This window comes from Gadus morhua, unplaced genomic scaffold (assembly GCF_902167405.1).
Source record: "Gadus morhua unplaced genomic scaffold, gadMor3.0, whole genome shotgun sequence".
Lineage (NCBI taxonomy): Eukaryota > Metazoa > Chordata > Actinopteri > Gadiformes > Gadidae > Gadus > Gadus morhua.
The window spans coordinates 215,066-287,154 of NW_021964149.1; the positions used below are offsets into that span (position 1 = coordinate 215,066).

The following is a 72,089-nucleotide window of genomic DNA, read 5'->3' on the forward strand; positions in this document are numbered from 1 at the left end:
TCGGTCCCCGCGCTGCCCAGCAAGTCATTCATAACCGATCGGGACAACATCCACTGGTCTAGGGACACGGCGGCGCTCCTCTTCAACCAATGTGTTCGTTATTTAAACTAAGCGCTCCCGCGTCCCAAGAAACGCCTCGAGGGAGCCGCTCGGTTATCAATTTATCTCCGTCCTTTCAACTCACTGCGGCGCAATTCTCCGTCCTGGACAAAGGTCTCACATTTATCTCCTCGACCGACATAGACCCGTGTGAGTTGTATCAACAGGTGCGCTCGGACTTGCTACAATACCACCGCAGGGTGAAACTAGCCGTCCATTTCCGTGATCACCCCCCGTCGGAGAAATTACCTTTCACCAACAAATCCTCCTGGGTCCCACCCGAGGATGACATTCCGCCAGAGGTCACACATCTGGTCAACGCTGACCTTCTGTACTACCGTGATGCGTTCAGGATCGACCGGGCCCCAGCCAACCTCCTTCCTGAGGAGTCGGAGGCTCTCCGCAAACTGATCGGTAACGTTGACATTGTGATCAAGCCCGCCGACAAGGGCAGCGCGGTTGTCATCATGGACAGGTCTCAGTATATATGGGAGGGCCACAGACAGCTGCATGACACGCGCTACTACTGAAAACTAGAGGCTCCCATATATACTGAGACCGTTCCGATGATCGTCGACTTGATCCACTCCCTGTGGAGGAAAAAATATATTACGCACGCGCAGCGGGATTACCTCCTGGGGGATGCCCAACCCAGGCCCAGGCTCTTCTATATGTTACCCAAGATTCATAAGGAGCCTGTGGCCTGGAGCAAACCCTTTAAGATCCCACCTGGTCGTCCCATAGTCTCGGACTGCAGCAGTGAAATCTACCACACGGCCGAATACATAGATTACTACCTCTATCCGTTATCCATCTCCCATGCGAGCTATGTTCAAGATACCTACGACTTCGTTGCCAAGGTCCGCGCTCTTAGAATCTCTGTGCACGCTTTCCTCTTCACTATGGACGTGGACAGCTTGTACACTAACATCGATATCGCTGGGGGCATGCGAGCGGTGCGTAATGCGTTCAATGCCTGTCCTGACCTCACGCGCCCTGACGACGAACTTCTTCGTTTACTGGAGATTAATCTCACTCGCAACGATTTCCTCTTTAACGAGGAGTTCTTCCTCCAAGTCAAGGGCACAGCTATGGGGAAGAAGTTCGCTCCCTCGTATGCCAACCTTTTCATGGCACAGTGGGAGACTTCTGCGCTCGCCGCCTGTCCTCTACGCCCCCTTTCCTACATGCGCTATTTGGAGGATATTTGGGGTGTCTGGCAACACTCGGAAGCGGAATTCGATTGTTTTCTAAATATCCTAAACACGCACGATCCGTCCATCACGCTCAAATCGTGCAAGCACTTTTCCTCGGTAGACTTCCTGGACGCTACAACGTTTAAAGGACCTGACTTCGCAACGTCCCTCACGTTGGAAGTCAAAGTCTTTTTTAAAGCAACAGACACACGCGCTCTTGCATGCGAGCAGCTTTCACCCGAAACACACGTTCGCGGGACTACTAAAATCACAACTCCTACGGTTTCAACGGATCTGTTCCAGAACCTCTGATTTCTGGCAAGCGGTCAGGGTTCTGTTTGAGGCTCTTGCCCTCAGGGGTTATTCGCGTTCGGCCCGCCGTCTTTCGCTTAAGGTTTTCAAATTAGTGCATCCGCCTGTGGAGGGACACCGTATACCTTTTGTGACGACATATTCCACCTCCTCCGCTCGCCTGACCCGACTGGTCAGGGCGAACTTTCAACACCTCCTTGACTCTACCACTTACCTTCCTGACTACGGCATTATCGCGGCCTACAGGAGGAACAAGAATATTAGAGATCTGCTAGCGAGGGCCAAACTACGCCCCCTGTCGGAGCCCAGAGTCAACAGACTTTCTTATTTTTATACCTTTATCCCGTGGGCCCGAAACCGGAATAATGGGAACGTTTTCCCCACTGATTGCCATGCTGATCTTAACACGAGAAATTGTGTGTACCTTATCCGCTGCCTTACCTGTGATCTCCAATATGTGGGAGAAACGGGGAATACAGTTCGTGTCTGCTTCTACCAGCACAGATACAACATCACACACAAAAGAGACGCTCACCTACCTGTGGTTGCGCATTTTGTTGAACACGGATGGCAGGCCCTTTCCGCTCGAAGCAAACCCTTTTTGGTCCACCGCCCAACGGCGCAGGGCTGAAAGGATATGGATTGTCAGGCTGGGGACATGGCAACCCCTTGGCTTGAACGTTGGGTTGGGCCGGGGACCTCTGAGGTTTCGCCTGATGATGGCCCGTGCCAGCGACACCACCGCCTTTGGCAGTGGCGTCGTTAATTGTTGATTGTCCTAACCCTAACCCTAACACTAACCACTTCCTCCCCTGGCCCTTACCCTAACCCTAACCCGCCCCTGGCCCTTACCCTAACCACTCCCTGCCCTGGGCCCTAACCTTAACCACTCCCTGCCCCGGGCCCTAACCCTAACCACTCCCTGCCCCGGGCCCTAACCTTAACGAGAACCCTCTGTGCCCGACCCCTCCCATCTGATCCTGGCCTGCCCCCCTATTTCCCCCTTTCGGATCCCCCTTTGTTATTTTTCTTATGCATATTGTTATGCTTGTGTTCCACTGTATTTATATGTATAGGTGGGGATTAGGATTATTATTACTATTGTTGTTGTTGATGTCTCTGTGCATGTATATACAGGTATTCTCTTTGGAATGTGTGAGTGGCGTGTGCGGGTGGGTCCCTCTATGTGTTTTTTATGTGGGTGTGCGTTGACATGGCTGTGGGTTTTTACGTGTGTGTGTGTACTTGGATTCTGTTGGTAGGTTGTGTACTGGTGTTTATGTGTGGGTTTTAGGTTTGTGCTCGGGTGAGTTTGTTGTGCACCTGTGGGCGTTGGCTTTCTTTGAGGTGTGTGTGTGTGTGTGTGTGTGTGTGTGTGTGTGTGTGTGTCTGCTGGTTTTTGCGTGTGTTGGTGTGTGTGTGGATTTATGTATGTGTGTATGCTGGTTTAGGTGGTATTATTTGGTTGTTAGGTGTGTGTATGTGTGTGTTTTGATATTGATGTTTCTATTTGCTTTATTGTGTGTGTTGCTTTTCTATATAGTATGTATATGGTGGTGTTCCCCTTGTGTGGATACGTTTTTTGATGGGTGTGTGTGCCCACAGGGGCTTGGGTTTGTTTGGCTGTCCTATATGTGTACGTGGGGGTGGTGCGATGTGATGTGGGTGCGTGTATGTATATGTACGGAGACTATTGTAAATTAGTTGGTTTTTTATTACTCTGCTTGTTTTTTGTTTCTAGGTATTTATGTATATTGTTCTATAATTTATCATTTATATTTATTATGCATACTGACCTGTATTTCGGTCTGATCCTGCACCGTCTACGGATATGACGTATTCCTACCTTTGGAAGCGATCCTTTCCTTGCATGTGTGTGTGAATCTGAACCCCGACCGTTGTTTTTCAATTCGTTTTATTCATTTATTTAATTTATCCATTAGTATTTTGTGATGTTTTAGTGTGTTTTATTTATCTGTAGGTTTCTTGCATTTTATTTCATGCATTCGATTGTTTCCCCGTGTTCTATTCCGTTTCCCCACTATTTGGTCACGGAAAAACACTGGTATGGAAAGGTACCAGGTCGCACTTTCCCTGACCCCGCGCCTGATTGGCTCCTGGCGTCCTGGTCTGACTCGGGATTTGCAACATTGGCCGTTTCTCAATTCGCGTACTTGTGCGTGCTTGTGTGCTCGTGAAACGTCATCAGTCGTTGCCCGAGCACTGTTCCAATTCGAAGCACGCATCAAGCGAGTACTGTGAGTAGGGTCCGACTGCGTCCTGCGTCCTCCTGCCAAGACACGCCCCTCGCGTAGAAATACACGCCCCTCGTGTAGAAATACACGCCCCTCGTGTGAAATACACGCCTATACAGAGTAGGGTCGGGGGCGTAGTTGGCCCTGATTGGTCTGATTCACGACGGCGTCTCTTCTCTTGTCGAACCTACTCCGGAGATGTAACGAACTGGTCATCAGCAGTTAGATAGCAGAAAGATGATTGCCTCGATTGATTTGGTAAGTGGACTGCATTATCAGTCAGAGATCGTATACTGTCATTGTTCTTGGTGTAGTTCTACTTTAAATTTTCATGTACACTCACAGCGTAATAATGTGTCGTCAATCCAAACACAAATTGGCTGCGTTTTTGGGATGTCTCTGCTAACTTTTCCTTTATGTTGATATTGCTTAAGCTTAACAGTTGTTGCTTTTCATGTTACCTATTTAATTGTTAAGTACCGCGTTTGATGCCGTGTTGGTTTTGTCGCAATATACTCTCACTGGTTTGTATTGATTTGATTATCATCATTTCGCCGTGTTACCGATTTGAAGTTGTCATCCCATGGCTATGTGGTTAGCCGCTGACTAGTAGGAGCGGGAAAGGATCTGCACACTGCTTGCAAAGGACTTAATTAGATCAAATATGCCTGAGGAAGATCTGTCTGTTTGTGTGAGCCATGTTACAGCATCTATGTCACACCTGCGCTTACATTGTATACACTTGCATTTATCTATAGGGTTGGTTTAGTTAATTACACATTGGATGCCTAAGAGCTGACTTAAACTGTAAATCTGGTTGAATTGTTTGTGCAGCAGAAATTACTTTTTGTCTTTTCAGATTCTGGGGGCCCTCTTCTCCGTCCCCTTAATTTTGTACTTTTTTTTTGTGTTAACTTATACCTGCCAATGCCTCTTGTGTTTCCCATTTTTAATAATAATTTTATCCCTTAATGTTATTGCACATATTTTGTATTTACTTTTTTATTTACTTTAAATGCTTTGTGTAATGACCTTCCCTTTCTCTATAATAAAAAAATGTAGCCTACCCTTATGGCCTGAGTCATGTTTCCCTTACTAAGAATTCCCTATCGTATGCATAAGTATTGTCTGTAAACAATACAAGTGGAATAGGGGCGAAAATGTACAATTCTAAGGCTTGTATCCTTTATTGAAACCCCATTTTGTGTACCTATGGTGTGGCAGGCTGTGTAGCTGTATGGCAAAGATAACTACGTTTTGTAGGTTTTGACAAAAACGGAACAGCTTCGTAACAGAAGAGTAACGATGTTGTTGCTCAACAAGACAACTGCTGGAGCTCCAATGAAGTTGCTTACAAATAAACTCCAACATCAGAGTAAGGAAGGACGGGGGAAACTTCAGTGGAAATCCCATTGTCATTGTGACACCGTACATACGTATTACGTCATCACGCTGAGATTGGTCAGTCGTTGTATAGGCGTGTATTTCACACGAGGGGCGTGTCTTGCAGGAGGACGCAGGACGCAGTCGGACCCTATTGAGTACTGTCGTAAAACCCGGAAGTGTTCTTGATGCGTGCTCGATCTCGCCGTTTCACCAAGAATGCAATGGAGGTGGCTCGTGTGTGCTTGCAATCGCTATAAATCCCAGGATGCATTTCGCACTCGCAGCAGTACGATGGCGGACAATATGGAGAAGACGCACAACTGTAGCTTAAGTTACTCTTAACTTATATATATATATATAAAGTCGTGTATAGCTTATACACATGACAGGACACGCATATCTTTTCAATTTTTATTCATTCAGAATATTTACATACTATTTGAAAATGAAAGAGGCTGGGATTTTGTTTTATATCATTTGTTTACATTGTTCAGTCCTAAATGAGGCCGTAGCACAGTTACTGTACGTCCACACCAGAAGCGAATTGAGCGACCAAATCGCCGGAAGTCATTCACTTTCTATGGGCAAGAGCGACCAAAGCGACCAACGCTACCAGCGGCCAAAGTTGAGCGACCAGAGCGTCTAAAAGAAGTTGAAAACTTTTTAACTTTATGCAAATGACTATTATTCGCTTCAGCGGCCAAACACTGACAGCCAATCGGAATGTAGACGCTCTTCGCTTGCGTGGATCCCAGGGAACATCGGCAGGCACTTTGGTTCCTACCTACCTTTATTCACTCACTGAACAAAATCTCGGCTGAAGTATTAATCGCGGCTGTAACTGGGCACCCGGTGTTGTACGAACCAGTGTTGTTTTTGGCAGGCATTTTAGATTTAGTTTTAGTCTTAGTCTTTTTGACGAAGGTCTTCTTAGTTTTAGTCCCATTTTAGTCATTTCTATCTTTGAAAGTTTTAGTCTAGTTTTAGTCTGACGAAAACTCAAAAGGTTTTAGTCTAGTTTTAGTCCGACGAAAACTCCAAAGGTTTTAGTCTAGTTTTAGTCCGCTGCTAGCACCGCTGCTAGCACCGCTGCTGCTGCCATGGTGTGTGTGTGTGTGTGTGTGTGCCTCGTCCACCAGCCTCTCTCTGTAGTGTATGAGTGTGTGTGTGCCTCGTCCACCAGCCTCTCTCTGTAGTGTATGGGTGTGTTCGAAACCGCGTACTTGCTTACTACTCCTACTAACTATGACGTCAAATTGAGTATGCAGAACGTAGTAAGCGAGTTTTAGGTAAGCGAGTAGTATCCGAATGTCTTCTACTTCCGGAAAGATTTTGAGTAAGCATCGCCAGATTATTAGACGTACTCAACTGCCCCAGAATGCACTGCGTCTATTCAAAAGAACAGTGGAAGCAGCAGTGCTTTTAATAATTGTTTTTAACATATCACCGCAAATCCTTAGGTTGAAGATGTACTGTGACGTTAAATGTGACGTTTATATATTTATTTATAATATTTATTAACGGCGCCCGGCCGGTAGGTTATTGACACGTCATTTGATTCACGTCATCTGAGGTGGTCAGGTAAGGACGGTCTTCTGAACGTCGATTACTCAAATGGATTACTCAATCATTATTTAAGGATTCGAGAAGTAAGCCAAATATTTAGTAGGTAGTAAGCAGTAAGCAAGTACGCGGTTTCGAACACACCCTATGAGTGTGTGTGTGTGCCGTGTGCGTGCAGGCGCAGCTGCGCGCAAGCAAGGCTTTTAGTGTGTGATGGGGGCGTGACTGTTAGGACAAGCAGCTGGCTCCATTTCTGATGTCTGAGCTCTTGATTGACATTGCACGCATATTATAGTTGGCGGGAAAAAAGCATATTTTGAAACTTTGTTCGTCCACTCACTAACAATTTAGTCTCGTCTAGTTCTCGTCTGACGAAAATGTCTACATTTTTCGTCACATTTTAGTCTTTATATGGCTTTGGTGACGTTCGTCTTAGTCTCATTTTCGTCATGGAAAAAAGGGGTCTGACGACGTCATTTTCGTTTTCGTCTTGCCTGACGAAAACAACACTGGTACGAACCAACCCTTTTTCTGTTCAGAGATCGAAACGCCATAGTGGTTTGGATATCAAGTGATGATAAGCGGGAGTATTTATAGGCTACATCTAGAACGTTCGTATTTAAGCGGGAATCATTTTAATTTGCTCTCCATGCCACCAATCTAACCAACCAATCGCGTGTAGCAAGCTTTAAACAAAACCAAAAAAGTCTTTGAAATCGTCACATAAACAAACTAACTGACAAGACGAGGGATAAATGACAAGGGATATATCTCTTGTCTTTTATCCCTCTATTCTTCACCATTCACGGAGCCTGAGGTGAATAATTGTTAATTAAATAGTCTAGATAGATAGATCGCCTAGTCAAGTCTTTATTAATACCAAACGACACAAATCGTCGGGAATCCATTTAGGTGGTTCGGCCCACACAGGAGAGTAGCCTACAAGACCACACAGAACAAGTCTGACTGGACATACACACAGTACATCACATTAAAACTAGACACGCGTTGATAGATAGATAGACAGATAGGCCTAGATAGATACATATGTTCCATTATTTGCCTTGCGGAGCCAACCAGTCCTGTGCACGTATGCAAATTAGCCATGTGCGCCAATGTCTATTTGTTTTGAGTGCGACGAATGAGTGCAGATCATGATTTGCAGATGCAGATCAGTGAAACATATTTTAACTACTACAGCACGCAGGGTTTTTTGTTCTCAGTTGTAATTAGCCTACATTTTAGGATTTTTTTTTTTATATTGGGGGGAATCACTGTCCTACTTGTTGTCGAAGCACTTTATCGAACAAGCAAAACCGTCTCGGCAATATGGCAAAGGTGTATGGGAGAGTTCACTATTTGATATGGCTGTCTGTAGGGCCTACTAAACGCAAACGGCTCCTTTAAATGCGTCTGCATAATTGAATTGTACGTCATGAGCGACTTGAGCGACCAAAGCGAACAGAAAAATTTGCAGCGAAACTTTGTGAGCGACCAAAGCGTCTTTGACGCTTTGGTCGCTCCTGGTGTGGACGTACAGTTAACGGACGAGCAGAGGTGGTGACGTCATCGCGTCCGCTGCTGTTCCAATCGCAGGTACGTACTCGCGTGCTCACAAGTATGTGCTTGAAGTACAGACTTGCCAAGTACGTGCTTGCAAGTCATCGAGTCCGTAGTACGCGTGCTAGGAATTGAGAAATGGCCATTGTAACTTTTCAAAACCTCTGAGGCAGAGCGTTGTCTTGGTTACGCAAAATTGTTTTTCATTCCCGGCTCCCGATTGGCTCCTGACCACACGCTGTTTGGCCTATCAATTTAAAGTTTTCTAACTTGTTTACGGGTCCTGGCTCCTGATTGGCTCCTTAGAGTTAGGACCGCCCCTGGTATATAGGCTGGAGCTCAAGCAGGCTCTTCAGTCTCACAGCGTGTGTGTGTGCGATCGCGTCCGCGTCTCCTTCTCTAATTTCCCTTGTATTACCACAGTAGTATATACTATATGCCCTCTGTACCAATTCCTATCTGAACTCACTTCCGGTTGGGGAGGGGTGGGGGTGGAGGGGGTATCCCTTCACTTCCGGTTTATGGTTTATGACGCGTCATAAACATAGTTTAAAAAGGGGGCGACGGCTGCTGTAGGGTCCCCGCATTCATCAAGTTGTCTGCAGTGTTCTTTTCCTTCAACATGGCCTGCTCATCAGAAGAAACCCACAGATCAGATAGTGCTATTTGGTTGTATAGGGGCCCTCGAACCCCGTCACCACTGTCTTCTCCCGCCATGGACGACTCTGCGTCGAGCAATGAGGACATTGAAAACCAGATGCCTGATGGTATGTCCGACTTTAGTACGCCTGTGTCTAACTATGTCAATAGTTATGGAGATGCGGCACTGCTTAATGCTCCACTCAAAAGAACGAGGCCTGTTTTAGGCTTGAGAGACCGGAGTGCCGGGGATTCACTCACCCACGTTGGCGAATACGGCTTGGAGTATGTAATATCATGGGTCGATGGCTGTGTTATTTTGAAGGTTAAAGATTGTGCTACAGAGTGGCGGTTGAACGTTCACGAGTGGAATTTTTTCTTGGAGAATTTATGCCCCATGCTAGACGGTGTCCGGGGTACATGGCATGCGGGAACCCATGTATTCCAATGGACCTTTCAGTATGAATCGAGGATTCATCGCATGGATGCAAACTATCATACGAAGAGACCACAGGAGATCATTTTTTTCAGACGCTGTGTTGATACAGACGAGCTACCACAGTGCTATGATATGCATTGCATCGGTAGCTCTCCTCTACGCACCAGTGTTTTAAAAGCTGCAGATTATTTTGATAATGTCTTTTTCATGCAGTGGGCTGATTTGTCAGCACTACGTGGAATTTTTGCAGAGATTGATTCTATGGCTAAGACGAATGAAGAACCATGGAGCACAACTGATGATGAATACCGAATGCGCCTGTTTGAGTCGCCTGGGTTTGATGAGGGGGTACATGGTGTGTTTGAGTATGTTTAGGGTTATGCTAGCATTAGAAAATGTCAGCAATGTATAAGAAGGTGGGGGTACATGCTAGTAGTATTAAGGGTGTTTTATTTTCCTTTTTAAATGTGTTTTTGATAGGCTATGCCTTATATTAATAGGTGTGTGTTGTGTGTTTTTTTTTATTTTCATATTCTAATGGTATATTTTTGATACGCTATGCAGCACAGGTCAATGATGAACACGTGCAAAGTGGGGGTGTGGCTATGGAGACTGCTGATTTAAAGGCTGTACAACCCGGACCCCACTGGCTTCAAGAGTATGCCATCTATCTGGCCGGATTGAATCTGTCCTTCCTACACATCGGAGAGGACAGTGCGCTGGAGGTGGACACTGCTATGAGAGATGACGGATGGCCTGTATCAATACAGATCCGTTTAAACCCTGCATCGTTGGCTGTTCTGCGATTTACCACGGGGCTCTGTGTGGTAGCCATCATCAGCCATCAGAAGCAAGCGGCCTGCTGGGGATGCCAATGTGATTGCCCAAGTCAACGACGCCATTCATGCCTGTAGGGAGCGACACATCATCACTACGAATCCCACTACCATGACATTTGTGTTATGCTGGACAGACACCCCTTCCTGTTACTTTTAGAAACTGTTTTAAAGAAGACTACAGGGTTGACTGTGTCCCCAGGAAAAATCTACGGGGTGGTCGAATCTTATCTATGTGATTTAATGTGCAATACCTATGATACCGAAAAACTGGATTTAATGACCACCGAAGGTGTGTCCGATGAACATCTGCTTCTGATATATGAGGCCATACAAATGTGGCGTCCTACATTGTCATTAGGCAAACCAAAGCCTGTTGTCGAGTGGCGTTTATAATGGGGATTTTGTTTTCTTATGCGTATGATGCGGATAGCAAGGCTGTATCAGATAGACTAGCCGTTTTGATGTATGCTGCCATAGAAAATGATACGTTTGTCCATCATAATGCTTATATCAAATGTATGTATAAGGATTGGAATGATTTGGTCATGCAATTCTTGCATGACAAGCCTACTGATCTAATGTTAGCTGAAATATTTAGCCATTTCTCCGACGGGGAGTGTTTTACTGTCGGTCATGTAATGTGTATATGTGCTTTTGTGTCGGATGTCTTGAAGATGAATAATGCCTCATACGCAGAGTGTATTAGTACTGCTCGAATGATGTCTTGTAAAATGGTGCAGAAAAATAAATCTGCCTGTAAACTTTATCTGAACATTGTTTTGAGCGGACAGACATTTTAAATAAAAAGGATGGATAACTTTGATCATTGTTTCAGTATTCGTTTTTTGTCGCAGGCATACGACATGGATAAACGGCTGCAAAAGACTTATTATGATCCCGCTGGACCAGGGGGTTACGGCGGCATCAATAAACTAAGAACGGCCCTCGAGCATAGTGAGGGTGCAGTACCTCCACTAAAATATATCAAGAAATGGATGCTGAAGCAGGATCCCTACATGTACCTGCACCGATACATTTCCGCAGAAAGTATTGGTTAGTGGGGTAGATAGACAGTTCCAGGCTGATTTAGTGGATATGGCAGAGTATGCATCCGAAAATGATGGTGTGCATTTTCTGTTGACGTGCATCGATGTATTCTCAAAACATGCATGGGTTCGTCCGTTACCATCCAAGAGGGCTATTGACGTCGCTAAAGCTTTTGATGATATTCTCGGCGAAGGGCATACCCCCGATAAACTGCAGACTGACGCTGGCAAAGAATTTTATAACAAGATCTTTCAGCGTTTGATGGAGCGGTACAATGTCAAACATTTCTCTACATCTAACAAGACCAAGGCCAGTATAGTGGAACGCTTCAACAGGACTCTGAAAACCCGCATGTGGAGATATTTAACAGCTGCCAACTCCAAACGATATGTGGATAAACTACAGGATATGGTCCATGCTTATAACCATTCATACCATAGATCGATAAAAATGACCCCGGTCAGCGTTGATAAAGATAATGAGAAAACAGTGTTTAATACGATATACAAAACCACTCAAGAGCCGATGGTGGTGTTTAGATACGATGTTGGTGACACGGTTAGAATTTCAAAAGTCAGAGCTACATTTCGAAAGGGGTATGAGCAGACATTTACAGATGAATATTTTGTAATATCGCAGCGCATTGCAAGGTGTCCTCCAGTCTATAAGCTGCAAGACTATGCAGGTGCCCCTGTCCATGGAACATTTTACGAGAAAGAGCCACAAAAAGTTATAGTGTCTAAAAACAAGGTGTATAAAATAGAAAAGATTATAGATAAAAAAAGGGAGGGGTCTAAGAATCTGCTATATGTCAAATGGCTGGGTTGGCCGGAGGCATTCAATTCATGGATAGCTGATAAGACACTAGTCGATGCGTATAGAGACATACGAGACATACAATCCATTATAACCAGAGTGTACGATGGATAAGGAGGTGTCTGGGGGTTTCTATGTGACTCTAGCGAGTAATGCATCGGCAGGGATCTACCCACAAAATAAGATATGGAATTTTAGAACTAAATTAGCAAAATCTATACACACCAAGCAGCCCTATGAAGTAGGCCTAATTGAAGCTCAGTACCCATGCAGCTGGCATAGTTTTCCTACCGAGGACGCTACGATGACCGTTCACGATGGTAAAACGGGTCATAGGACATCATGTCTATTAGTTGGTGGGCTTTATGAGAGTATCGGATCGTTATTACTACAAATCAACAAGACTTGGGCCAAATATGATCCTGGCGGTAAAGTTATACTACATCATGAAGGTATTAGAAACCGCGTTTATGTAGAAGGAGACGATCACCTATCTATCGTCTTTAGAGGAAAACTGGCTGCTATGCTGGGTTTCGATGCAGGGGTCAAGCTACCAGCCCATAAATCGTATGCAACATACGCCCCCCATCCCACCGATATTCACGGGGGGTGTTACAACATGTTCATATATAGCGACATTGTCGACCATCAGCTGGTCGGAGATAGTTATGTCCCCCTGCTAAGGAGTATTAATATAACCGACACCAGCAGGAGACACTGCATTCACATGTTTGACAAGCCGCATTACGTACACGTAGCCCGAGACCCTCTTGGAGATATTGAAATCGATCTAAAGTCTGATCAGAATACAAATATGAAATTCACATATGGTAAAGTGATACTCAAGCTGCATTTTAGACCTGTAAAACAGTAGAATTCATAGCCCCATCTATGGGGATGAGGGGGTATAGACCGCCTTACGACGAGAACAAATATGTTCAGTATTATTTATACCAAGCAGGGAGTGGGCTACCTGGCTATGAGGGTAGCAGCACACAATATGGAGCCGGCATCGGAGGGATGTTCGGTAGCCTCTTTAGAATGGCTATTCCGTTATTTAGGCGAGGGGTTAGCATAGCAAAGCCTCATCTGAAGACTGCGGCTAAACATATTATAGGCGACGTTATGACCAACATAGCCCATGCTGCATCTACGCCCAAACAGCAGGGGTCAGGCATGAGGGTATATGCCAGAAGAGCAACAAAGTATCCTCCTATAGGTTGTGGGCGTACCCGTACACCGGCACGACGTCGTTAACAGAATAAAAGATTGGCATCTATCAAAAAGAGAGCCAAACCTAAAAGGATCAGGAAGGTGGCAACCCGTCGTTTTAGAGGGGCAGCTAACGATATATTCATCTAGTATAGCAGGGGGGCTGAATAACAATGGCGTTGCTACATAACATGTCAGACGAATGCATTAAGAGCGAACTGGATCTCTTCTCCCTGCCGATGACGCAGACTTCGATAGAAAAAAGTACATATATTGAAATACCCCCGCTATCGGCGCTAACAGATGTTGGACCCATAGAGTTCTTTGTATCGGCCAGTAGCGAAGACTATATAGATCTAAACAATACATATTTACACCTGAGGATCAAGATTACTAATCCTGATGGAACAGACTTGGCTCCGGCGGCACCCGTGGGACTGATTAACTATCCAGGATGCACGTTATTCTCCCAAGTAGATATTACTCTGGGTGATAGGCTTATCACCCAGTCGTCAAACACCTATCCGTACAGAGGCATAATAGAATGCCTGCTAAACTATGGAAACGGAACATTAGACACCCAATTTGGCTGTGGTCTAATCCAGAAAGACACACACGGACATATGGACGAGGTTCTTCCTGGAGGCCTCAATCTAGGCTTAACGGCAAGGAGTGAATATACGGGGCGAAGTCGTATAGTGGAGCTGATATCCCCTATACACGTCTATGTTTTTTCAGGAGAAACTGTTGATTAACGGAGTTGATCTCCGCATGAGATTCATTAGAGCAAAAAATGATTTCTGTCTCATGTCCGATGGTGCTGTGGAATACCGTGTCTCTATAGTGTCTGCAAATGTTTTCATTAAAAAGGTATCGGTAGCACCAGGCGTCAAGCTGGCACATGCCCGTGCGTTAAACCAAGCCAACGTTAAATACCCTGTTGATAGGGTATGTCTAAAGAATGTATCCATCGCTGCGGGCAGCCGTATATATGCACACAGGATAATCTATTTCTAGGACAAATACCCAAGATGGTTATATAGGTTTTGTGAATAACGAAGCATTCACAGGGAGCTATGCCAGGAATCCTTTCAGATTCCAGCATTTCGGCATTGAGTTCTTATCCCTATATTGCGACGGTCAAGCATATCCCTCTAAACCCTTTCAGCCTGACTTTAGAAATGGCCTCTATACCCGAGAATATTTCCAGCTCATTCAGGCTACAGGTCGTCAGCTCAAAGATAGAGAAATAGCTATTAATCATAAGGAATTCGGGGACGGGTATGCATTATTTTGTTTCAACCTTGAGGCAGATGAGGGCTGTGGACAACATGTATCGCTAGTCAGAACAGGGAATGTGAGGCTAGAGGCACGATTCAGAGCAGCACTGGCTACAACGGTCAATTTGATATGTTATGCAGTTTATGTTTCTGTTATAGAAATATCAAATAGACGGCAGGTGCTGTTGGACTATTACTGAAAAAGGGGGTGCGATATGAATACTATAGAGCTAACAGCCGTGTGTCAGAAAATGGCACACAAGGCATATTTTCTTGGTGCGTTACCGTGTAATCACCTACCCCGGGAAATTTATCAGAGGCCTGCAATGATGGTGGTCAACACCGAACCTTCACATATGTCCGGCGCCCATTGGCTAGCTATTTATATTACGGATGAGAGACAGGGCTACTTTTTCGACTCCTACGGCAACCCTCCCTCATACTCTTGAATTTCCTGAGACCATACATCGTTTTCTCGATCAGCACTGTATAGATGTTGTTCATTCTACACAACAGGTCCAGGATCCGTCAAGTACAGCATGTGGGCATCATTGTGTTTTTTTCTTGTTTAATATGCAAAAAGGGGTATCCTATCAAAAGTTTTTGAAAATGTATGGGGATAATTTACCCCGTAATGATGAAAAGGTTTATGACTTTGTTAACCGTGTACAACCTAATGTCTGTAATGAACATGATATGATGTGTGTGCAGTCATGTGTATGCGGATGTAACATGTAGCATGTGTTGTTGTTGTTGCTATGGTTGTTTTCTGTATTGATAATAAAAAATACAATAATTTGATTACATTTTAGTCGTACTGTTTTCCTTTATTTTTTACGGATAACACATACATTTAGATACATAATTTAAAATGGTAACCACTCGGCCATATGCATTCCAGGGGAAGTAATAGATGACAATGGCTGCTTGCGTTTCCTCCTTTTATCAGATGAGACAGGGACGGAGGCCATCGCATTGTCGTCCGTAGTGACGGGACTATGCTTATACATGTTTACAGTTTGTCTGAGCTGTTTATTAGGGATAGACGATAGTGGTATATTATTACTGGCTAAAGATTTCAGAAATACATTCCATCCCTGTGGTCTGACAGATTCGACAACATGGTAAGGGGCGGTAACATTCTTTAACAGATCAAACATATGGGACCCCTTAATAGTTTCGCCTTGTAATATGATCTCCCCCTTGTCCGTCCATGAAACATTTTTAGATTTCTTTAAAGAGTCCAGGATATGTCTGGTATTGCTCTTGCTTCTGACGGGTATATGTTTCATTATATCCTTATAAATATGATCGCCGGTGCCATCATCGTCATCAACACCATGCGGTGCCGCCATAGGTGTATGAACTGGGCCCCCCTCAGCAAGTGACAGCGTTAATTCTCCATGCTCGCGCTGCCCTTGCTTTACCATGGATAGATAACGCTGCAGGACCGCTCCGTACCTGGCAGCTTTTCATATAGGTCTGTATCGGGAGTGTTCAACACCGCAATGGCCTTATCCAGCTCATTTTCAGCAGTCTGTCTAACAGAATCCCTGGGTTGGGTATGCTTTAAGGCATCGAGTTGATGTTGAGGAACTAGATACATCTTGTGCGTATGATCCATTATAATCACCCTCCTCTTGAGAACAGGCTTGTAAACAACGGTATGGCCACAGACAGTAGGGGTAGAAGAAATCCACCAGTCTGATTGATTAGTCTTTTCTTTCTAGATATTAGTACATTTTTATTGGCGAGTATTCTGAGGTCCTTCTTTCGTCTACGCAATTTCGTATGCTGGCGTGGAGTCAGAGGTATTTTGCCCTGTAAAATGTTCAAGGCTATTTCACACAGCGAGTTGATAAAGTCGACGTTAGCTGTCCTGAGGATAACTTTACGCTGAGCCGGAGGGGCGCTATATAGTTGCTTAAGACGCTCGCGGTTTCTACTTATGCGTGAGGACATGGTCTTTTGGGCTAATCACTTTGGCTCTCTGAGTGTATACAACATGTCGGTCTGACAATATATCTGTTCTAAGTCTTATGTTGTCTGGGGTCATGGCTTTAAAGTCTACAAGCAGATAGCCGTAAGGCATGTCGGTAGCATCGTTAAAGGCTTCTAGAAAATATTTTGTCTTGCATGGAAACATCTGTTTGGCTATCAACATAATCTGATATTTGTCCCGAGGGTTCTTAAACAAAACCATGTAATTGGTATTTAGACTAATTGTACGGCTGGTTTTACCCTGCATAAATAAATTCTGGACCAGATACATACAACTGAGATTACGATGGTGTACATATTTGGTAAAAACGTACTGAACCTCTATATTATTGCATGCATCGTTCATCAAGTCGTCAATAATGAGCAGATTTCTAGTATGGACTGGTAAGATTGCATCATCACATAGAGATTTGGGGATCCCTTCTACAAAGTGAATGTTCCTTATTTTAAGCAAATCATCATATATGGGCTGCCAGCATGAATAAACATATACTATATTTTCAATCTTTTCTGAGAATAACCGATCCATATTTTCAATGACTGTTTTGACAAAGTAGGTTTTGCCGCTGTTTGAAGGTCCCGATACTACCATGCTGAACGGGTGTTGAAGTCTAGGGTCGAACGTAGTGTGTACAGCAGCCATCTCTGCGGTCTGTGTGCACCCCCTCTGATGGACGGATGTATTGTGACCATAGAACCGTGAAACATTTGACAGTTAACATTCTTTATTAACACCAACATGATTTTTAGCACAGTCATTCATCATTAATACATGATGCATAAAAAAGTATATACAGATACAATATGAATACCCCCCAAAATACAGAAATGATTAAAATAAAAAAGATGAAAGAAGAGAACATGGATCATTTGAAAACAATAAAAACAAAATAGTTAATAACATGATTATAGTATAGTATGATTAGATTTTCTTAACACAATATGCATACCCCCTCAAAAATATAAAATGAATAAAAACATGGATCATTTGAAAACGATATGTAAAAAGAAGAAGAAAAAACATGGATCATGTGAAAAAAGTGAAAAACAATAAACAAAATGGTTAATAACCGTAAGGAAGCGTGGTGTAGTCGGGGAAGACCCTGCGTTTGTTGTAAACCACCCTAAGCCGTTTAACTACAGTAGCGTTTTTAAGCAGAAACCTAGTCTTATCTCGCTGGATGGTATCTACTGTGGTGGTGACGTCGGGGGTTTGAGGCCGATGGTTGACAAAATCATCCAATAGACATTTCAGTGTCTGCTGGGTGACCACTTTAGCATTTGCTGCATTTAAAGTCACCCCTTTGCTTTTGACCTCAGACTTGTGGTGACGGGTGTGGTATGCATAGCTTTTAGGACCTGTTGAGACATATTCGCTAATGTAATCCTCCTGTTCGGTACCATACAGATCACCATCATTTATCTCGTCGGTCAAGTCGCCCAGATAAGGGCCTAAAGGGGGTACCCAATCACCCTCCTTAGAAACAAAAATGATGCTGTCTGTGTCACAATAGAGGACACGTTCCTGTAGTTTGTCTAGAAGATCGTAGAGCATGAGCCTGGCATGGGCGGTAGTCACAGCCCCCACAATCACGTTGACATCCCGCGCCCTTGCGAGACGTGCATCTACGTGTTTCCATTGTACAAGGGCCACATCATCAGAGATAAAGCAAAAGTGACCAATGTGATAGCTATCGCTAAACATGAGCTGAGTGAACCTTTCAGGTTCTGAAATTAGCTCACAAGTGGGTAGGTCTGGGCGTAGTGAAAAGCGACCCCACAGACTGTTTAGAATCAACTTGTTGCAATTACGCATGGCCTTATTCACACACATGTTGTCGTGATCCAGCTGTATGCCTTCCTTTGCCAGGTAGTTTTGCACATACACCTGCTGTTTCTCCGCAGTATCCACTGTGCTGGGGTATCCTGAAGCCTCCTGTTTACGCTTGAGAAACGTTTTGACATACCCTTTAAACAGAGTCTTTGACAGTTCGGGGTAGTGCCACACCTCATGCATCTGGATTAACACGTAACCCATTTCAACTGCTTTTTGTAACTCAAAAGTCACCCAGGTGCCTGTCAGAGCCCGTTCATCGTCGCAGTGATGACACGCGTCTGCCTGATTGAGCTCAGTGGCACATGTACCACAGAGGGGGAACATCAGCTTCCCCTGGCATCTGTAAGGGGGCACAGGATGGTAAAGACCTCTGGGGGGCAACACAGTGCATTTGATGATGCCGAAATACCCATCCAATGGACCAAAATCCCTGAAAATGATCTGGGGGTGCCCTACAGGATAAGGACAGCGAGCCTGTACTGTGGGGTAGAGAGAGGTAAAGTCATAGTAGCGTATTTTCTCACCGGGCTCGGCCTTGTGATACATTTTGATGGCATTGGTGCGACCCCCATAGAGAGAGTCGCGAGGATCAATCCTAGGTTGTATCTTCAGAGTAGCCAAGAATGCCTGCACTGCAGCATTGGTCTTTTTCAGACGGTGCCACTCACACTCCCACATGACCACGACTCTTAAACCATGATCTCTTTTGAGAGCCTTGACTTTGAGGTGAAACTGCACCCATAATTTGCCATAGGTCTTTTTGAGGACAGGGTTCTGGTGGCCAGCATTGTAACAATGTTCACACCCATGATAAAAGCAACCTGCAAATTCATAGGCTGTGTTTATAGACGGTGCATGTCCGTCTAGGAAGAATGGGGCATATTTAGCCTCTCCATGGTTGAGAGCATGCCGAATCTCCAGGTTATTGGAGTGGGATAGATATTCAAGCCACTGGATGGATGCACATGAGAACGACTTTTGCTTTTTCCGATAGACCCCCTCGTAGGTCAATGCCAGGACGTTTTTCTTCAAGAACGACTTTTTGAAGGTGGCCATGCACGCCGAAGCCAGAGTGGCATAGGCCAAGGGGTCTATAGTGGCACACTCTATGAAATTTTCCCTGTAGATCCCACACGCCGTGTACAGGATCCTCACATCGTTGACACAGTAGCGACGCAGCTGTTTCTGAAAGTCAAATTTTTTGCGTCGTACAGATCTGTACCAAATAGCGAAATCTGTCTTTTGATCGCTAGTCATGGAATCATAACCATAATATGAGATCTCAGGGTAGGCACCGACATAAGACTCGTTGGCCCGTGCGTTGAATTTATGAGGAAAATTACCTTTTGCCATATCATCAAAATCCAACGCCGCCGGTGCATTAGCCAATCGCATGGGCAAAAAGCTAAATGAGTCGACCCATCTCTGATGGTAGGCGTCATCACGCATCAAAATTACTCTGCTACCCTTCATGACTTAAATGGGTTTAATACCCTGCTTGGTCATGTAATCCAGGACGATATAGTTATCAAAGCCCGACGCATTGTGTGCAACAAATGTATACAACGTATACTCCCCTGTTCTGTAGCGTTTCACAAACTCTCTTACACAATCTAGACCGGTAGCATACCATTCTGCGCCTTCAGACGTAATAGCAGCCACACAGTTTGCTTCGTGACGACCATCATGCATGCGCGTTTCGAAATCATAGTATATGTATTTATTAGGCGGAGCGTCGTCATCATCCGATGGACCCCAGCGACCACCCCTGCGTTTCTTTTTCTTTTTCTTTTTGTACGGCTGGATATAGCAATCATGTATTCCATCATCGGGCATCGGCTCCCCACAGATACGACACTTTGCCTCGCTGCATACATGACCATTATCGTCACCCTCCCCCTCCTCCTCCTCCTCCTCCCCCTCCCCCTTCTTCTTCTTCTTTGGTATGATATACTGTCGACAACAACGATCGCAGTATTTGAGCTTTTCACAAGGTATCATGTCATGTTTGGCAGAATGCTTCTTGTGTGTGTTGTAGCAGACCTGCGAGCGGCATATACGACTGCAGTCCTTGCACTTTATCGTACGACCTGCTAGTCTATCGCACACTGTCAGACACACATTGGAATGGATCGGGCATTTGTGGAATAGAATTCCCTCATGGGCCTTGTAACAATATTCACACACATATCCCGTACCAAAGAATGCCGTTCTGTTCTCTATGCAATGATAATGGTTATCATGGAGGTACAACCATACTGTTTTAGGATGTTGGGCCGTATGTGTCTGGAACATCTCCAGCTTCTTGAATGCATCATTATGATGAAATATCAGGATTTTAACATCTAGATGTCTCTCAAATTTGGAAACATCCGAGAAACCCACAGAGTGATCTCGCCAACCCCTTCATCACATTGCGACCCATGCAATACATCGATCTGCAATGATATGTATAGACTCTCTTGTGCACTATCCAACCACCAACCGACAGCGTTAAGTACATCTCTTGTGTTTGCCACCGCATACAACACGCCCCTTGTGTCTAAATTGTGTCGCCTCTAGCCCCTCCATGTCATCTAGGCCTGGCTCGTTCGAAACATTTATCTGTGCTGCCTGATATAGAGCATTAACCATATTATGGCCCCATGCATCCGCTGCAATTAACACACGCCTAGTTCTATCTATGCCAACACATATTTCCCGCATGTCTAAACAACCTTCTGCATACATGCCCCCACCCCCCACATGTCCTACGGCCGACAAATGAGACGTATCGCCGGTTGCGTCATACCTCATTGCCATCTCTTCAAGTTCTAAATCCATAATGCTACCCCCACTATCAGATCTACGCCGTCCCCCGATCACTCGGTGTTTGGAATCAGACCATACAGCCCCATGTTGCGCGATTTGAGGGTTTATGACTGCATGGATAACCTGGTTAAAATTCTTCGGAGCTAAAACACTATGTGTGGCGTCCTTGCAAGCCTTTTTATAAGGAATGTGTGGCTGATCTATGGCCAGCGGTGAGCAGGGTATAGCCAACCCTATTCCCGCCGGCCTTTTCAAATTTTTCTTGGATAGTCGACTTGGTCCGGGGGTTCGCTGTTTCACAATGGCCGCGATAGGTACTAAACGTGGATCAAAAACAAAATACAAAAGTATTTATGGGTTAGGTTTGGCTGTTTTAGATGCTAAATAAATAGATAATTTATCTTGGTAATACACGGTCCTATAGATATACTAATAGCGGGCGTATTAACAACTTACCAAAACTACCGCTTGTCACCACATTAGTCTGGTCGGCTAGAATAGGTCTTTGAATGTTGAGCCGAATATCATGCGAACCTGTTACACATCAGGAAAACACAAATTTAATCGTTGTTCTACATGAATATACCATAACAACTAATGATAATAAATGATATAGAGAGTGTTATGGAACTATACATTATACACTACTATAAAAACAAACATACTTCCACGTGGACCCTGCTGCTGTTTCACGCTCTCACCGCCGGCGCCGCGAATCGCTGTGGAGTAATCACTGCTTCAGTCAGATATAAACAGCTGATTCACATAGACATAGTCATAATATAATCATCATACACGCATATGAATACTTACAGTCAGTCGGCATAGTAGCGCAGGACGGTTCAATGTTTTGTTTTTTCTTCCAACCGCTACGACGCGTTTACTATCTTAGAATAGCGTGTCTAACGTCCGGGTCAGAGGCTGTACTCAGCCATACCAATGGGGCCCGTATATTTATGCCTGATAGACGCCCCTCTGTAGATATTCGCACCTAAGACCCTGCGTCATAGACTCCCGGCCAATAGGTACTGGACACACACATACTCAGGTACCGCCGGCCTACACCCACTCGTCGCATCATAGACAGACAATATGCTATTGAAAAGTAAAGTTAATCCAAATACACTATATTAGATGAAAATTACTAGAATATCTGTTAATAGTATCATGATATCACCTAATATATTGTCAATGTGAACCACAGTCCGTATCTTCACTATGATAGTTCTACCATCGGTGGAACCCCCGACTTTTAACCCTAATATAAATATACCTATAAATATTTATATATATCTATATCATATCCCTATACGGATGATTACGGACATATTATCGGTAGGGTTAGGTACCCCCATCACTATATAAATGTATCTGCCGGTTTCGTAAAATAGTAGGGTAGATTAAAAAACACATTATTACGTCACACACACACACACGCACACACACACACACACACACACACACACACCCTCCAAATCACTCTGCATATAGTACCGGGGAGACTTCAAACAGCACGTGTCGTCCAGCGCCAACGACTCACCCCATAATGAACATATGGGGCCTGGGTGGACGTCAAGCATATGTGTGACAATGGAGGCGTTGCATCTCCCCAGACATTAAGGCACCGAATTATACACCCCTCAGTTTTCAATGGCATTGACTGACACTTTTATCCTGCACTACTTACAAGTACATTTGTTATAAGAATTGTACCATATAATGATGCTGCTGTCCACATAATGTTAATAGAATCATAACCCATGAAACATCTGTTGACACACACACACACACACACTGACAGGGGTACTTCAAACAGCACGTGACGATCCACCTATCTACAGTGTCCCACCTCACACTCTCTACGGCCACAATACATCCGTCCATCAAGGGGCTCACCCCACAGTCCGCATTGACGGCTGGCTGTCCTTCCAACAGCACTGTGATCATTCTGCTAGCACACCTACAGACCAGACTCGGTGGCCTCACATACCCCTAACACACCCCCACCAGGCACACATACACACGCACACGAATGAAAGTTCATATTCAGATAGAACCGTTATCGGCAGGATTCGAACCTGCGCGGGGAGACCCCAATGGATTTCTTCTCCATCGCCTTAACCACTCGGCCACGACAGCACACTTTTAGAGTTTCACGTCTCTGGCTTTTTGTAACAGGACGAGTCTGGAACACTTAGGGTAGGTTAAGCCTTGCTTGATCTAATTTTGAAATAGTCTTTAAATTGACTGAAATTGACTGACCTGAAGCTTTGCCTAATGATACAGCCAATCAATAGGTTGACTTGCACTAGGCCATCCTACATGCTTAGATTAACATATTTGCACTGATTTCATGCAGTTTCACCGTAATATGTGTATGTGTTGGCTGAACAAGGGAATGAAAGATCGTATTCAGATAAAATCGTTGTCGGCAGGATTCGAACCTGCGCGGGGAGACCCCAATGGATTTCTAGTCCATCGCCTTAACCACTCGGCCACGACAACACACTTTTCGAGTTCCAAGTCTCTGGCTTTTTTGAACAGGAAGAGTCTGGAACACTTAGGGTAGGTTAAGCCTTGCTTGATCTAATTTTGAAATAGTCTTAGAAATGACTGAAGCTAGCTTTGATCACATCTTGGAGACGGCAGGCATTGAACCTCAGGCCTTCTACATGAGAAACATACGCTTTGCCGTTGAGAGAAGTCCCCCGTGTTACTTCAATTGTACATCTGTAAAACCGATTCCTGAAGCTTTGCTTAACGATAGAAGGGACAAATAGGCCATCAGTTGGCATTAGGGTATCATACATTTTATAGAGAATTTTGCTTGCCTGCCGCCGTTGTCATTGATGGAAAGTCTATTGCATTGATGGATTGCAAGTTTACAACCACAAGCAAGATTGCCAGTAAGGACAATTCCGTTTTTTTTAACTGCAAGAAACACTTTTATCACATCTACACCAGATGATGCTGTTGCAATATGTGTAGGTACTGCTGGGAGTTGAACCCAGGGTCTCCTGTTTACAAGACAGGCTCTTTCACCAGCTAAGCCACAGTACCCCTATTGTATTGTTTACTTGAGACACCAATGAAAAAGGTCTCATGTAGCCTGACCCGATCATATGTTAAGCTATCAGAACTGGTGGCTAAAGGAATTCCAATTGAGTAGGTTACTTACATCATACAACTTACTGATGTGATTAGAACACTGCCTCTTCTGTGAACGAGACAGTCACTATGACAGTCCCAGCCACCGTACCCCTCTCAGTTCAGGAGAAATGCTTCAGCAAATGATTGGGAAGACAACGAAAGAGGTCTGCAGTACCATGACATATTTCTGTTGATCCTTTAAACAGTCCCTTAAACATACACTGATTAACCTGTACAGTTGACGGCAGGATTCCAACCTGCGCGGGGAGACCCCAATGGATTTATAGTCCATCACCTTAACCACACAGTTTCGACATTTCAATTCTCTATCATGTTCAAACATTAGCATTCTGCCACATTTTTGGTAGGTAAAGCATTGCGTGACCTCATTTTGTTTAAAGATTCATTACACAGTAACATTCAGCATCACTACAATTTGGAGATGCCGGGGATTGAACCCGGGACCTCATACATGCGAAGCATGCGCTCTACCACTGAGCTACATCCCCTTTTTGTATTAATCAGTACATCTCTACTATCAATACCTGAAGCTTTGCTTAATGATACAGCCAATCAATAGGTTGACTTGCACTAGGCCATCCTAAGAGATGAAGATATTTGGCCTGCCTGCTAAAAGCAGAGGTGGTAAACTGGTGTGGCAGATTTCAATCATGGAGCGGGGGATCCAATGGATTTCTAGTGCATCAGCTTAACCGCTTGGCCAGGGCAATGGTGCTTATCGACCTCAAGTCTATCAGTTGTTCGAACAGTAACAGACTGCAACGCTTGAGGCTGTGTGATCATATTGTGAAATAGTCCTACACCCTTGACCACAGCTTGCTTTGATCACATCTTAGTGATCGGACCTCAGCACTCCTACATGAGAAGCTTTACAGATGAGCCGAAGACAGATTACTTCAATTGTACATGTGGCAACAGATACATGAAAGTTTGCTTAACGATACAAGAGGGGAAATCGGCTATCGACTGGCAGTACGGTATCATACATTTCTTAGAGAAGTAGTCTGCGTACAGATAGCAGAACTGGCCAACGCTTGTCGGCAGGCCTGAATCTTCGTCGTGACGCAACAATGTTTTTCTCTTCTGTGGCTGTCAACACTTAGTGCATAAACGTACCGTACTCATATCAATGTGTTGACCGGCACTACCTTTTGAGCGCACACTAGCTTTTGAGCGCACAAAAGCGTGCGCTTTTGAAATCGCACGCACTGATTAACCTGTATCGTTGACGACAACACAGTTTCAATTCTCTCACTTGTTTCGAACATTAGCATTCGGCAACATCTTTGGTAGGTTAAGCATTGCGTGACCTCATTTGATTAAAATAGCACTCACATGACTTTTCTAGGGCAATCAAATGGAGATGCCGGGGTTTGAACCCGGGGCCTCAAACATGCAAAGCATGCGCTCTACCACTGAGATACATCCCCTTACTGCTCAAGAATTTACATTTTAAACCTGCTTCGGAACGCACCAAGGGTTTTCTCATCCTTGGCAATCAGCACCGGGACCTGACAACACTAGTCTTCGGATCTATCAGACCTTTAAATATTAACATTTTATGTTTTGAGAACATGTTGTCAGATGATTTCGATTGCTGAGTGCCTTTCCAGATAATGCCAGATTTTAAATATGGCGCCATCTACATTCTTAGATTAACATATTTGCACTGATTTCATGCAATTTCACCGTAATGTGTGTAGGCTGAACAAGGGAATGAAAGCTCGTATTCAGATAGAACCGTTGTCGGCAGGATTCGAACCTGCGCGGGGAGACCCCAATGGAATTCTAGTCCATCGCCTTAACCACTCGGCCACGACAACACACTTTTAGAGTTCCAAGTCTCTGGCTTTTTGGAACAGGAAGAGTCTGGAACACTTAGGGTAGGTTAAGCCTTGCTTGATCTAATTTTGAAAAAGTCTTCAAATTGACTGAAGCTAGCTTTGATCACATCTTGGAGACGGCAGGCATTGAACCTCAGGCCTTCTACATGAGAAGCATACGCTTTGCCGTTGAGAGAAGTCCCCTGTGTTACTTCAATTGTACATCTGTAAAACCGATTCCTGAAGCTTTGCTTAACGATAGAAGGGACAAATAGGTCATCAGTTGGCATTAGGGTATCATACATTTTATAGAGAATTGTGCTTGCCTGCCGCCGTTGTCATTGATGGAAAGTCTATTGCATTGATGGATTGCAAGTTTACAACCACAAGGAAGATTGCCAGTTAGGACAATTCCGTTTTTTTTAACTGCAAGAAACACTTTTATCACATCTACACCAGATGATGCTGTTGCAAAAAGTGTAGGTACTGCTGGGAGTTGAACCCAGGCTCTCCTGTTTACAAGACAGGCTCTTTCACCAGCTAAGCCACAGTACCCCTATTGTATTGTTTACTTGAGACACCAATGAAAAAGGTCTCATGTAGCCTGACCCGATCATGTGTTAAGCTATCAGAACTGGCGGCTATAGGAATTCCAATTGAGTAGGTTACTTACATTATACAACTTACTGATGTGATTAGAACACTGCCTCTTCTGTGAACTAGACAGTCACTATGACAGTCCCACCCACAGCACCCCTCTCAGTTCAGGAGAAATGCTTCAGCAAATGATTAGGAAGACAACGAAAGAGGTCTGCAGTACCATGACATATTTCTGTTGATCCTTTAAACAGTCCCTTAAACATACACTGATTAACCTGTACAGTTGACAGCAGGATTCGAACCTGCGCGGGGAGACCCCAATGGATTTATAGTCCATCACCTTAACCACACAGTTTCGACATTTCAATTCTCTATCATGTTCAAACATTAGCATTCTGCAACATTTTTGGTAGGTAAAGCATTGCGTGACCTCATTTTGTTTAAAGATTCATAACACACTAACATTCAGCAATGTTTCGGGATCGGATCATTTTTGACTTCTACCTTATATAAGGGATTCATTCATAATCATCGCGTCACCTTCACTACAATTTGGAGATGCCGGTGATTGAACCCGGGACCTCATACATGCGAAGCATGCGCCCTACCACTGAGCTACATCCCCTTTTTGTATTAATCAGTACATCTCTACTACCAATACCTGAAGCTTTGCTTAATGATACAGCCAATCAATAGGTTGACTTGCACTAGGCCATCCTAAGAGATGAAGATATTTGGCCTGCCTGCTAAAAGCAGAGGTGGTAAACTGGTGTGGCAGATTTCAATCATGGCAACCGATACATGAAAGTTTGCTTAACGATACAAGAGGGGAAATCGGTTATTGACTGGCAGTACGGTATCATACATTTCTTAGAGAAGTCGTCTGCGTACAGATAGCAGAACTGGCCAACGCTTGTCGGCAGGCCTGAATCTTCGTCGTGACGCAACAATGTTTTTCTCTTCTGTGGCTGTCAACACTTAGTGCATAAACGTACCGGACTCATATCAATGTGTTGACCGGCACTAGCTTTTGAGCGCACACTAGCTTTTGAGCGCACAAGCGCTATAATTCTCCCATTGGTTTGGGGAAGGAATATCATGCGGACGGACATAATGGAAACGGAAAATGGCAACGGAAAAGGCTTGGATGGAGTAGACCAGGGATGCCAGGGTGAAATTGGTCAGGGGGCCAGATTTTTTTGAAGTGAGATCTCAGGGGGCCGGATTACACTATCGGACTGAAAAGGCCTGAAAAGGCCAAAGACTGACTCAACACATGGATAGGTAGGCTATTTTAAATTATGCTTGAAGGCCTACCGATCGAAAATAAATTGCATTGGCCCTCATTGGATGCAATGGCCTACCGTGCGCTGATCTTTAGCGCCCACTGTTTTGGAGAATTTAAGCAACATACAGACTCTGACGACGTCTCCTCAAACTCTATTTGTGAAACATGTGGACAGTGTAGTGACGCTGCTAGCAGGGAGCAGCAGAGAGCTGCAATGACGGCGGTCCACCTTAGTCCATCCCTGGTTTTGCAACGCTACGTTTCTTCAAATGATCACGCAAACGATGACGCCCAAGCAGTGTAATGCATTGCGTTCAAATATGTAACTCTGAGTCTGGAATAACGTATTCATTCATTCATTATGGATCTAATCATTGTTTCTGTACAAGTCCCGTCTCTGGCCACGGCAGCGCTCTCACTCCTTACGTCCTCCTCCTGTATAAAAGCTAATATGGTCTAGTCTATAAATGCTTACGGCCATACCACCTTAGGCACGCCCGATCTCGTCTGATCTCGGAAGCTAAGCAGGTTTGGTGGGGGTCTGAGGGCGGGGGAAGGGGGGGCGGGGGAGGGGGGTGAGGCTGAGGGGGGGTAATCACTGCTCCCCGGTTGTCCCAGGTCTTGCAGTTTTCCTCGAAACACACAAAAGATGGAACTATGCACACAATTCTGAAAACTTGAAGCTCATGAATCAACTACAAGACTCTATTCCATTGTTTTCACGCATAAAGAAATTCTAAATCTCATTTTTGCCAAACTCGAAGCACAAATCTCCCATTGAGCCCACTTGGTTCACCTGGAGACCACTGGCCTTCAGAACACCACGCCCAATTACCAATTGGTCTCACTCACTGTACAGACTGATGTACATGTACATCTGTTTCACCTCATTTATATTCTTCTTTATATTTTTTATTGGCCTACAAAAAGCTTTTTTTGCAGTCAGCTCAGCTGAACATTTACTGTATTACAGTAACCAATAAATATTTGCTTTGTTACCTTTTTGTACTTGTGCACTGATTTCATCATTACATCCCCCGAAAGACAGTCTAAACATTTTCTTACCGTAGTGTTTTTCATTGTACTTCAGTGCAATTACTGCACTGGGTGTTTTGCCAAAATAGGTAACATTGGTGTATTTTCAGAACTCCAACAATGTTGCAGTATCAACTATAGGTGTACAGTACGACTCTGTGGGATTGTGAGTTTAACCCATTGGAGCTCATTGGATCGACAAATATGCATTGTTTCCTATACTGCTACGATTGTGTCGATGCAATATTTATATTCTGCTCCTCCTCCTCCTCTTCCTCCTCCTCCCCCTCCTCCTGCTCCTCCTCCTCCTCCTCCTCCTCCTCTTCCTCCTCCTCCTCGCCTCCACCTCCTCCTCTTCCTCCTCCTGCTCCCCCTCCTCCTTCTCCTCCTGCTCCTCTTCCTCCTCCTGCTCCTCCTGCTCCTCCTCCTCCTGCCCCTCCTGCTCCTCCTCCTCCTGCCCCTCCCGCTCCTCCTGCTCCTCCTCCTCCTGCCCCTCCTGCCCCTCCTGCTCCTCCTCCTCCTCTTCCTCCTGCTCCTCCTCCTCCTCCTTCTGCTCCTGCCCCTCCTCCTCCTCCTCCTCCTGCCCTTCGTCCTCCTCCTGCTCCTCCTCCTCCTCTACCTCCTGCTGCTCCTCCTCCTCCACCTCCTCCTCCTCCTCTTCCTCCTCCTCCTCCTCCTCCTGCTCTCTCTGTCTAATTATGTCATTACCTTACACACAAATGGCGACGACGTGCTAATGACTCATGGCCACTGCGGAGGTTGATCCAGTTGAAGATAAGTCAGTTCAAACTGATCAACCCTGTCTCATCAAAATTACGTTCCCAGAGAACTATTCGGCATTCTCAATTACGTTTGGCAAAAAACGTATTTTGTCCGTGATTACGTTTTATTGAACGTATCGCAAATACGTTCGGTCTCAGCCTATTTTTTGCCATTTATTTACTTTAAGATTATGTTTTGCTTGAAACGTATCCCAGATATGTTGAATGTCAACGTATAGCACATTATTGTCATTAAGGCATATTTCCCTTTCGGGGAACGTTTCATTTAACGTATTTAGTCTGAAACACGTATCTTGGCCGTGAATACGTTTTATTGAACAACCTACAAGGTTATAAAATACATAAATTCCTTGTTATATAGCCTACAATACATGAATTATAATTATTTGACAACTTCCCATCACTGCCAGTACGGCGAAGGTGACGGTGATGCAGGGTTGCGAGCTTCACGGGTTGTTTTAAAAACGGATTCGCGGGTGTAAACCTCAAAGGCGCGGGTCAAGGTTTTCTTGGGTATTTCAAAACTGTAATAATAAGGACATTTATTAAACAACTAGACAACAACGGCTGCCAACGGCTGCCAGATCATTAACCTTATATAAGTGTGGTGTAAGTCAGTGTAATGGAAGAACTCAAGATGTGGTGTGGATCAGAATAGGAGCATTCTACTAAACACAGCAGAAGCCAAAACCCGCAAGGAGGAGAGAGAACCCCCATGTTGGATCCGTATAGCCTTTTATCCTCCAGCCAATCACACGCCCCTGAGCAGAGACAAGGAGAACACCAATAATCCAATCTGCCCATGGGCGGGGTTAGCTGGGCCGTCACAAGCCTACCTGGCCCCGCCCCCTTCTGCCTCCACCACAGACCGGGCCCTCATCATGGTTTTTATCCTCTTCCCCTAGCCCCCATCCTAACCTCTCCCTCACCTGACCCTTACCCTAACCCCGCCCCCCCTGGTCCTAAACCTAACCCCTCCCACCCTAACCCCAACCCCCTCCCTCACCTGGCCCTTACCCTAACCCCGCCCCCCCTGGTCCTAAACCTAACCCCTCCCACCTCTCACCCTAACCCCAACCCCCTCCCTCACCTAGCCCTCACCCTAACCCCGCCCCCCCTGGTCCTAAACCTAACCCCTCCCCCCTCCCACCCTAACCCCAACCCCCTCCCTCACCTGACCCTCACCCTAACCCCACCCCCTCTGGCCCTAAACATAACCCCTCCCCCCTCCCACCCTAACCCCAACCCCCTCCCTCACCTGACACTCACCCTAACCCCACCCCCTCTGGCCCTAAACATAACCTCTCCCACCCCTTATCCTAACCCTAACCTCCTCCCTCACCTGACCCTAACCCTAACCCGGGTCCCCCCCTGACCCTAAACATAACCCCTCCCACCCCTGACCCCAACCCCCCTCCCCCATCTGATCCCCATCCCAGCCCCCGCCCCCCCACAAAGGATCCCCCATTTATTTTTTTTCATACCACATGTGTGTGTGTTTGTACTCTGGCCCCGCCCCCCCGCCACAGCCCCAGGGCCCCCCCTCCGTCCCCCCATTTTTTATTTTTCATAACATTTATGTGTGTTCATTCTGCCCCCCCACCCCAGCCCCAGGGCCCCCCCTCCGTCCCCCTATTTTTTTTTTTTCATATGTATATTATTATTAATAACAATATTATATTAATATGATCTTCCACTGCACCCACTGTTATTATTTGGTATTTTTTGTTATATGCCCCGTGCCCCCCTTCCCTGTCATCCTTTTATTTACTTATTCCTCATCCCCCACTCACCTGCTGCCCCTCTTCCTTTAATATATCTTTAATGCATTAACCCTGTTTAAACGAACACAATATTTACCTTTATTGTTCGGCGTCACTTTGCACCCCCTGTTGGTGACCCAGATTAACGCCAGCGCCACGGCTTTCGATGCTTCATCTCCTGGATGTTTGGTGGTATTGCAACGTTAAAGTACAATAACATCAAAACGTTTTTACAACGATCTAATTCGACCTTATTATCGGCCCCACTTGTAATTATATTTTTATTCACCCTCCCAGCTCCCCATTGCCCTTTCCCTCGACTCCTCCCTTCATCCCTATCTTTAATGAATTAACCCTGTTTAAACGAACACAATATTTACCTTTATTGTTCGGCGTCACTTTGCACCCCCTGTCGGTGACCCAGACTAACACCAACGCCACTTTCCATGCTCCATCTCCTGTTTGTTTGATTGTATTGCAACGGAAAAATACAACATTATCAAAACGGTTTTATAACGGTCTAATTTGACCTTATTACCGTCCCCACTTGTAATTACAATTTGATTCACCCTCCCGACTCCCCTTTGACCTTTCCCTCGGCTCTTGCTTCCATCCAGGCCCATATTTGTATTTATTTTTATCCTTTATCAGTGTCCCGTGACCCCATTCCATGCATTTTTAAAGACCTTATTTATTTTATTTAAAAGGATGTTATTTACATTATCTTTATTTGAACATTGCTGTTTTATATTTTGTTGGTGTCTATTTTGTACCGTTTGTGTTGCTCTGTTTATTTAAAAAATAAATCGGAGCAACTCAGTACTTGTACTCTTGAGTACTTGAGTAGTCTTTTCACTGCATACTTTTTTACTCTTACTTGAGTAATTATTTTTACGAGTACTTTTACTTCTACTTGAGGAATTATAATCTTAAAGTAACAGTACTTTTACTTGAGTAAATTTTTTAGCTACTCTGCCCACCACTGGTGTCCCGTGCCCCCCATTCCATGCCTCCTTCTCACTTATCCCCTTTCCCCCACTTACCTGCTGCTCCCTCTTCTTTTATGTTTATATACACTTTTTCAATTGCATATATACATGTAAAAATCGATGTTTTTAATGTATGAACCCGCATCACGGTCGCATTAATGTACATTTTGCCTTTTATGTTTTTGTATATTTTTTTAACCCTTGGATTGTATCACCTTGACCCCCACACTGCAATAATTCGATACAACGGTATTATTTTATTGTGTTTTTAATTATTTCTATTACGGTCGTCATCTCTGCTTCCTTAACACCACCCGGTTTAAGGCGACTTAGCAGGCCCTGCTGGCGGCTCCGGTTGGTGCAGACACCACGATCCTCCGGGCTCCACCTGCTGGTGACCTGGAGAAACACAGCAAAAGTGATATAATGTTGCATTCCTTCAGCATTACTTTTGAAATTCGACCCCCTGATTGGCCCAAATTCAAACTTTAAAGTTGTTTACCCTCCTGACCTCTCATTTGCTCTTCACCTGACCCCCCCATTGGCTTTTCATGTTTAAATTTGAAATTGTTTTGATGCCCTGGCCCCCTATTGGATGTCTCTGCCCCAGACCTCAAGTCCCCCCCTCCCTCCTACATGTCTGTATAAAAGTATTTGTTTTCGTCGTCTCTCATTTGTGCTCTGTAACCAGGGCTTTTCTGGATTCTCCATTATACGGTCTGTTTCTATGCTATCTATTTGTACCTGATGAAGTCATTGTATTGACGAAACATAGTACTATGCCCACAGCAGCCTAATTTCCAAATAAATCGGATATTGGCTGGATCGCACTTGTCTCATTACCTTACAGTTCAGTTTAGTTTATTTCAGTATAGCTTAGATACTTTCCGTTTTAATTCGAATTCGAACTATTTGAAAAGAAACATGCAACCGAACCACCTTCAAGATGACGGTGAGTGGACCCTGGTCCAACGGGGACGTCGCAGGCGGACACCTCGGGACCCCCACTACCCTGGGGGTAGTGGGGGGAGTGGGGACCCCCACTACCCTGGGGGGACGCTGATGGATTTCTCCGCGTGGGCTGCACCTGCTCCGGAGGCCCGCTTCCATCACTTCGACCACGGACAGGAACGTCTCTGGGCCCCACGCCACCCGTCTCCCAGACGTTGGGAGCAACTCGCGAGGCCCGTCAGGGACTGGTCTCCCTACGGGCCTACCCGTCACCACCACGAGGGTTGGTCCGAGGCCCACGGACCGGCCTACTCGCCTCCACGCCGACCGGCCTACCCACCTCCTCGCAGACCGGCCTACTCGCCTCCTCACCGTGAGGCGCAGGAGCCTCTCCATCGCCGCGCTCCTGAGACGCGTCGGGCTCCTCGCCATCCCGCCCGAGCTCCGAGCCCCCCCGCCGGACCCCGCAGGTGAGACCTCCACCTCCGCGTCCCGACCCACGACCCCGCGACCGGCCCCGACCTCCGGTCACCCCCGCGGCGTGCACTGGGTCTGCGCGTCCGCCTCCACCCAGGCAGGCGCCGTGTGCCCCGGCTGCTCAGCTCTCAGACGACCCGGACTCCTGGCGGCCCTGAAGGCCTCTCACCACCTCGCCAACGCCGAGGGCCCGGAGCCCCTTCCCGTCGTCGCCAGGCTAGCTGAGTCCCTGAGGGTCTCCACTCGCCCTGCTGTCCCCAACGCTGCGACCGCGCAGCTGATTGACGGTGACGCGCGCAACTGGCGGTACACCAGCATGCTGCTGCTCCGGGACCACTACAAGGCTGCGGTGGACGAGAAGGTGGGGGCTCTCCTCCTCCTTCCAGACCCCATCTGGCGCCCGAACTTCACCGTGGCCCTGGCCTGGGCTCAACGCCACTTCGGCCAACGCCTGCGCCCGGAGACGGTGAGCGCGCTGCGCTCTCGCCTCAGAGAGGTTCCGGACGTTCCGGTCCCTCTGGTCCAGCTGTTCCCACAACCCGCCCCTGGAGCCGTGCTGCCACGCTTCACCCTACCTGCTGGACCACCGCCTCCTGCCCCCGGCCTCCGGTCCCCTGGACCCGGTCCGGAGGCCCTCGACGTGGGGGTAGGACCTGCTGAACGGCGCTCCCCGGCCAGGCTGCCGTCGCCTACCTTTTCGCTGGCCTTCTCCTCCTCTCCTTCTTCTCCGCCCCTGTGCCCCCCCATCCCCCCCGCCTCCTCTTCCTCTCCCGTTCCCCTTACCCCCTCTCCTCCACGGCCTGCAGCCCCGGGACTTCTCCAGAGCACCACACCGGTGGCTCAAAGGACCAGGCTCGCGTCCAGCCGCCTCCGCCGACGAGTCGCAGCCATGCCCGCTCCCGGACCTTCCTCTTCTCCTCTTCCTCCCCCTCCTCCTCCTCCACCGCCCTCCGGCTCGACACCCCCGCATGGGTTAGCCCGGGCCGACGCGGAGAGAAACGACGTGCTAGAAGCCAACCCCTTCTGGTCTGCCGCCCAACGGCGCAGGTCGGAGAGGATTTGGATTGACAGGCTGGGGACCATGCAACCCCTTGGTTTGAACGTTGGGGTGGGTCGGGGACCCCTGGGGAGCCGCCTGATGATGGCCCGTGCCAGCGACGCCACCGTGGCGTCGTTAATTGCTGACTGTCCTAACCCTAACCCTCTCCCTCACCTGACCCTAACCCTAACCCCGACCCTCTCCCGGTCCTAAACCTAACCCTTCCCACCCCTGACCCTAACCCCAACCCCCTCCCTTACCTAGCCCTTACCCTGACCCCGCCCCCTGGCCCTAAACCTAACCTCTCCCACCCCTGACCCTAACCCCAACCTCTCCCTTCCCTACCCCCCAAAGGCCCCCTTACATGACCTCCACCCCAGCCCCCGGCCCCCCACAAAGGATCCCCCTTTCTTATTTTTCTTACCATGTGTTTGTGTTTATTCTGCCCCCCTGCCCCAGCCCCCCTTTGTCCCCCTATTTTTTATTTTTCATACATTCCTATTTACAAACAATATTACTTTTAATATGGTTTCCAAATGCACCCTGTGTAATTATTCTATGGATGTCCTGTGCCCCCCCCCTTCCCTGCCATTCTTATTTATTCAAGCGATCATGTTACCACATAATTCCTTAAAAATGCTTTAATGTACTCTTCAAACCTCGACAGTACATTGATTTGACCCACTGATTTAATAGGAACGCATGGTTTTGGTCTATTTACGCAATAGCCATCGCTCTCCACTCAGCGCTGAGTCACCTGGAGAAAGAGGGAAGCTACGTCAGGATGCTCTTCATTGATTTCAGCTCAGCTTTTAACACAATAATACCAGACATTCTGATCCCCAAGTTATTCAACCTGGGGCTCCCACCATGCACCTGCTCCTGGATTAAAGACTTTCTGGTCAACCGACCCCAGCAGGTGAAACTGGGTCCTCACCTCTCCTCCTCCCGGACTCTCAGCACTGGCTCTCCCCAGGGCTGTGTGCTGAGCCCACTACTCTACTCCCTCTACACATCAGACTGCAGTCCCACCCACCCAGAGAACATCTTTGTTAAATTTGCTGATGACACAACGGTGGTGGGCCTTATAACAGGGGGAGACGAGGCGGCCTACAGAGATGAGGTCCTGAAACTTGATGAGTGGTGTGTTTCTAACAACCTGGCACTGAACACCACCAAGACCAAGGAACTCATCCTGGACTTCCGATGGAACAGAGGGGGGGCCCATGCCCCCTGTACATCAACGGTGAAGGTGTGGAGCGAGTGCAGTCATTCAAATTCCTCGGAGTCCACATCTCTGCTGATCTCTCCTGGTCGGTCAACACCTCAGCGCTGGTCAAGAAGGCCCAGCAGAGGCTACACTTACTGAGGGTGCTCAGGAGGGAGCATCTAAACGCACAGCTGCTGGTGACCTTCTACCGCTCCACCATCGAGAGCCTGCTGACCTACGCTGTGTCAGTGTGGCACTCCAGCTGCACGGAGGCCGACAGGAAGAGACTGCAGAGGGTGGCAAACGTTGCGCAAAAAATCATTGGCTGCCCTCTGCCTTCCTTAAGCACCATCTACGGCTCCCGCTGTCTAAGCAGGGCCAGAGGCCTCCTGAAGGACCCACCCACCACGGCTACCATCTCTTCAACCTGTTGCCCTCTGGCAGGCGCTTCAGGTCCATATAGGCCAGAACAAATAGACTCAGGAACAGCTTCTCTCCCAAAGCTGTCACCATACTGAACTCAGATCTGCACTGATGTTTGTTGTCTGTTGGTAGTCTTAACTGTGTATTTAAGTTTTACTGTGTATTTTAATTTTTTATTTATTTATTTATATTATATATTGCTTTTGTAATTATTATATTTTTATATTCGATTACATGTGTGCATGTATGGAGCTGCTCATTGCATTTTGTTGTACTTGTACAATGACAATAAAGCTTTCTATTCTATTCTATTCTATTCTATATAAACGTGTGATGGGGTTATTCATTCCATGCTGCTGGCTGCTCAGAGGTATCGCGGTCCACGGCTCTCATGCCAACAGCGTCGGGGTCTCTCCCTCTCCTCGCGCCGTCCAGGCAGTCAGTGGGCGTGGCTTATGGGGAGGAGGACTCCGCACGAGCGGGAGCGTCACCGTCACCATAGTGATTCACTACAGCGGAACTCCCCCAGTGGGGGTTCATCTATTTTAGATTCACACATCTAAATGGGGTGACCTTTGACATGTGGACCCACGTAGTGTTTCATGTACGACAATAATGAACACAATCCTAGATGGGCTAGAGAGGACAGCAGAGATAAGAGAGAGGAGGAGGAGAAGAAGGGAGGGGAGGAGAAGAGCGAGGAGAGGAGAGGAGAGGAGAGGATGGAGAGGAGAGAAGAGCTGACCAGACAAAGTCACAGTACTCACACACATGGGGGGAATCTTTAAATGCAGCCACTGTGAGCTTTGTTGAAGCAACACAGTCTCACTCCGTCAAATACCCACTGTTGGCAAGGGCACTTTGGTGTCGGTCGCTGGCGGGAAAAGGACCCTTTGGCGTTGTCTGCAGACGGAGAGGGGGTTCAACCCACTACAATGTAACGCCATCCCCGGTGATGTTTGACGTTCAGAGCGGGTGCTCCAGCAGCCCATTCACTCCTGTATTAACCCGACTACGGCTCCATCGCTGGTCCACCGGCGGGTACGCTCCGGACCCAGCACGCCCCAGCCCAGTGGTGAGGGCGCCGTATAGCCCAGCTCAGTTACGGCTCGTGTTTCCACCGCCAACAGTACCCTTATAGTAGGGCGGGGTTTAAGCCGGATGGCGATAGCCGTGGCAGCTACGTGAGCATCGTGATTTATCAACAGTGGCACATGGAACAAAATGTTACCCAAAACTTGTCGGAATCTGTTTGTAATACTGGAATCAGATTTATGAGAAGGAAAAATAAGAAGAAAGGATTTGATAATCGACATGTGACCCCGTTTATTTTGTATGTGTGGGAGAGAGAGGGAGAGAGACTACAGATGTTACGTCAATCGACGAAATGAAAACACTCTTGTGCAAAAAAAATGTCAGTTGGTTTGGTGGCAAACCTAAAAATGTGCATATCCGGTCGTTTAAACCTTATTTGACAAATCAAATAAATCCATAACCATTATATGGAATATTCTTTATTATTATGAACTAATAGCTGCATGACTATGATGTTCAGCTCTGTCTCATCGAAAGAGGGGCCCTTATTTTAACACCGGCTGTGATAAACCGCTCATCCATCACAGGCCATTTCATCACCAACCCTTTTGCGACATCAGATGTCGATACGTGCCCCCCGTTTTTGTCGGTTCCTCAGGATGTAGTTCACACAGATGTAGGGTTGTGTGTATGTGTAAAACGTATGATTTCTAAGAGCTAGTCTGATGTTAATCTAAATGTAGTTTTAATGACACATGAAAGTTCAAAGAATGACTTGTATGCTTCCTTACTGCCCCCTAGGGTCACGTGTCGTCCACTACAGCTCGTAAAAACGAATATAAGGATTATTCCTTGATGACGAAGTTCCAAACAAAATTAAACAAAAGACAGACAAATTGTTCGCCTTAAAGAAGAAAACAGAAAGAAAGGTTACCATCGGGAAAATTCCAGCAATATATTGTCAGGGATCTTAATTGAGCTGCAGTATGACCATCGACCAGCAGGGGGAGTAGATGGACTCGGAGTCCTCCATGGCGGTGGAGGGGGGATAACAGGACAGACCTGTGAAGGAGGAAGGAAGCCGTCTGTTGACCGCCATGAAGGGGGCTTATCAATTCTGGATCTAATACATCATGGCTCTCGCACACACACTCACACAGAAATACGCGTGTGTGTGTGTGTGTGTGTGTGTGTGTGTATGTGTCTGTGTGTGTGTGTGTGTGTGTGTGTGTGTGCACGTGTTCGTGTGTGCTTTAATCTACAATTTCAAGTAAAAGAACAACACCACTCAGTGTCATCCACCGCCGTCATTCCCTCGCCACGCAAATGACTCAACTGTCGTTCAGCTTCTCACCTGAACCCGCGGAACGGGGCGTCTCGCTTTAACAGAGCCTCGGGTAAAATGACACGGGGTGACGCCCTGAAACAAAGCATAGCAACTTTACACCGTCCTGGCGCACTTCACTGGGACCGCGCACCGGGTCTGTCCCATAAAACACACACAGGCGGACGACAATAAGTAACCGATACCGGAGAAGTGATGCCCTCACAACAGGGGGAGACGACCAGCCGTCGTGGACCGACACCGGAAGGATCCGGCATGGGGGACGAGGGTTGCTTCAAGTCCGTTCTCCCCCCTCAGGTCCTGGACGACAGCAGGCTGGCCCTGCCGGCCGAGCACAGCCTCCTGAGCCCGGCCAGGTTCCACTCCGTCGACCGGAGCGTCCGGGTCCAGCAGCAGGTCCAGCTCACCCTGGCCCGCAAGGGGAAGAGGTCCGCCTCCAACGGTAGGCCATTTAGTCAGCGCTCTTCATAACACCTGCAGATCAAGGTATGGTTCAGGTTGGGAGACCTGCAATGGGTACCTCATAGAGAATGGAATAACACATGTATGTATTGAACTGTGCTGTAGACGAGCTGCCATGGCGTTTAACGTTGTTATGCCATTATCGGTTGCCAACGCTGCCATTCCGACATGCCGCCATTCCGACATGCTGCCATTCCGAAACCTCGTGGAGCGATTTTTTTTTTTTTTTTTTTGGCTCTAGGGGGCCCCCCCCGTGGCCCCCAAACAATTGCGGGGCCCCAGGCAGTTGCCTGGTATGCCTAATGGGATGCGGCGCCTCTGCGTGTGAACCTTTATGTTTACTGTGTTACAGAGTGTTGAAGTTACAATTAAAGCAGCACATTCTTTATTCTCCCCTCCCTCCCTCCCTCCCGGTTAGCGTAATGCTCATCCCTAACCATGCTAGCCTGGCTCTGTGTCTCCACGAGGCTCAGTAGGAAGCTCGTCATTCTAGCGCTGATGCTGCGTGTGAACCTTTATGTTTACTGTTGTACAGAGTGTTGAAGTTACAATTAAAGCAGCACATTCTTTATTCTCCCCTCCCTCCCTCCCACACCTCCCTCCCATTAGGAGCCTTTCCCCAATACTTTTATGGCCTCTGAAGTGATACTTCCCAGGCAGGGGCCGCCTGACGCCTCCAAACACACACACACACACACACACACACACACACACACACACACACACACACACACACACACACACACACACACACACACACACACACACCTGTCTCTGGACGTGGAGGAGCTGACGGGCGAGGTCACGACAGAGCGGGGACAGAGGGACCGTCCGTGAAGAAGCGTAACTTCTTCAGGTCCACCTTTTCTGAGAGGGACAGCCTGTGTGGGGGGTTGGGCACACACACACACACACACACACACACACACACACACACACACACACACACACACACACACACACACACACACACACACACACACACACACAGTGTTCCTGTTGAGAAGTGCTAGCACTGCGTTGTACTTCCATTGAACCATTGCACAATATACAAACCACCACGAGGCTGTTTGTTGTGGTGGTCTGCATTATGAGTATTAGCTGAGCTCATAGACACATTGACATTGTACACATTCAGCATTGATTATGTCATAACGATGTTATCCTTTCAAAGTCCAGTCAGAGAAACTGCAGTGTAAATAATCCAACAAATGTGTGTGCTTCTTTGTGTGTGCGTGCATGCATGTACGTTAGAGCATGTGTTTATGATTGTGTGTGTGCAAGACATTTAAAGAGAGTGCCTTTTAGTTTCCGGCTCCGTTTAAAGGCCACTTTAACATCCCATAAGGGGGGGGGGAATGTTTGAAATAAGCTTCTACACACACACACAAAGCATGTGTGTGTGTGTGTGTGTGTGTGCGCGCCCTTACCTTTAGGCGTTTCACGGCCTTTGAAGAAACAGGCCATACGAATACTGCCTCCGAGGTCCGAGGCCGCCCCGATCACGGCCCGGCCCCCAGCGGGCGGCCTTCTGCCCCTGACGGGGGACACTCACCGCAGGGGAGGGCTGCTTCTTACTGGAGACTTCATCTCTGCTGCATGTAACAGTGGTCGAGTAGCGCCCAGGCTGCCTCCATCCCCGGGTCACGCATGTGCAGGATCCCTTTAGGGGGGTACGCTTTAGTGTGTGTGTGTGTGTGTGTGTGTGTGTGTGTGTGTGTGTGTGTGTGTGTGTGTGTCCAGAGTAGGCTTTAGTGTGTGTGTGTGTGTGTGTGTTTGTGTGTCAAAAGTAGGCTTTAGTGTGTGTGTGTGTGTGTGTGTGTGTGTGTCCAGAGTAGGCTTTAGTGTGTGTGTGTGTGTGTGTGTGTGTGTGTGTCCAGAGTAGGCTTTAGTGTGTTTGTGTGTGTGTGTGTGTGTGTGTGTGTGTGTGTGTGTTTGTGTGTGTCCAGAGTAGGCTTTAGTGTGTGTCAAGACTAGACTTTACATTGAGTGAGTGTGTATGTGTGTGTGTTTGTGTATCTGTGTCTGTTCAAGCATTTGTGTGTGTGTGCGCAAACAATGTTGCAGTGTGTGTGTGTGCACAGACCTGAGCTGCCCCCGGGACCCTCTCCTGGTGGTGGGGGTCCCGGGGGATGCCGTCCAGGTGGCGGTGGGACTCAGACCACATGCAGAGCTCGCTGGTGTTGGGGGGTCCATCACCGCCACCCCCCCGCGCCGGGACCCCAGCCCCGTGGTCTGGGGGGGGGGGACCAACCAAGGATCTGTTAGGGGCTGATCGTGGTCCCACGTCGACGCAGCCCAAGAGGGTCTACGGACTCCTCGCGTCCTCGCGGACCCTCCTTGCGTCCACAGCAAGGGCCTGACGCGCGCCTCCCAGATACGTTAACCTTCCGTCGAGGCGACGCAGCAGCGAGGACTGTGATTGGTCCGCTCGCTAAAACCCGCCGCAGAACCGAAGCAGGTTCACGACTGCCTGGAAGCGTCTGCGGGTTCATCGTTGCGTCGATGTGGAACCATAATCAGCCCTTTAGCCGGTGGCTAATAAGCAATAGCATTGACCCCTCTCATGTAGGGGGCGGACGCAGAGACACTCAAAGCCCCGTACCCTGCAGGGCGAAGCACTCCTGGACGGAGAGGGGCGCCCCCAGGAGGGGGGGGGGGGGGGGGGGGGAGTCGGCCAGGACCTCCTCCCCTCCGGTCTCCTCCTCAAAAACACTTTTTTTTTACAATCAACCGAGAGTACAATACATCAGGAAATGTGCTATTTGTTCAGTCTTTAAAAATTGTTGGTTTATCCAACAAAATCCTGTGCAAAGTGCAACTCATCATTTTCAACAAAGCAAATAATATTATTGTAACACCGGCGCTGTTTAAAAGCATCTACATCCCCAAACGCCTTATAAAACGTATACTCCAGCCAGACTCTGGCTCTGACGTTACAGAGGAACAAAGGAGGGGCCTCATGCCCTGCTCTGCCCTCCACCTTATTTCTCCGGCTGATGTACACGGCCATTTTCGCATCTCCTAAGAGATAATTTACTAGCTGCCACTTAAAATATTACTTTTCTTGTATCCAGCACCAAAGATAAAAACTTTTTCAGAAAAAAACACATTCAACAGACTAAAAACCAAAGTTCAAAGAGAGAAAAAAACAGTGAGTCTCGGGCACTCAGTAAAAATATGGAATACTGTCTCCCGTAGGCCACAGAACGGACATGTGTTTGAAACAGCAGGATTTAAAACCGAGATAAAAGTATTTGAGGCGATGGCACCATGTAGTACCCTCCACTGGAGGTGAAGGTTCCCCCCCCCAAAACCACCCCCCCCCCCAAACCAAAACCCAGGGAGGAGGTCCAAGAATAATCTCTGAAAAACATTTGTTGTTCTATTAATAATTTTTCTTAAGGCACTTATGGAAGCATTATTAACTAATACAACGAGAAATCATCGGCTAAACACACGAGAACATTCAGTTGGATCCAATGAGTTGTTTATTGCAATTATGCTTCATTAACAAATAAGACAGAAAAATAGTCCCTTACATGTACGCAATTAACACGAGGACTAAAACAATAGAGGCAGCAGACTTTACAAATCATCAACAGGTGAGCACGTATCTTTAATAACTGAACATGTTCTGCGACCGCTTTGTTCCCAACAGAACACAAAAAATCAAGATTCAGTTTAAAGTCATTTACAACATGCAACATTATCCCATAGACATCTTGGTTATTATGAATACAAAATATCATCTGCTTTAAATCAGGTCGCAAATCAGGATTATGACAAAAATGATGATATAAGAGCCCTTAAGACTTAAACTGGTGAAGTCTGAAAATATATAAATATATAATAGGTATTTTATATACATTTCAAATAATAAATGTGCTTATCTAACTATGGGAGATCTTAAAAGCCTTTTCATGGTTTATCATGCTATACTTTAAAGAAGAGAGAGAGAGAGAGAGAGAGAGAGAGAGAGAGAGAGAGAGAGAGAGAGAGAGAGAGAGAGAGAGAGAGAGAGAGAGACAGACTATGTGTGTGTGTATGTGTTTTTTTTATGTGTGTGTGTGTGTGTGTGTGTGCGTGCGCGCGTGCGTGCGTGCGTGCGTGCGTGCGCGCGCGCGCGCGTGTGTGTGTGTGGCGGAGGGGGCTGCACTTTTTCTTTTTACTACACTTAGTCTGCCCCCCCCCCCCCCCCCACAGAGGCCCCGCAGAGAGTGAGTGTGTGTGTGTGTGTGTGTGTGTGTGTGTGTGTGTGTGTGTGTGTGTGTGTGTGTGTGTGTGTGTGTGTGTGTATTTACAGGCGCTGAGGGAGGAGGTCCTTTTGTTTTTCAACACCCGACACAGAGAGGCTGAGGGCCCCTGCCGCCCCCCCCCCCCCCGGGGTCCGCCGCCACCCCCCCCACTGAGGACCCCACTAGGGTTAGTGGTAGGGTTAGTAGGACCCTGGGGTCCGCCGCCACCACCACTAACCCTAGTTAGTAAGGGGCGAGGTGTCCCGCGCCCGTTTTGTTTTCTACAACCGACACAGAGAGGCTGAGGACCACCCCCCCCACCCCCCTACCCCCACCCCCGGGAGGAGGTCCTCCTGGGTGAAGGAGGAGCAGAAGGTGTGGAGGTGTGTCAGTGTGTCTGAGGACCCTCCTCCACCTGGGGACACGCTGTAGAAGGACAGAGAGCCAGCAGGCCGGTCCAGATACACTCCTACTCTGGTGGAGCCAGCGGGGGGGAGAGGGAGGGCTGTATCTATACCGTTGTACCGGGCAGAGTAACGATCATCAGAACAATGAAGAACCCAGGACTTGTTGCTCCCTCCAAGCCTGCTGTCATCACCCCGTCCTCTCCTTGTGATTCCTCTGTATGTCACTCCTATACCAACCCATCCTTCCCACTCTACCTCCCAGTAACAGCGGCCAGTCAGAGCCTCTCTACCCAACACCTGGCGCCAGGAGTCAAATCTGTCTGGGTGATCCGGATACGACTGGTCCTCTCTAACCCGCGTCACCTTCCTGTTGTCCTCAGACAGAGAGAGGACTCTGTAGGCCGTGTTGGGGTCCAGTGTGAGGTCACAGGCATCTGAGGGAGAACCAGACATGATGAGCTGCTGAACCGCTCTTCATCCTCATCATCATCATCATCACTAGTATTGTTCTCCTGCGCTCTGTGTACATATACATAGATATGAACAGATACATACATATACATATGTACACATACATAGATACACACACCTCAACAATGACGTTATGAACACATCAACAACAATATTATGAATACATCAACAACAAACATCTCTCCTTGGATCCAGGCTGCTCTTCTTCTTTTTATTCTCTTTCTTTTTGTGATTGCTCTCTCTTCTTCTTCAGTCCCCTCCCCATCAGCCCCCCCCCCCCTCAGCCCCCTCCCACTCACCCCCCTCCCCCTCAGCCCCCCCTCAGCCCCCTCCCCCTCACCCCTAGTCCTCCCCCTCAGCCCCCCCTAATTCCGGTCCCCCCCTCCCCCCCCCCCTCAGCCCCTTCACCCCCCTCCCCATCACCCCTAGTCCTCAACCTCAGCCCCCCCTCAGCCCCGTCACCCCCCCTCCCCTAGTCCTCCCCCTCAGCCCCGTCACCCCCCCTCCCCCTCCCCCCTAGTCCTCCCCCTCAGCCCCCTCCCCCTCAGCCCCCTCTCTCTCACCCCTTCCCCTCCCCCTCACCGGCCCCTAACTCGGTCACCCCCCCTCCCCCTCAGCCCCTTCACCCCCCAACCCCCACACTCCTCCCCCCTCAGCCCGGTCCCCCCCCCCCTCCTCCCACCTAGTCCTCCCCCTCAGCCCCCCCCCCCCCCCCCCCCTCAGCCGGTCACCCCCCCTCCCCCTCACCCCCCCTCCCCCTTCCCCCCCCCTCACCCCTAGTCCTCCCCCTCAGCCCCGTCACCTCCCTCCCCCCCCCCCTCAGCCCGGTCACCCCCCTCCCCCTCCCCCCTAGTCCTCCCCCTCAGCCCCCCCCCCCCCCCCCCTCTCTCTCACCCCTTCCCCTCCCCCTCACCGGCCCCTTACCCGGTCACCCCCCCTCCCCCTCAGCCCCGTCACCTCCCTCCCCACCCCCCTCAGCCCGGTCACCCCCCTCCCCCTCCCCCCTAGTCCTCCCCCTCAGCCCCCCCCCCCACCTCTCTCTCAACCCTTCCCCTCCCCTCACCGGCCCCTTACCCGGTCACCCCCCCTCCCCCTCAGCCTCTTCACCCCCCCACCCCCACACTCCTCCCCCCTCAGCCCGGTCACCTCCCTCCCCCTCCCCCCTAGTCCTCCCCCTCAGCCCCGTCACCTCCCTCCCCCTCAACCCCCCTCAGCCCGGTCACCCCCCTCCCCCTCACCCCTCAGCCCCTTCCCCCCCCCCCCCCCCTCAGCCCCCCCTCAGCCCGGTCATCCCCCCTCCCCCCTCCCCCTCAGCCCCCCCTCAGCCCGGTCATCCCCCCTCCCCCTCCCCACTAGTCCTCCCCCTCAGCCCCCTCCCTCTCAGCCCCCCCCCCCCCCCCCTCAGCCCCCTCTCTCGCACCCCTCCCCCTCCCCCTCACCGGCCCCTAACCCGGTCACTCCCCCTCACCCCTGTAATACCTGCTGGGTTTTATACAAGCAGGTCTAACTGTGATGGTGGACAGTATTAATACACGTAAGATACATGACAGGGGTTAATCTAAACCGGGAAAGAGGGGCGCTGCGCCTCCTTGTTTCAACCCAGCGCCTCCTTGTCGAAAATTTTAAATTACTTAAAATCTCCCGGAATGGAGAGCGAGCGAGCAAGACCGCGCACAGGAGACAGACGTGCTCCTAACCGCGTTCGCATCTGTGTAGCGAGCGCGCAGCACAACAGAGAGAGATCTAGAAACTGTGCATGATGCAGTGTGCACGTGAGCCTCAGGCGCCTCCTGATTGGCCTGGATCGGTAAGTCAACCAATCAGTTTACAGTGTAGGCGGGCTTTTATCTCTTCTCCCGAACCAAATTTATCAGTTCAGTGAATCTGAGAGTGTCTGAGAAGAAAGAAAATATAGCGTTTGGTGACTTAGTTTACAGTGTTTTTAAAATGTCGTTCCGCGGGGTGAAGAAAAGCAAGGATTGTCTGGGGCAGAAGAAGATCACGTCGTTTTACTGTCAGGAACCTAAGAGAGATGGCGGAAGCGAGATCGGCTCCATTGAAGGAGCGATTGAAGGCTCCATTGAAGGAGCAATCATCGGCGAGGGATCCAGGGCGTTACTGGAAGACTCAACCGCGCCCCCTTGTGAATTTTTTCTAGAAAAACCCCTGCATGATGTCAGCCATCATCTTCATTCCCAGTAGGATGTGACCTCACTTCCTGCTGTGTGGATGGACTTTCCATCTCAATAGTGAGTGTGTGATGTGATGAATCAAACAGACACTCACATCTCTGTGGAGCTGGTTTCAGCCTCCACACTCCACCGTGCTCCACACTGGGGGGGAAACAAAGTGAGAGCAGCATGTTGAAACATTCACCTTAATCATCTGCCGTCTCATCACGTTCTACACAACATGAGTGACAGCTGCCTCTTCAAACCGCTTCATCTAGCAGCGGCATGAATCCTTGTAGGAGACTTTGTCCCTGAGCGGTGAGCTGTCCTCTCCATACCTGAGAGTGTCCAGTCTCCAGCGTGGATCCTCCAGTCCAGCAGAGAGCAGCGCAGCTCCAGAGTCTCCTGGGTGATTGTAGCTCAGGTCCAGCTTTCTCAGATGGGAGGGGTTGGAGCTCAGAGCTGAGGCCAGAGAAGCACAGCCTTCCTGTGTGACCAGGCAGCCAGACAAGCTACACACACACAAACACACACACACACACACACACACACACACACACACGCCTGTAAAATCCTGTGTTTTTCCAGTCTGCCAACCACTTAGTGAACGTCATACTCCAAACACAAGTGGCGTGCCTTGATGACGTAGAAGGTCCTTTTATGAAGCACTTCCTGGTCCATTGAAGGGACCATATTTGTGGATAAAGAATTAGCAATTAAGATAATGAGTACTGGATATTAGGGATGTGAACGGTTACAAAAAAGTGTTAACGTTTACACAACCCCTACTTTTTCGTGTACACGGTTAACCATTTCTTTATTAATTAATGAAGCTTTAATTTTATTTTAAAGTGGACCGCACTCGCACTTTAGGGGGATTATTTGTTTATCAACACGGTGGAAGCACGAGCAGAATGATCGCAAAAAGAACATTTGTTTGACCGGTTGCCATGGTTATCTCCATGTGGTTCATTTGCAGTTGTGGTGTTAATTAGGATGTTGTCAGCTTACTGTTACATTAAACTGTAATCAGAAAACGCAGTTATATGCTATAGACCCTATAGTATCGGTGGTATAAAGGCTGGGACAAATTTAAAATTATAAATATGTACACTTTATGTTGAAAGTATAGACAAAGTATAGTCGCTATTCCCATTGAAACGAATGGTGCGGTGATTATTCTTCAAAACGAGAGCTGGTAAATTGGTCATATGCTATAGACCAGTGGTTCTCAACCTTTTTTTGAGCAAACGCCCCCCTGACCTTACCCTTATCCTCTGGTGCCCCCCCCCCCCCCCAATCATTAAAATCAATCTTTAATAAACTAACACAACCACTGACATTCGTGTTATATTGCTTAAAGCTGTTATTGCAGCGTTTTTCATTGATTTTGCGGTGGTCACTAATAGCAATGAATGCCCTCTGAGTCGGTTTTGGTGAAAAAAATATACGAATTTTCATGACATGCAAATGTCTCACCTCTGATTGGCTAACAGCACTGTCCATCACTGTAATAAACCCAATTAAACTTCCAGAGCGACGAGAGCGAGAGAGCGAGAGAGAGAGAGAGAGAGAGCGAGAGCGAGAGCGAGAGCGAGAGCGAGAGAGAGAGGCCACGTCTCCCGTCTTCCTTGGGCACCGTGACCGTGACCACGGCACTCCCGCGACTCCCGCCGTGCCCCGTGAACGAATGAATGAATGGCCCGGGAACCACGGGCACCGCGGCCCGGGCAACTTGGGCACCACGAAAACAGATCGCGCACAGAGGCCTAATTAGGCCCATATATTTTGTACTTGAAATGCAATGTTTTTTCACCCAAAAATTTAGAAAACCATGACAGTTTAAAAAAATCACCTACCCAGCGCCCCCCTAGGTTGTACGAACGCCCCCGTTGAGAAACCATGCTATAGACCCTAGAGCAGGGGTCTTCAATTAAAATTGAACAAGGTCCAGTTACTAAAAATTCCTTCCAAGAAAGGCCCGAACCTACAACGTCCTAATAGCCTTCTTTTGTCAAATACAATCAACACGGCATATTACCGTATAATTTTAGATTTATTTATTTTCAATTTCCAAATAGCTTACTTTTAACCATGAAAAACTAGCAAGACAAAGTAACGCATACAACATGTCAAGTAAACAAAACAGGTACATTAGGCTTGCAATTCAAGTAAACATAAAAAGTGCATAAGGCCTACATGTGAAGTAAGCAGAACAGGAACACTAGGCCTACACTTCAAATAAACACAAAGTGCATTAGGCCTACATTTCAAGCAAGCAAAACAGGAACACTAGACCTACATTTCAAATAAACACAAAAAGAGCATTAGGCCTTCACTTCAAGTAAGCAAAACAGTGTCTCAAGTGGTGTTAGACCCAACAGGTCCTCACAGATCTCTTTCTTGTCTTGATGAAACAATCGCACATAAACCAAAAGCTGGGCATTATCCGTTACATCTGAAGACTCATCAATGGCTAAGGATGGGGCACTCTGAACAGCCGCATGAAGCTGTGAATGAACAAGTATTGGTCAGTCCATTCATCTTTAAAATGTCTGTTTTTGGGGTAAACTTTCCTTATTTACCAACTGGTTGCTATGACACCTTCCAATCAGGATTTCGACCCCTGCACAGCACTGAGACCGCCCTTATTAAAGTTGTAAACGACATCCGTCTTAACACAGACTCTGGCAAAACCTCAATACTAATGCTACTTGACCTCAGTGCTGCATTCGACACTGTAGACCATACATTACTTCTGGAAAGGTTAGAAAACTGGGTGGGGCTTTCAGGCACTGTCTTAAATTGGTTCAGGTCCTACCTACAAAATAGGAACTACTTTGTTTCCATTGGCGACTTTGTATCAGAATCAACCAATGTGACATGTGGAGTCCCACAAGGTTCGATCTTAGGACCCTCTTTATTCAACATCTACATGCTCCCACTAGGGCAAATCATGCAAAATAACAATATTGACCATCATTGCTATGCTGATGACACGCAAATCTATGTATCGCTATCACCAAATGACTATCGGCCCATAGATCTGCTGTGCCAGTGCATTGAGCAAGTGAAGGAATGGATGTGCCGAAATTTCCTTCAACTAAATGAGGACAAAACAGAGATAATTGTATTTGGTCCTAAAACGGAAAGGCTTAAAGTAACCCAACACCTTCACTCTCTGTCCCTGAAAACCTCAATCAAAGCCAGAAATCTAGGGGTTATCATGGATTCAGATTTACATTTTGACAGTCACATCAAATCAGTTACAAAATCGGCATATTATCACCTTAAAAATGTAGCAAGACTTAGAGGGCTCATGTCCACCGAAGACTTACAAAAACTTGTACATGCCTTTATCACTAGTAAGCTTGATTACTGCAATGGTCTCCTCACAGGTCTTCCAAAACAAACTCTGAGGAAGCTTCAGCTTGTTCAGAATGCTGCTGCTAGAGTTCTAACAAAGACCAAAAGATTTGATCATATTACACCAATTCTGAAATCGTTACATTGGCTTCCTGTAGGTCAGAGAATTGATTTTAAAATCATGTTGCTAACCTATAAATCCCTACATGGTTTAGGCCCAAAATATTTAACTGATATGCTTCCACTACATCAGCCTTCTAGACCACTAAGATCCTCTGAGACCAATCTGTTAATTATCCCCAGAGTAAACACAAAACATGGGAAAGCAGGATTTAGTTACTATGCAACAAATAGCTGGAATAAACTCCCAGAGGATTTAAGACTTGCCCCAACTCTGAGCACCTTTAAAACAAGACTGAAGACTTTTATGTTTGCTATAGCTTTCTGCTAAAATCTTAAATACATTGCACCTTCTAAAAAGCTTTTTTAACTTTGCCTTTATTTTCTTTATTTTTTTAATACTAAAATGCCTTTTTCTATATTAACCATTTCTTTGCATATGTTTTTCTTTTACTTATCTATTATTTTATTTTATTGTATGACAATGTTTATATGTGAAGCACTTTGAGTCTGCCTTGTGTATGAAAAGTGCTATATAAATAAAGTTGCCTTGCCTTGCCTTGCCTTGCCTTATTTTCGAGCAAGCCATTTTCTCATTCAAAATTGCCCTTCCGGTAAAGAAAAAATTGGATTGGCTATTTTTTGAGTGACGCTATTACGCACATGCCGTGACAGACGGAGGGAGGGGGGGATTTCGGTGAGTGCATGATCTTCGCTCTGTGAAGATCATTGCTTTTTGATGTTTTTATGCTGTACTACAGACTATTCTGCCTTTCAATTTGTATTTCAGTGAGAAATTATTTTACTAACATAATCATGCTTTTTTATTATTATTTTTAATTTGGTCATGGGCCGGATAGGACTGTCACTTGGTCCGGACCCGGACCGCGGTCCGCCATTGGAGATGCCTGCCCTAGAGTATCTTTGGTATAAAGGCTGAGACGAATATTGAATTATAAATATGTAAACTTTATGTTGAAAGTATGGACCGTCGAGATTCCCATTGAAACAATGGCGCGGTGAATATTATTTATTTTTTTACGGTTTTTCGTTTCCTTATTTTTCCTAAACGGTTATGATTTACTAACCGGTTACACGTGTACCCGTGCACACCCCTACTGGACATATTAAGCCTTAACACACGTTTTGTGTTAAGGCTAAGGTTAAAATGTTTCTGTTGAGGCTTTCAGGGGGTCTGAGGTGTCCAACTAGGGGTAAGACCCTCCAAATACCCCCTGTACTTCACCCTGCTCTAAACTATCACCGTCCCGTATACGGGGGACAGTGGGGGGGTAATATATTTATATTTTGAGCTCATTTTTATATTTATAATTGGTTGCAGGCATATGGATATATTAGAATATCCACCTAAACAAAAGGTGTTACATCTCCAATGATACAAAAACATGGATGCAGTCATCACAGGTACTGAGTTATAATTAAGCAATAGATCATGACAGGCTGTGGTATGTGCTCATTATACCACTGTTAAGGGGCGTTGTCCGGCCCTGACGTGCAGCGGAGGGCCGGCGATCCCCTTCACAGTGGTATAATGAGCACATACCACTGACTGAAGTGATCTATTGCTTTTATACAACGGTTACTATTATGGCAAAACGAAAGTCATAGACACACTACATTTTAAAAGAAACCAAGAAAGACAAAGTAGCCGTTTTTTTAAAGAATACAAAAAAGTAGTCCCTCCTGGCTGCCTTCAAAATGCACGACGGTTGCTATGCAACACACTTTAGCGTCCCTCCGAGAGAAGGCTCGGCTAGAGTGGTTCGCCGGCAATTTATCCGATGGAGCAGTTCACTCAACGTGTGCCTAAGCTTTTTTTACTTTGTAACTGTTTCTACTTCCAGGCGCGGAGTGATATGCAAACTTTCACAAAATGATTGGGCGTCATAGCAGTTATGTATACGCTCATTATACAACAGTTAAACCAATCAGATCGCTGGATTTAGTTACATAACCGTCCTCTGATGTGGAAATTGTGGTGTTACTGCTTGACCATTGAGTAAAACTGACCTGAGAGTTTCCAGTGTACAGTGTGGACTCCCCAGTCCAGCAGAGAGCAGCTTCACTCCTGAATCCTGCAGATCATTGGTACTCAGGTCCAGCTCTCTCAGACTAGAGGAGTCGGAGCTGAGAACTGAGGCCAGAGCTTCACAGCTTCTCTCTGACAGACCACAGCAATTCAGCCTGCATACAGAATAAACAGAACACGTTAAGAACTGTGATTAAAGTAACGTAGATCTTTTAACATAATGCAGGACTTATGTGGAAATCTTTAATCAGAGATACTAGTGAATATATTAGATCCTTATGTGTTCATTCAATATTGGCTGTAAAATATATAATATTTAATATAAGAATTTTGTAGTGTTTTACTCTCGTTTTGTCTATTAATTTTACTGTTATAGTACATCTACAGAGATGTTTTGTATATTAGGGATACAACCAGCGGCGGCACAAGGGGTGGGGAGGCTAGCGGGGGCTAAAGCTCCCCCTGAAAAAGGCTGAGCCCCCTCCAAAAAAACAATTTCTTTTTAAATAATAATAAGGTGGTAAGCAGCACGGGAACGACCATACGGGAGCCCGAGTTCAGAGAGTTTGCAACTCTCGTGGCCCAAACACTGCAAGACCCATCAAACTGACATATATGTTACAAAACTAAACTATAAAATCATATTTTTAATTTGCGTAAGTGATGATGAACGTCGCTGCTTGTTGTGTGATTTGATTGGTTGATTTGTATCACATAGTAGTGTGTAGTATTATTTGTTGCATGATAACATATCAGCATATCAGCCCCTGCTATCGACAATGTAGCCCCCCATAGCTCCCGCAATCATAATTCTTTGGCGCCGCTACTGGTTCCAACTAATTATTAAATGTTTAAATATCATTTATCTGGGCGATCTCTATAGAGAATAAAGTACTCTCCTTCTTTGTCTCTTCCCCCTCTCTCCTTTTTCCCGCTCACTCGTGACCTCTCACCCTTCCGCCAGCTGACCCTGAAGTCTCTGCATCAACCCATCCTATTGGTTGAACCCAAACAGCGACCATATTACCAAACGTACTGAACGAAGGTGCAATGGTTTTAAAAAAGTGGGTTACCTTTTATTAATAGTGAACGTATATTTATGCATGTAACCTTAACCGTAACTTATAACAATTATTTAAAAATAGCTGTATTTAATTATTGATAAGCAATTACTATTCATTCTTGGCTTCATTTATTTATTATTTCATAATAAATGGAGCATTTGAGTTTGATTTTTCATCTTGTTTACACAATATAACGTTGTGTATATTGAGATACATGTTATACGGTTACCTTGAAAGATGTTTCCTATGTTATCATGACTTTTATATTCTTCTATGATGTATATTTTCTTTGCGTGTACTCCCTCCGTCCCTCTCCCTCCCTCCGCCCCTCTCCCTACCTCCGTCCCTCTCCCCCTCCGTCCCTCTCCCTCCCTCCGCCCCTCTCCCCCTTCTGTCCCTCTCCCCCTTCTGTCCCTCTCCCCCATCTGTCCCTCTCCCCCTTTTGTCCCTCTCCCCTTTCTGTCCCTCTCCCCCTTCTGTCCCTCTCCCCCTTCTGTCCCTCTCCCCCTTTTGTCCCTCTCCCCCCCCCCTCTCCCCCCTCCCTCCCTCCGAAAAATGAATCGGCTAAATTAAAACCATCAGTGACTGTTTGTGTAGTGTTCAAAGTTGTTATCTGTCCAGTGAGTCTGTATTCCCCATTGAAGTTCCACAAGAATCTTGTGTTTGCATTTTCATTTTAAATGAATATTCAGGGTAAGACAGAGGGGGGAGAGGGGGGAGAGGGACAGAGGGGGGGGAGAGGGGAGAGGGACAGAGGGGGGAGAGGGGGGAGAGGGACAGAGGGGGAGGAGAGGGGAGAAGGACAGAGGGGGGAGTGGGGGGAGAGAGACAGAGGGGGGAGAGGGGAGAGGGACAGAGAGGGGAGAGGGGGGAGAGGGACAGAGGGGGGGAGAGGGGAGAGGAACAGAGGGGGGAGAGGGACAGAGGGGGTGGAGAGGGGAGAGGGACAGAGGGGGGAGAGGGACAGAGGGGGGGAGAGGGGAGAGGGACAGAGGGGGGAGGGAGACAGAGAGAGGAAAGGGGGGAGGGACGGAGGGGGGAGAGGGACGGAGGGGGGAGAGGGACAGAATGGGGAGGGGGATAGAGGGGGGAGAGGGACGGAGGGGGGAGAGGGGGGAGAGGGACAGAATCCAACCATTTCATACTCAACTCTTCTATCTTGGCCAAGAGATGAAACGTTGATTTGTTATCGACACAAATAGCACAGGCACAAACTTGTTCCGCAGTGTAAGCACCTTGCTGTTACCTCCTACCTGCGGATATGGGCTCTGTGTAACCTGGACGCAAAATCAATACTGTCCTCCCGTCGCAAGCCAAGGATGGCGAGGCCATGAATACTAATTCACCAACTGACTGTTGGTGTGGCTTTTCTAATTTGCTCGTTTATGCGTCTAGTTTCTTTCATTTGGTAACGCAGGCAATTGAGGTAGAAGAACATTTTCATGTTCAGCATGCATATGCAACTCTGAGTGACCTATCGTATTTCAAAAGGAACAAGATTAAATGGTTTCTCGGGAAATGACACATTTAAAGGGAGTGAATCTGTTCACATGAATGGACACAGAAGGATGGTAGGTGACCAAGGACATTTTCACGTCTAATAAAGGGATGCACATTTGTTAGGGTGCCACCAAATTAAAAAGATAGTAGCCAGTATAAAATGTGTCTTGAGCACTGAGACTACATAATTTACTTATGTATTTAGACCTGTTAACTTTCTTTTCAATGTCCTCTGATATGAAACTTGTGTTCGAACATTGAGTAAAACTGACCTGAGAGTTTCCAGTGTACAGTGTGGACTCCCCAGTCCAGCAGAGAGCAGCTTCACTCCTGAATCCTGCAGACCATTGGTACTCAGGTCCAGCTCTCTCAGACTAGAGGAGTCGGAGCTGAGAACTGAGGCCAGAGCTTCACAGCTTCTCTCTGACAGACCACAGCTATTCAGCCTGCATACAGAATAAACAGAACACGTTAAGAACTGTGATTAAAGTAACGTAGATCTTTTAACATAATGCAGGACTTATGTGGAAATCTTTAATCAGAGATACTAGTGAATATATTAGATCCTTATGTGTTCATTCAATATTGGCTGTAAAATATATAATATTTAATATAAGAATTTTGTAGTGTTTTACTCTCGTTTTGTCTATTAATTTTACTGTTATAGTACATCTACAGAGATGTTTTGTATATTAGGGATACAACCAGCGGCGGCACAAGGGGTGGGGAGGCTAGCGGGGGCTAAAGCTCCCCCTTAAAAAGGCTGAGCCCCCTCCAAGCCCCCCCTCCCAAAACCCCCAGTTATAATGATGTGGCGAGCAGCGCGGGAACGACCAGATGGGAGCCCAAGTTATAAGAATATATATATTGTGGCAGACGCCAGGGAGGAGTGAGGGGAGTGGTAGGCCTGGCAACCAGCTGGCTCCACCCCCAGGCCATATAAGGAATTCCTCCAGATAACGAGGGAAGCCTGAAGGCCATTAAGCTAGAGTGCTTGCTGTTAAAAAGAGGAGCAGGCTACCACAAGCCAGAGTTAGGGCTAGCGCTAGCGAGCAGGCAGGATCTGTGTGATCGCCTCATCCCTTTGAACTGCTTTCTGTGTGTTGGGTCGTTCTATCTGTTCAACTTGGTGGCGTGGAAACCCCACACCCACAGGCCCGCTACAATATAGATATATATATATATATATATATATATATATATATATATATATTTAAGCAATAGATCACGCCAGGCTGTGGTATGTGCTCATTATACCACTGTTAAGGGGCGTTGTCCGGCCCCGACGCGCAGCGGAGGGCCGGCGACCCCCTTCACATTGGTATAATGAGCACATGCCACTGACTGAAGTGATCTATTGCTTTTATACAACGGTTACTGTTATGGCGAAACGAAAGTCATAGACACACTACATTTAGAAGAAAAAGAAACCAAGAAAGTCAAAGTAGCCGTTTTGTTAAAGAATACAAAAAAGTAGTCCCTCCTGGCTGCCGCTATGCATCGACGGTCGCTATGCAACACACTTTAGCGTCCCTCCGAGAGAAGGCTCCGATAGAGCGGTTCGCCGGCAATTTATCCCATGGAGCAGTTCACTCGCCGTGTGCCTAAGCTTTCGTTAGTCTCTCCATCGCCTTGCTCACTCCCGGAGTAACAACATTTACACCCTCTCCATCATCCAACACATGTTTTACTTTGTAACTGTTTCTACTTCCAGGCGCGGAGTGATATGCAAACTTTACAAAATGATCGGGCGTCATAGCAGTTATGTATATGCTCATTATACAACAGTTGGGAACCAATCAGATCGCTGGATTTAGGTCCCCCGTTGTATAAATATATATGTATATATATATATATATATATATATATATATATATATATATATATAAAGTGATCGGACTGACTTATAAGTCACAAAACTGAACTATGAATTCCTATTTTTCATTTGCATAAGTGATGATGACCGTTGCTGCTTGTTTTGTGATTTGATTGGTTGATTCGTATCATATTGTAGTGTGTAGTATTATTTGTTGATTCAATGTGTATCAGGCCCTACTATAAAACATCTAGCCCCCCGTAGCTCCCGCAATCATAATTCTTTGGCGCTGCTACTGGTTCCACTTAATAAGTAAATGTTGAAATATCATTTAGCTGGGTGATCTCTACAGAGAATAAAGTATTCTTCTTCTTTGTCTCTTCCCACTCTCTCCTTTTTCCCGCTCACCCGTGACCTCTCACCCCTCGCCCACATGACCCTGAAGTCTCTGTATCAACCCATCCTATTGGTTAAACCCAAAGCGTCCATATAACCAGACTACTGAACAAGGTTACAACGTTTTAAAATAGTGGGTTACCTTTTATTAATAATGAACGTATATTTATGCTTATAACCTAATCTATAATTACTTGTTTATACTTATAACAACATATTCAAATGCAGTTGTATTTAATTATTAATAAGCAGCTATTATTCATTCTTGGCTTTCCTTATTTTTAGTTTTTGAGTTTGACTTTTTAACCTGGTTACACAATATAATGTTTTGTATATTGAGATACATGTTATAAGTTAACATCGAAAGATGTTTCCTATGTTATCATAACTTTTACATTCTACTATTGTGTATTATATATATATATATATATATACTCTCTATATATTGTTTATTGTGTTGCGTGTAATGTGATACATGTTTTTAGTTAACTTAGAGATGTTTTGGAGGCTTTGACCACTGGCAGCAGCCTCAGAAGACCCTCCTCTGAAGCAGAGTATTTCTTCAGGTCAAACACGTCCAGCTCCTCTTCTGATGACAGTAAGATGAAGACCAGAGCTGACCACTGAGCAGGAGACAGAGATTTTCTGGAGAGACTTCCGGATGTCAGGAACTGCTGGATCTCCTCCACTAGAGAACGGTCGTTCAGCTCATTCAGACAGTGGAACAGATTGATGCTTCTCTCTGGAGAGAGACCTCCACCATCTATCTTTTTCTTGATGTAAGACACGGTATCCTTGTTGGTCTGTGAGCTACTTCTTTTCTGTCTCAGCATACCTTGTTTAAACTGAGTGAACGTTTTTCTACTCCCTGTCTGTCCCAGCAGACCTCGTAGGACATTCTGATTGGCCTCCAGAGAGAGGCCCAGGAGGAAGCGGAGGAACAAGTCCAGGTGTCCGTTCTCACTCTGCAAGGCCTGGTCCACAGCACTCTGGTAGAAGAGGAGGAGTTTATCTTCACCCAAGGTTGGTTGTTTTTCTGAGAGCAGATTGACACCCTTGTGGACGAAGGACCGAAATACATAAAGGGCAGCCAGAAACTCCTGGATGCTCAAATGGACAAAGCAGAACAACTTCTCACCTGAGTACAGCCCACACTCCTCTTTAAAGATCTCGGTGAACACTCCTGAGTACACTGAGGCTTCGTGGAAATAATATTTACAGTCTGCCAGGTCGTCCTCGTAGAAGATCAGGTTGCCACTCTCCAGCTGGTTAAAAGCCAGTTTTCCCAGAGAATCAATGATGTGCCTGCTCTGTGAACTCCATCGTGAATCTGTTTCAGCTATCGAACGATACTTCCTGTCCCCCTCTATGGACAGAACCCTCAGGAAGTGGCTGTACATCTGAGTCACGGTCTTGGGCGTCTCTTCTTCTAGCTGGGATGTTTTGAAGTAGTCCTCCAGAACTCTAGCAGTGATCCAACAGAAGACTGGGATGTGACACATGATGTGGAGGCTTCGTGATTTCTTGACATGGGAGATGATTGTGCTGGCCAGCATCTCGTCTTTGAATCTCTTCCTGAAGTAGTCCTCCTTCTGTGGGTCGGTGAACCCTCTGACCTCTGTCAACATGTCAATACACTCAGCAGGGATCTGATTGGCTGCTGCAGGGCGTGTGGTTATCCAGATGGTAGAAGAGGGTAGCAGGTCGCCCCTGATGAGGTTTGTCAGCAGCACGTCCACCGAGGTGGACTTTGTGACATCATTACAGATCGGGTTGTTCTGGAAGTCCAGAGGAAGTCGACACTCATCCAGACCATCCAAAATTAAGACAATTTGGAACCTGTCGTATCTGCAAATTCCTGCTTCTTTGGTCTCAATAAAGAAGTGATGAAGAAGTTCCACCAAGCTAAACTCTTTCCCTTTCAGTAAATTCAGCTCTCTGAAGGTGAGGAGAAATGTGAAGTTTATGTCGTGGTTGGTTTTTCCTTCAGCCCAGTCCAGAGTGAACTTTTTTGTTAAGATGGTTTTACCAATGCCGGCTACTCCCGTTGTCATTATTGTCCTGATTGGTTTATCTTCTCCAGGTAATGGTTTAAAGATGTCCTCACATCTGATTGGTGTTTCCTCCTCGGCTGGTTTCCTGGAAGCTGCTTCAATCAGCCTGACCTCATGTTCCTGGTTGACCTCCCCACTGCCTCTCTTTGTGATGAAGATCTCTGTGTAAAACTCATTCAGAGGTGTTGAATGTCCTGCTTTAGCGATTCCCTCAAACACACACCAGAACTTCTTCCTCAAACGTGACTTGATTTTATGTTGGCACTCGACAGCAGCATATCCTAAATGATAAAAAAAAACAGAACACTTTATTTAGTGGATGATGACGTCAGTGAAACCGGGTCAATGTTTCCTGTTTAATTATCAATTTAATGATATTTAGTGGCTTCATAAAATGTTCAGGACTATAACGTTTTTCCAGAGCTATATGCAGTGTTGGGGGTAACATTTTACAAAGTAACGCGTTACAGAAAATATATCGGTAACTACACTACTTTACTAGACTATAGTAACACGCTTTCCTGCGTTACCCTACCCGTATTTGCCTGAATGTAAAGTTCTGATCTGTTGTGGTGCGTGCATGCGTGCTGCCTCTGTGTCTGCAGCGCCTGCTTGCCACGGCATGTTGCCATAGCGATCGGTTTGAGTGACGTAGCTGCTTGTTCGAAGGAGTGTTCATGTGTTGGAGCGCAGAAGCAGGTGACACAGAAAGACCGGCTGGTTGCAGGGTTCATTGTAGAAGACATGCTTGTCAACTATTGAATCGCCCAGAATTAGAAAAATACTAGATAAAAATACCCGCGACTCGCAAGCCAACATCCGACAGGAAGACATTTTCCCATTACCTGAACAAGTGTTATACCGACATGGAATCGAAGCTCAAAATGATTTTCGAGTCCTCCCTGGATCATGTGTCCACCACCGCAGATATTTGGTCCGCCAACAACAAAAGTTAGGCTACTTAGGAATGACGGTGCACTGGATAGACAGCATTATTAAAACTTGAGAAGGCTGCTCTTGCCTGCAAGAGGGTGAGAGGAAGACACACTTACGATGTCATAGCTTGCGAAATAGATCAGGTTCATTCAGCCGTTGGACCACATACAGTAACAGCATGTGTCAGCGCCGCTTAAGTGCATTTCTGTTTTAATTGTATGGGATAAAGTGACCTTTTTATATTTTTCATTGACCACTTCATTTTTGTTTTCATGTTTCCCAAAGCCTGCGTTTTAAAACTTGTGTGTTGCTACTGATTGACCTCACCATAGCCTACTTTATCCTGTTGTTTGTGGATTTTACAGTGAGGCATTTCTTTGTGCAGACAGGGATATCGTTCTTTCATCTTTTCTATTAATCAATTTTTAATTATTTTTATTTGATGACAATGTTTATATGTGAAGCACTTTGAGTCTGCCTTGTGTATGAAAAGTGATATATAAATAAAGTTGCCTTGCCTTGCCTTTCATATGGTTTCATATGCCATTTTGTATAGATTTATACAATAAACACTAAGTGATGATAGAGCTATGATGTTTGCCCATGTATCTACAGTCAATTAAGTAACGGGAAAGTAAAGTAATAAGTAGTGAAGTTACTTTTCAAATGCAGTAACTAGTAAAGTAATCCCATTACAATTTACAGAAGTAACTAGTCATAGGTAACAAATTACTTTTTTTTGAGTAACTACCCCAACACTGGCTGCATGATTGGGCTAATGATAGTAATAATGATAGTGAATCAGTTTAAAGTGACATATAACAAGATAGTGTTGCATCTCATCCACTAAGCTATTCTCCTGTTGATCTGCAGTTTGTTTAATATTATTAATAACAATAATAACAACACATTTTATTTCAAGGTACCATTCATGACACCCACATTCGCCTTATATTTCAGAAAACAATCCAGAGTCAAAAACAGCAATAGCTGCGTCGCCAAAAGCATGATCAAAACAAGACATCAGGTTGGAGACCCAGGTAGGGGGAGGTAAGAACAGTGATGGGACCCAGGTAGGAGGGGGTAAGAACAGTGAGGAGACCCAGGTAGGAGGGGGTAAGAACAGTGAGGAGACCCAGGTAGGAGGGGGTAAGAACAGTGAGGGGACCCAGGTAGGAGAGGGTAAGAACAGTGAGGAGACCCAGGTAGGAGGAGGTAAGAACAGTGAGGGGACCCAGGTAGGAGGGGGTAAGAACAGTGAGTGGACCCAGGTAGGAGGGTGTAAGAACAGTAGTGAGGAGACCCAGGTAGGAGGGGGTAAGAACAGTGAGGAGACCCAGGTAGGAGGAGGTAAGAACACTGAGGAGACCCAGGTAGGAGGAGGTAAGAAAAGTGAGGGGACCCAGGTAGGAGGGGGTAAGAACAGTGAGGAGACCCAGGTAGGAGGAGGTAAGAACAGTGAGGGGACCCAGGTAGGAGGGGGTAAGAACAGTGAGGATACCCAGGTAGGAGGGGGTAAGAACAGCAGTGAGGAGACCCAGGTAGGTGGGGGTAAGAACAATGAAGAGACCCAGGTAGGAGGGGTAAAGAACAGCAGTGAGGAGACCCAGGTAGGAGGGGGTAAGAACAGTGAGGAGACCCAGGTAGGAGGGGGTAAGAACAGTGAGGAGACCCAGGTAGGAGGGGGTAAGAACAGTGAGGAGACCCAGGTAGGAGGGGGTAAGAACAGTGAGGAGACCCAGGTAGGAGGGGGTAAGAACAGTGAGGGGACCCAGGTAGGAGAGGGTAAGAACAGTGAGGAGACCCAGGTAGGAGGAGGTAAGAACAGTGAGGGGACCCAGGTAGGAGGGGGTAAGAACAGTGAGTGGACCCAGGTAGGAGGGTGTAAGAACAGTAGTGAGGAGACCCAGGTAGGAGGGGGTAAGAACAGTGAGGAGACCCAGGTAGGAGGAGGTAAGAACACTGAGGAGACCCAGGTAGGAGGAGGTAAGAAAAGTGAGGGGACCCAGGTAGGAGGGGGTAAGAACAGTGAGGAGACCCAGGTAGGAGGAGGTAAGAACAGTGAGGGGACCCAGGTAGGAGGGGGTAAGAACAGTGAGGATACCCAGGTAGGAGGGGGTAAGAACAGCAGTGAGGAGACCCAGGTAGGTGGGGGTAAGAACAATGAAGAGACCCAGGTAGGAGGGGTAAAGAACAGCAGTGAGGAGACCCAGGTAGGAGGGGGTAAGAACAGTGAGGAGACCCAGGTAGGAGGGGGTAAGAACAGTGAGGAGACCCAGGTAGGAGGGGGTAAGAACAGTGAGGGGACCCAGGTAGGAGGGGGTAAGAACAGTGAGGAGACCCAGGTAGGAGGGGGTAAGAACAGTGAGGAGACCCATGTAGGAGGGGGTAAGAACAGTGAGGGGACCCAGGTAGGAGGGGGTAAGAACAGTGAGGGGACCCAGGTAGGAGGGGGTAAGAACAGTGAGGAGACCCAGGTAGGAGGAGGTAAGAACAGTGAGGGGACCCAGGTAGGAGGGGGTAAGAACAGTGAGGATACCCAGGTAGGAGGGGGTAAGAACAGCAGTGAGGAGACCCAGGTAGGAGGGGGTAAGAACAATGAAGAGACCCAGGTAGGAGGGGTAAAGAACAGCAGTGAGGAGACCCAGGTAGGAGGGGGTAAGAACAGTGAGGAGACCCAGGTAGGAGGGGGTAAGAACAGTGAGGAGACCCAGGTAGGAGGGGGTAAGAACAGTGAGGGGACCCAGGTAGGAGGGGGTAAGAACAGTGAGGAGACCCAGGTAGGAGGGGGTAAGAACAGTGAGGAGACCCATGTAGGAGGGGGTAAGAACAGTGAGGGGACCCAGGTAGGAGGGGGTAAGAACAGTGAGGGGACCCAGGTAGGAGGGGGTAAGAACAACAGTGAGGAGACCCAGGTAGGAGGGGGTAAGAACAGTGAGGGGACCCAGGTAGGAGGGGGCAAGAACACTGAGGGGACCCAGGTAGGAGGGGGTAAGAACAGTGAGGAGACCCAGGTAGGAGGGGGTAAGAACAGTGAGGAGACCCAGGTAGGAGGAGGTAAGAAAAGTGAGGGGACCCATGTAGGAGGGGGTAAGAACAGTGAGGAGACCCAGGTAGGAGGGGGTAAGAACAACAGTGAGGAGACCCAGGTAGGAGGGGTAAGAACAGTGAGGAGACCCAGGTAGGAGGGGGAAAGAACAGTGAGGAGACCCATGTAGGAGGGGGTAAGAACAGTGAGGGGACCCAGGTAGGAGGGGGTAAGAACAGTGAGGGGACCCAGGTAGGAGGGGGTAAGAACTGTATTGAGGAGACCCAGGTAGGAGGGGGTAAGAACAGTGTGGAGACCCAGGTAGGAGGAGGTAAGAACACTGAGGGGACCCAGGTAGGAGGGGGTAAGAACAGTGAGGAGACCCAGGTAGGAGGGGGTAAGAACAACAGTGAGGAGACCCAGGTAGGAGGGGTAAGAACAGTGAGGAGACCCAGGTAGGAGGAGGTAAGAAAAGTGAGGGGACCCATGTAGGAGGGGGTAAGAACAGTGAGGAGACCCAGGTAGGAGGGGGTAAGAACAACAGTGAGGAGACCCAGGTAGGAGGGGTAAGAACAGTGAGGATACCCAGGTAGGAGGGGGTAAGAACAGCAGTGAGGAGACCCAGGTAGGAGGGGGTAAGAACAATGAAGAGACCCAGGTAGGAGGGGTAAAGAACAGCAGTGAGGAGACCCAGGTAGGAGGGGGTAAGAACAGTGAGGAGACCCAGGTAGGAGGGGGTAAGAACAGTGAGGAGACCCAGGTAGGAGGGGGTAAGAACAGTGAGGGGACCCAGGTAGGAGGGGGTAAGAACAGTGAGGAGACCCAGGTAGGAGGGGGTAAGAACAACAGTGAGGAGACCCAGGTAGGAGGGGTAAGAACAGTGAGGAGACCCAGGTAGGAGGGGGTAAGAACAACAGTGAGGAGACCCAGGTAGGAGGGGTAAGAACAGTGAGGAGACCCAGGTAGGAGGGGGTAAGAACAGTGAGGAGACCCATGTAGGAGGGGGTAAGAACAGTGAGGGGACCCAGGTAGGAGGGGGTAAGAACAGTGAGGGGACCCAGGTAGGAGGGGGTAAGAACAGTGAGGGGACCCAGGTAGGAGGGGGTAAGAACAGTGAGGAGACCCAGGTAGGAGGAGGTAAGAAAAGTGAGGGGACCCATGTAGAAGGGGGTAAGAAAAGTGAGGAGCCCAGGTAGGAGGGGGTAAGAACAGCAGTGAGGAGACCCAGGTAGGAGGGGTAAGAACAGTGAGGAGACCCAGGTAGGAGGGGTAAAGAACAGCAGTGAGGAGACCAAAGTAGGAGGGGGTAAGAACAGTGAGGAGACCCAGGTAGGAGGGGGTAAGAACAGTGAGGAGACCCAGGTAGGAGGGGGTAAGAACAGTGAGGGGACCCAGGTAGGAAGGGGTAAGAACAGTGAGGGGACCCAGGTAGGAGGGGGTAAGAACTGTGAGGAGACCTAGGTAGGAGGGGGTAAGAACAGTGAGGGGACCCAGGTAGGAGGGGGTAAGAATAATAGTGAGGAGACCCAGGTAGGAGGGGATAAGAACAGTGTGGAGACCCAGGTAGGAGGAGGTAAGAACAGTGACGGGACCCAGGTAGGAGGGGGTAAGAAAAGTGAGGGGACCCAGGTAGGAGGGGGTAAGAACAGTAGTGAGGAGACCCAGGTAGGAGGGGGTAAGAACAGTGAGGAGACCCAGGTAGGAGGAGGTAAGAACACTGAGGGGACCCAGGTAGGAGGGGGTAAGAACAGTGAGGGGACCCAGGTAGGAGGGGGTAAGAACAACAGTGAGGAGACCCAGGTTGGAGGGGTAAGAACAGTGAGGAGACCCAGGTAGGAGGTGGGAGGAACAACAGTGAGGAGACCCAGGTAGGAGGGGTAAGAACAGTGAGGAGACCCAGGTAGGAGGGGGTAAGAACAGTGAGGAGACCCATGTAGGAGGGGGTAAGAACAGTGAGGGGACCCAGGTAGGAGGGGGTAAGAACAGTGAGGGGACCCAGGTAGGAGGGGGTAAGAACAGTGAGGGGACCCAGGTAGGAGGGGGTAAGAACAGTGAGGGGACCCAGGTAGGAAGGGGTAAGAACAGTGAGGGGACCCAGGTAGGAGGGGGTAAGAACAGTGAGGAGACCCAGGTAGGAGGGGGTAAGAACAGTGAGGGGACCCATGTAGAAGGGGGTAAGAAAAGTGAGGAGCCCAGGTAGGAGGGGGTAAGAACAGCAGTGAGGAGACCCCGGTAGGAGGGGTAAGAACAGTGAGGAGACCCAGGTAGGAGGGGTAAAGAACAGCAGTGAGGAGACCAAAGTAGGAGGGGGTAAGAACAGTGAGGAGACCCCGGTAGGAGGGGTAAGAACAGTGAGGGGACCCAGGTAGGAAGGGGTAAGAACAGTGAGGGGACCCAGGTAGGAGGGGGTAAGAACTGTGAGGAGACCTAGGTAGGAGGGGGTAAGAACAGTGAGGGGACCCAGGTAGGAGGGGGTAAGAACAATAGTGAGGAGACCCAGGTAGGAGGGGGTAAGAACAGTGTGGAGACCCAGGTAGGAGGAGGTAAGAACAGTGACGGGACCCAGGTAGGAGGGGGTAAGAAAAGTGAGGGGACCCAGGTAGGAGGGGGTAAGAACAGTAGTGAGGAGACCCAGGTAGGAGGGGGTAAGAACAGTGAGGAGACCCAGTTAGGAGGAGGTAAGAACACTGAGGGGACCCAGGTAGGAGGGGGTAAGAACAGTGAGGGGACCCAGGTAGGAGGGGGTAAGAACAACAGTGAGGAGACCCAGGTTGGAGGGGTAAGAACAGTGAGGAGACCCAGGTGGGAGGTGGGAGGAACAACAGTGAGGAGACCCAGGTAGGAGGGGTAAGAACAGTGAGGAGACCCAGGTAGGAGGGGGTAAGAACAGTGAGGAGACCCATGTAGGAGGGGGTAAGAACAGTGAGGGGACCCAGGTAGGAGGGGGTAAGAACAGTGAGGGGACCCAGGTAGGAGGGGGTAAGAACAGTGAGGGGACCCAGGTAGGAGGGGGTAAGAACAGTGAGGGGACCCAGGTAGGAAGGGGTAAGAACAGTGAGGGGACCCAGGTAGGAGGGGGTAAGAACTGTGAGGAGACCCAGGTAGGAGGGGGTAAGAACAGTGAGGGGACCCAGGTAGGAGGGGGTAAGAACAGTAGTGAGGAGACCCAGGTAGGAGGGGGTAAGAACAGTGTGGAGACCCAGGTAGGAGGAGGTAAGAACAGTGACGGGACCCAGGTAGGAGGGGGTAAGAAAAGTGAGGGGACTCAGGTAGGAGGGGGTAAGAACAGTAGTGAGGAGACCCAGGTAGGAGGGGGTAAGAACAGTGAGGAGACCCAGGTAGGAGGAGGTAAGAACACTGAGGGGACCCAGGTAGGAGGGGGTAAGAACAGTGAGGGGACCCAGGTAGGAGGGGGTAAGAACAACAGTGAGGAGACCCAGGTTGGAGGGGTAAGAACAGTGAGGAGACCCAGGTAGGAGGTGGGAGGAACAACAGTGAGGAGACCCAGGTAGGAGGGGTAAGAACAGTGAGGAGACCCAGGTAGGAGGGGGTAAGAACAGTGAGGAGACCCATGTAGGAGGGGGTAAGAACAGTGAGGGGACCCAGGTAGGAGGGGGTAAGAACAGTGAGGGGACCCAGGTAGGAGGGGGTAAGAACAGTGAGGGGACCCAGGTAGGAGGGGGTAAGAACAGGGAGGAGACCCAGGTAGGAGGAGGTAAGAAAAGTGAGGGGACCCATGTAGGAGGGGGTAAGAACAGTGAGGAGACCCAGGTAGGAGGGGGTAAGAACAGCAGTGAGGAGACCCAGGTAGGAGGGGTAAGAACAGTGAGGAGACCCAGGTAGGAGGGGTAAAGAACAGCAGTGAGGAGACCCAAGTAGGAGGGGGTAAGAACAGTGAGGAGACCCAGGTAGGAGGGGGTAAGAACAGTGAGGAGACCCAGGTAGGAAGGGGTAAGAACAGTGAGGGGACCCAGGTAGGAGGGGGTAAGAACTGTGAGGAGACCCAGGTAGGAGGGGGTAAGAACAGTGAGGGGACCCAGGTAGGAGGGGGTAAGAACAGTAGTGAGGAGACCCAGGTAGGAGGGGGTAAGAACAGTGTGGAGACCCAGGTAGGAGGAGGTAAGAACACTGAGGGGACCCAGGTAGGAGGGGGTAAGAACAGTGAGGGGACCCAGGTAGGAGGGGGTAAGAACAGTGAGGAGACCCAGGTAGGAGGAGGTAAGAACACTGAGGGGACCCAGGTAGGAGGGGGTAAGAACAGTGAGAAGACCCAGGTAGGAGGGGGTAAGAACAGTGAGGAGACCCAGGTAGGAGGAGGTAAGAAAAGTGAGGGGACCCATGTAGGAGGGGGTAAGAACAGTGAGGAGACCCAGGTAGGAGGGGGTAAGAACAGCAGTGAGGAGACCCAGGTAGGAGGGGTAAGAACAGTGAGGAGACCCAGGTAGGAGGGGTAAAGAACAGCAGTGAGGAGACCCTAGTAGGAGGGGATAAGAACAGTGAGGAGACCCAGGTAGTAGGGGGTAAGAACAGTGAGGAGACCCAGGTAGGAGGGGGTAAGAACAGTGAGGGGACCCAGGTAGGAAGGGGTAAGAACAGTGAGGGGACCCAGGTAGGAGGGGGTAAGAACTGTGAGGAGACCCAGGTAGGAGGGGGTAAGAACAGTGATGAGACCCAGGTAGGAGGGGGTAAGAACAGCAGTGAGGAGACCCAGGTAGGAGGGGGTAAGAACAGTGGGGGGACCCAGGTAAGAGGGGGTAAGAACAGTGAGGAGACCCAGGTAGGAGGGGGTAAGAACAGTGAGGAGACCCAGGTAGGAAGGGGTAAGAACAGTGAGGGGACCCAGGTAGGAGGGGGTAAGAACTGTGAGGAGACCCAGGTAGGAGGGGGTAAGAACAGTGATGAGACCCAGGTAGGAGGGGGTAAGAACAGCAGTGAGGAGACCCAGGTAGGAGGGGGTAAGAACAGTGGGGGGACCCAGGTAAGAGGGGGTAAGAACAGTGAGGAGACCCAGGTAGGAGGGGGTAAGAACAGTGAGGAGACCCAGGTAGGAGGGGGTAAGAACAGCAGTGAGGAGACCCAGGTAGGAGGGGGTAAGAACAGTGGGGGGACCCAGGTAAGAGGGGGTAAGAACAGTGAGGGGACCCAGGTAGGAGGGGGTAAGAACAGTGAGGGGACCCAGGTAGGAGGGGGTAAGAACAGTGAGGGGACCCAGGTAGGAGGGGGTAAGAACAGTGAGGGGACCCAGGTAGGAGGGGGTAAGAACAGTGAGGAGACCCAGGTAGGAGGAGGTAAGAACAGTGAGGGGACCCAGGAAGGAGAAGGTAAGAACAGTGAGGGGACCCAGGTAGAAGGGGGTAAGAACAGTGAGGAGACCCACGTAGGAGGGGGTAAGAACAGTGAGGAGACCAAGGTAGGAGGTGGTAAGAACAGCAGTGAGGAGACCCAGGTAGGAGGGTGTAAGAACAGCAGTGAGGAGACCCAGGTAGGAGGGGGTAAGAACAGTGAGGAGACCCAGGTAGGATGGGGGTAAGAACAGTGAGGAGACACAGGTAGGAGGGGGTAAGAACAGTGAGGGGACCCAGGTAGGAGGGGGTAAGAACACTGAGGAGACCCAGGTAGGAGGGGGTAAGAACAGCAGTGAGGAGACCCAGGTAGGAGGGGGTGAGAACAGTGAGGGGACCCAGATAAGAGGGGGTAAGAACAGTGAGGGGACCCAGGTAGGAGAGGGTAAGGACAGTGAGGAGCCCCAGGTAGGAGGGGGTAAGAACAGTGAGGAGACCCAGGTAGGAGGGGGTAAGAACAGTGAGGAGACCCATGTAGGAGGGGGTAAGAACAGTGAGGAGACCCAGGTAGGAGGGGGTAAGAACAGTGAGGAGACCCATGTAGGAGGGGGTAAGAACAGTGAGGAGACCCAGGTAGGAGGGGGTAAGAACAGTGAGGAGACCCAGGTAGGAGGGGGTAAGAACAGTGAGGAGACCCAGGTAGGATGGGGGTAAGAACAGTGAGGGGACCCAGGTAGGAGGGGGGTAAGAACAGTGAGGAGACCCAGGTAGGAGGGGGTAGGAACAGTGAGGAGACCCAGGTAGGAGGGGGTAAGAACAGTGAGTGGACCCAGGTAGGAGGGGGTAAGAACAGTGAGGGGACCCAGGTAGGAGGGGGTAAGAACCGTGAGGGGACCCAGGTAGGAGGGGGTAAGAACAGTGAGGGGACCCAGGTAGGAGGGGGTAAGAACTGTGAGGAGACCCAGGTAGGAGGGGGTAAGAACAGTGAGGGGACCCAGGTAGGAGGGGGTAAGAACAGTAGTGAGGAGACCCAGGTAGGAGGGGGTAAGAACAGTGTGGAGACCCAGGTAGGAGGAGGTAAGAACACTGAGGGGACCCAGGTAGGAGGGGGGAAGAACAGTGAGGGGACCCAGGTAGGAGGGGGTAAGAACAGTGAGGAGACCCAGGTAGGAGGAGGTAAGAACACTGAGGGGACCCAGGTAGGAGGGGGTAAGAACAGTGAGAAGACCCAGGTAGGAGGGGGTAAGAACAGTGAGGAGACCCAGGTAGGAGGAGGTAAGAAAAGTGAGGGGACCCATGTAGGAGGGGGTAAGAACAGTGAGGAGACCCAGGTAGGAGGGGGTAAGAACAGCAGTGAGGAGACCCAGGTAGGAGGGGTAAGAACAGTGAGGAGACCCAGGTAGGAGGGGTAAAGAACAGCAGTGAGGAGACCCAAGTAGGAGGGGGTAAGAACAGTGAGGAGACCCAGGTAGGAGGGGGTAAGAACAGTGAGGAGACCCAGGTAGGAGGGGGTAAGAACAGTGAGGGGGCCCAGGTAGGAAGGGGTAAGAACAGTAGTGAGGAGACCCAGGTAGGAGGGGGTAAGAACAGTGGGGGGACCCAGGTAAGAAGGGGTAAGAACAGTGAGGAGACCCAGGTAGGAGGGGGTAAGAACAGTGAGGAGACCCAGGTAGGAGGGGGTAAGAACAGCAGTGAGGAGACCCAGGTAGGAGGGGGTAAGAACAGTGGGGGGACCAAGGTAAGAGGGGGTAAGAACAGTGAGGGGACCCAGGTAGGAGGGGGTAAGAACAGTGAGGGGACCCAGGTAGGAGGAGGTAAGAACAGTGAGGGGACCCAGGTAGGAGGGGGTAAGAACAGTGAGTGGACCCAGGTAGGAGGGGGTAAGAACAGTGAGGGGACCCAGGTAGGAGGGGGTAAGAACAGTGAGGGGACCCAGGTAGGAGGGGGTAAGAACAGTGAGGAGACCCACGTAGGAGGGGGTAAGAACAGTGAGGAGACCCAGGTAGGAGGGGGTAAGAACAATGAGGGGACCCAGGTAGGAGGGGGTAAGAACAGTGAGGAGACCCAGGTAGGAGGGTGTAGGAACAGTGAGGAGACCCAGGTAGGAGGGGGTAAGAACAGTAGTGAGGAGACCCAGGTAGCAGGGGGTAAGAACAGTGAGGAGACCCAGGTAGGAGGGGGTAAGAACAGTGAGGAGACCCAGGTAGGAGGGGGTAAGAACCGTGAGGGGACCCAGGTAGGAGGGGGTAAGAACAGTGAGGGGACCCAGGCAGGAGGGGTAAGAACAGCAGTGAGGAGACCCAGGTAGGAGGGGGTAAGAACAGTGAGGGGACCCAGGCAGGAGGGGTAAGAACAGTGAGGAGACCCAGGTAGGAGGGGGTAAGAACAGTGAGGAGACCCAGGTAGGAGGGGGTAAGAACAGCAGCACAATGGTGAAACGAGTAGGGGGTTTGTCAGGGAATCTCCAAAGCCTGGGAGCAGTGCAGCTCAGATCCCTAGCACCCACTGTGCCGAGAGCCCTAGCACCCACGGTGCCGAGAGCCCTAGCACCCACGGTGCTATGAGCCCTAGCTCCCACGGTGCTGAGAGCCCTAGCACCCACGGTGCTATGAGCCCTAGCTCCCACGGTGCTGAGAGCCCTAGCACCCACGGTGCTAGTCACACATTTTGTAATTTAGTTTGAACAGAATAAATGAAAATCTCCTACTGCTATTCAAAACGTGTATTACTTCTCTATTTTCAAGATGAGAGTTTCTTACCGCTCAACAGTTTGTCGGCCAGTCCCTTCTTGTTCATCTCCATCAGGCAGAGTATTGTGATGTGCACCACTCCCTCTATGGCGCGCCTCCTCTGCTCCTCCTTCTCACCATCCACCTCCTCCCCCTCCCTCTGACTCTCTGAGCAGTGTGGGTAATCTGAGAAGAGATCCCTCCAGAGCTTCTTCAGCTCCTTGTCTAGAAAAGTGTGTGCGTTCTCCTCAGCCCTCTGGAACAGAACAAACATCAAGGAGAACTTTACTCTGAACTCACTGAGGGCATCAGAAGCATTTGTCCTGGATTCACGTCTGCTGGTCTGAAGAGGGAAGCCTGGAGACTATTAGCTCCACAAGAGATGCTTTCTGATGTTCATGGAAAGCTGAAGTCAAACATCTTGGTTGACATTTACACACCTTGATCAGCACTGTTTGATGCTGCTGTAGAGACTGAGCACTGGTAACCATTAACCACTCCTGGTGTTGTCTGTAGAGAACACCCACACACACACACACACACACACACACACACACACACACACACACACACACACACACACACACACACACACACACACACACACACACACACACACACACACGTGATTTGACATTTGTACTGTTAGGAAGGACTGTTCTCCTCCAGCTCATCATCGCTCTCTACAGCAGGCGCTCTGTGAAGTGTTTCTTATCGGGAGCAAGAGGCCTTGCGACGTTGAGGGAGGCTGTGGTACCCATAGACATTGCAAAGGA

At 48.0% G+C, this 72,089-nt stretch overlaps 1 long non-coding RNA gene and 8 other non-coding genes across 9 annotated transcripts; all 9 read right to left on the reverse strand.

Moving 5' to 3' along the window:
* Positions 1-23,349: 23,349 nt before the first annotated feature.
* On the reverse strand, positions 23,350-23,431 carry trnas-aga (transfer RNA serine (anticodon AGA)). Its single transcript has one exon. It is a non-coding gene; the product is annotated as a tRNA-Ser (tRNA).
* A 284-nt stretch (positions 23,432-23,715) lies between these two features.
* trnas-aga (transfer RNA serine (anticodon AGA)) lies at positions 23,716-23,797 on the reverse strand. Its single transcript has one exon. It is a non-coding gene; the product is annotated as a tRNA-Ser (tRNA).
* Positions 23,798-24,278: 481 nt separating this feature from the next.
* trnat-ugu (transfer RNA threonine (anticodon UGU)) lies at positions 24,279-24,352 on the reverse strand. The gene has a single exon. It is a non-coding gene; the product is annotated as a tRNA-Thr (tRNA).
* A 527-nt stretch (positions 24,353-24,879) lies between these two features.
* trnaa-cgc (transfer RNA alanine (anticodon CGC)) lies at positions 24,880-24,951 on the reverse strand. Its single transcript has one exon. It is a non-coding gene; the product is annotated as a tRNA-Ala (tRNA).
* An 870-nt stretch (positions 24,952-25,821) lies between these two features.
* Positions 25,822-25,893, reverse strand: trnaa-ugc (transfer RNA alanine (anticodon UGC)). Its single transcript has one exon. It is a non-coding gene; the product is annotated as a tRNA-Ala (tRNA).
* Positions 25,894-26,204: 311 nt separating this feature from the next.
* On the reverse strand, positions 26,205-26,286 carry trnas-aga (transfer RNA serine (anticodon AGA)). Its single transcript has one exon. It is a non-coding gene; the product is annotated as a tRNA-Ser (tRNA).
* Positions 26,287-26,767: 481 nt separating this feature from the next.
* On the reverse strand, positions 26,768-26,841 carry trnat-ugu (transfer RNA threonine (anticodon UGU)). Its single transcript has one exon. It is a non-coding gene; the product is annotated as a tRNA-Thr (tRNA).
* Positions 26,842-27,439: 598 nt separating this feature from the next.
* On the reverse strand, positions 27,440-27,511 carry trnaa-cgc (transfer RNA alanine (anticodon CGC)). Its single transcript has one exon. It is a non-coding gene; the product is annotated as a tRNA-Ala (tRNA).
* Positions 27,512-40,416: 12,905 nt separating this feature from the next.
* LOC115539322 (uncharacterized) lies at positions 40,417-47,828 on the reverse strand. Its single transcript, XR_003975838.1, has 2 exons — positions 47,501-47,828; positions 40,417-40,453 (listed from the first exon to the last, which is right to left on the reverse strand). It is a non-coding gene; the product is annotated as an uncharacterized LOC115539322 (long non-coding RNA).
* Positions 47,829-72,089: the final 24,261 nt, after the last annotated feature.